The 70,760-nt window shown below is 50.8% G+C and overlaps 2 protein-coding genes across 2 annotated transcripts in view; one reads left to right on the plus strand and one right to left on the minus strand.

Moving 5' to 3' along the window:
* Window positions 1-5,852: 5,852 nt before the first annotated feature.
* RAC2 (Rac family small GTPase 2) lies at window positions 5,853-24,612 on the minus strand. The gene is made up of 7 exons (XM_017848156.1): window positions 24,427-24,612; window positions 21,932-22,003; window positions 12,879-12,996; window positions 12,025-12,087; window positions 11,328-11,487; window positions 7,254-7,386; window positions 5,853-6,621 (listed from the first exon to the last, which is right to left on the minus strand). Exons 1-6 carry the CDS (start codon window positions 24,459-24,461, stop codon window positions 7,256-7,258), a joined length of 579 nt encoding a protein of 192 aa, XP_017703645.1. The 5' UTR covers window positions 24,462-24,612; the 3' UTR covers window positions 5,853-6,621; window positions 7,254-7,255.
* A 36,551-nt stretch (window positions 24,613-61,163) lies between these two features.
* Window positions 61,164-70,760, plus strand: part of CYTH4 (cytohesin 4) — a 36,445-nt gene continuing 26,848 nt past the window's right edge. The window contains exon 1 of the mRNA XM_017848164.1: window positions 61,164-61,369. Coding sequence (XP_017703653.1) covers window positions 61,351-61,369 — 19 coding nt within the window. The 5' untranslated portion in view covers window positions 61,164-61,350. The remainder of the gene's footprint in view (window positions 61,370-70,760) is intronic.

The raw sequence follows: 70,760 nt of genomic DNA on the forward strand, positions 1-70,760 counted from the left end.
GCTCTTTTCACCTTCCTTGAGGTCCTCTCCAAAAGCCTTCTAGGGACATCCTGGATCTGCCTCTCCCTCTCCGGGGCCTGTCCTGCTCTGCCTCCCATATCATGTGAGAGCTGGATGGAGTCAGATGTCCCCAAATGTCAATATCTCTCTGGAGCGTGGTAGGAATGGTGGGTAGGGAGGAGAGGTCAGAGATCAGAGGAGCAGATAATGAAGAGTCTAGATTGCAAAAAGTCAAGGTTTCAGTATCAGTGCCTGTGTCACAAACCACCTCAAAATGTAGTGGCTTACAATAGCCATGTTATTATCCCTTATGATTCTGTGGGTTGGCTGGGCTCATTCGGGCCATTCTTTTCTTTCATGGTGGCCAGCTGCGAGTCATCTGGAGACTCAGCTAGGCCAACACATCCAGGTCACCTCTCGCACATGGCTGGCACCTGGCTGGGGTGGTTGGAGGCTGGGCTCAGCTGGGTTGCTGGCATGGTTCCGTCTCTCTCGTTTCATTAAAGTCCATTCTTTCACCCACTTATCATTTGTACAAATAACATTCATTCCGCATGGCAATCCATTGGCCAGGACTCACTAGGGTCTTAGTATAAAACAAAACACACAGGTCCTTGTGTGTGTTTGAGCTTATAGTCTAGAAGGGAAGCACTTTTTGAACAAATAGACCTATTTAATAAACACTTAATTATAAACTGTGATGAAGACTGTTCTTCAACAGAGGCATCAAGAGAGAAGCAGGAGGAGGAGGTGATCAAGATTGACTGTGGGCTGATTGCGGAGGAAGCTCTGGGTGCTATGGGTGGAAGGAGCGGCTTGAGCAAGGGTCCCAGGGTAGAAAGGGGCCTGGCATGCAGTGAAAATCCTGGGAGCAGCCTGCATTAGTCTGTTTTCACACTGCTAATAAAGACATACCCCCAGCCTGGCCAACATGCCAAAACTCTGTCTCTACTAAAAATACAAAAAGTAGCCGAGTGTGGTGGCACATGCCTGTAGTCCCAGCTACTCAGGAGATTGAGGCAGGAGAATTGCTTGAACCTGGGAGGCGGAGGTTGCAGTGAGCTGAGATCATGCCACTACATTCCAGTCTGGGCAACAGAGCAAGACTCTATCTCAAAAAATAAAACAAAATAAAAAATAAAAATAAAGACATACCCAAGACTGGGTAATTTATAAAGGAAAGAGGTTTAATTGCCTCACAGTTTAGCATGGCTGGGGAAACCTCAGGGAACTTACAATTATGGCAGAAGGGGAAGCAAACACGTCCTTCTTCACATGATGGCAGGAAGGAGAAGTACCAAGCAAAAGGGGAAAACCCCTCATAAAACCATCAGATCTCATGAGAACTCACTTACTATCACGAGAACAGCATGGAGGTAATCATCCCCCTCCCCCATGATTCAATTACCTCCCACTGGGTTCCTCCCACCTGGATTATGGGATTCAATTACCTCCCACTGGGTTCCTTCCTTGGGATTATGGGAACTACAATTCAGGATGAGATTTGTGTTGGGACACAGCCAAACCAGATCACAGCCCTTGTGGCTGGAGCTTTGCAAGGAAAGGGAAGATAGTGCCAAGTGAGATCTGGAGGTAGAAACTGGCAATATCCTGTAGGCCTTGTAGGTGAGGGCAGAGGTTTCATGCCAAATGTCCTGAGATGCCATTGGAGGGTGTTATACAAGGGAGTGGTCAGATCTGATTGGTGGTTTAACATGATCACTCTGGCCACTCTGTGGAGATAAACAATGGCCAAGGGCAAGAGTGAAAACAAGAAGGCCAGACAGGAGGTATGAGCATTAGGATTGGTGCTCAGCAAATATTTCCTTTCCTCCAAGTCTGGGAAGAGTTCCTGTCCCTGCCCCACTGGCGGTGTTGGGCTCAGCCACGTGAAGCATGAGCAGAGGCCTTAAACACTGCATGGTTTGGCTTGACTTCTCATGCTCCTGTGAGAAGGATGAGAAGGACATGCCCCAGGGAATGCTGGTCTAAGGAGGATGAGAGACAGGTGGAGCCAACACACACACACCCACAGCCAGGAACGAGACCACCCATCCCCAGCCTAAAGCCAAGTCACCAGCCAAACCCTCCTAAGTCAGCAGACCCACTGTCCACCTACAACTACTGAGTGTGAGAATACAGGCCTGCTGCTGCTTGCCTCTGCGTTTGAAGGTGGTTTGGTTTGTTACACAGCATTATTGTGCCAATCGCTGACTATGACAGGAGGCTACCGCAGGAATCCAGCAAGGAAACAGTGCTGACCTGGACATTAGAAACCGTGGCAATGCAGAGAAGCAGGAGTGCTGGGGAGATTGTCGGTGATGGGTTGGAAGTGGAAGGTGAGGGAGAAGGTGTCAAGGAGGACTCCCAGGTTTTTGGTTTGAGAGCCTGGATGCATTTACTGAGTGATGAAGGCTGGGTGGAGCGTGTGAGTTTGAAATGCTCAGGAGACATCCAAGCAGAAGGGTCATTTCCTGGGGCTCTCTGCTGGCTGGACAGCCTCCCCACTGGCCTGTGAGCTCCTGAGAGCGGACTCATGCTTGACCTACCCCCAAGCCTTGGGCTTGACACACGGTCTCAATAACTATTTGCTGAAGGATTCAATGATTGAATAAGTCAGTGGTTCTATTAGCATTTTTGATGGCACAGTTGCCTGTAAACGAGGAGAATCCCAAGGCCACCTGGTGGAAAATGGAATATAGGCAGAGAGAGGGAAGGCAGGAGGCCAGTGAGGAGGCTGTGGCTACTGTCCAGGGGAGACATGGCAGGGGCTAGGTTAGGGAGCAGCCGTGGGGACAAGGGGTGGATTTAATAGATAGAAGCCAAATTGTCCAGGCTTGTGGCCAGTAAATGACAGGATGAAAGGATCGGGGGAGTTTGGGGGACCCCAGGCCTCTGCTTTGAAGAAAGGACAAGGAACAGCCAGTCTCTAGAATAGAGAACACCAGATGAAGTGGCCTCGCTTGGTAGGCACTTTCCTCAACCACCAGGCCATGATTTCATTGCAAGAAGGGCTGAGTGAGGCATGGAACCTGCTGCCAGCCCAGGCCTGGCACTAAGTGGGCACTTGGGAGGGGTTGTTGTCGCATGAGAGAGCAAACCATGGTGTCAGCTCCTGCCCACAACCAGCAGGTCTTCCTGTTTCAAAACAGGTTCTCACTAACTTCCTATAAGCTTTCTCTTTCCTATATGAGGGGCCTCCGTCCTCAGCCAATTTGCAGAGCAGAAACAAGTGGCTCACCCCATGCAGAGTGGCTGCTGGGAACAGTTATACAGTGGGAAGAGCACTGTGCTAGGAGCCCTACCGCCTCAGTGACAAATGCTGTCAGCTGACAGCAACAAAAGGCCTGACCAACGGTGACATAAATAATTAGGTGGGCCGGACGCGGTGGCTCAAGCCTGTAATCCCAGCACTTTGGGAGGCCGAGACGGGTGGATCACGAGGTCAGGAGATCGAGACCATCCTGGCTAACACGGTGAAACCCCGTCTCTACTAAAAAATACAAAAAACTAGCCGGGCGAGGTGGCGGGCGCCTGTAGTCCCAGCTACTCGGGAGGCTGAGGCAGGAGAATGGCGTGAACCCGGGAGGCGGAGCTTGCAGTGAGCTGAGATCTGGCCACTGCGCTCCAGCCTGGGCGACAGAGCAAGACTCTGTCTCAGAAAATAATAATAATAATAATAATAATAATAATTAATAATAATAATTAGGTGGTTTCATTTTCTTTAGTTCCCATAACAAGGCAGCTGTTAGCCTTGGTTCAGCTGCCCATTGCTGCTGCCAGGAACCAGGCTCTTTTTATATTTCTGCTCATCCACTCCCAGCATGGGGCCTTGTATCTTCATGTTTGTGGTTTCAAGCTCACAAGACAGCTGCTGCAGCTCCAGACATCCCATCAGTATTCAGTCCAGAGAAGGGGACAGAAAAGGGGCAGTGCCAGCTGGGCCCATCATTGTTTTATGGAAGAAAACAACTTTCACAGAAGCCGTCTCTCCAGCTGATTTTCATGTATGTCTTCTAGGCCAGAACTATGGGACCTGAAAACCCCAGTGACAAAACCAGCTGGGAAAACAAGTATTTTGTTGGTGTTAGGTACGTTGCTCCTGTGCACAAAACTAGGATTCTGTTAGCCAGGAGGATGGGAACAGAGGTAGAGGATGGGAAAGTACAGTATCTGCCTTGTCAATTTGAGCCAAATCCTGTGCCCTTCTTTTCCTCTTCTGCAAACTGTGGCTATGAGTACCTATCTTGGAAGGCTATTCAAACATTAAATAAGATAATATGTGCATGGAAGCCAAGACAATGAGCAAAGGAAGTTATTTACTGACATTATTATTGTATAGAAGCAAAGATTGTCTCTACTGGGGTAGAACTAATGGGCTGAACACACATGGAAGGAGATCCGGGCCCACCTTCGGCCTGCAGGGAAGTTCCAGGAGCAGAGGAAAGGGTTCAAGGAAAGGGGACCAGAATGTGCAAAGGCCTGAAATGAAAGAAGCATGAATGTGGGGTGGAAGAAATGAAAGTCCAGTCTGATGGTAGAGGCCTGAGTGCAATAAGAGTGGGAGGCAGAGGATGGCCAGGCCTTCAGAGCCATGGTTTGCTGCGGAGGCTCTGAAGTTTATCCTACGGCTCTGTGAAGAGGAGGGAGCAGAAAGAGGCTCTCCTCAGACTCTGGCCAACCTCAGGGGGTGCCTCGGGGATCTTAGATATCGAACATACTAGGGAGTGGGGTCCTGGCTGCCTGCATCTGTATTGTGCCATGGATGGGTGGGGTTTGGTATTTCATTTCTGTTTCAGAAGAGAAGTAACTTTAAAAACATCATGACTTTGTCTGAGCTGAAACTAAGAAAAGCAAAGGGGTTTCCCCTCTGCACCCAGTCCCTTTGAAGGGGGACTCCAGGAGGTGAGTGAGCTGGAGGGGGTCCTGCCTCAGAACATGGGGCACTTATGGGGACAGTGGGGTTGGCTGGGAGCTCTGGGAAAGCACAATGTGGAAACTCAAACATTTCATGGGCTAGAAACCGGGGTCTTCTGGGTTGTCAGGGGCAGCTTCTTAGATCTCTTAGCCTCTCTAGAGTGTCAGCCTCCTGAGGGCAGAGTCTTCTGGGCACCGCTGGATCTCCGGCACCTAGAACAGTGCCTGGCACAGAAGAGGTGCTCAATAAATGTGTCTTTGATGAATGAGTGAGAAGTTGAGATAGAGGAGAGTAATTGTCCGCAGGAGGGGGAGGTCTGGCACCTCCCCAGAACTTAGCAAGCCCTGTGATGGGACTGACTGTGCAGGCACTGTTGTGCTCACGTGTGAACTTCTTAAATCCTCACAACAACTCCGCCTCTCTTTTAAAGAAACTTCCCCTTTGCTTAGCACCTGTGGGGTCCAGCGCTGCTTCTTTTCACTGCTGAAATGAATACTTTCCCATGACCTCCAGTGGGGGAGGTTGAGGGTTTCTGGCCCAAATTCCCGCCAGGCTCTCAGCCCACTTTGTAACTCAGCCTCCCTCCCTGGTACACACGCTCTCACTGGGGTTGCCGCAGTTCTATTCTGGCATGGCGTCTGGTCCAGGCCTGGCCAATCAGAGCACAGCACCGCACCACTCTGACAAATATGATTGGTTGAAAGGGGGCCCAGGACCTAAGCTGGTCCAATCACAGTAAACCTTAGTTAGAACTTTGCCTGGGAGAGACAATTGCTCTTTTTGGCTGAACTTGAACTTGGAAGGATGAAGCCCTAAATCACCTGCCTGAGAATGAACCAGCCAGCAGAAGGTGGAGCCTAGAGCTAGACAAGCCTTGATGACATCATTTGAATCCCTTGATCAAGCTGCACCTGAAATTATGATATCTCCAAACTTGAATCAATAAATTTATTTTCTGCTTAAGCAGGTTGAGTTGGGTTTACTATTTGCAACAGCAAAAGTCCTGACTGGCAAGGTTTAAAAGTTTGAAGACTCTCACAGGTAAGTGCAGCTCAGGATCCTGTGAGTGGAGCAGAAAGTCTTAAGAAATGGCAGGGGCCAGTTGAACCCAGATTTTCCATTGGCTGAGCAGATACCCCCAGAGATGTAGAAAATTCGATTTGTTTTATGTTGTCCCAAAAGAGGAGAACTGAGGCCAGAGGAGCACACTTCTGAGACACTCATTTTTGCTGGATAGAGGAACTCTCTGAAAAGCAGGACCATCGATATTAGAGCAGCCAGCCTCAGGAGGGAGTAAGAGTCCCATCCCTGAAGGTACACAGTTGTGGTAGCAACCATCTGGCCTGCAGTTTCCAGAGGGGAGTCAGGCATGGGGTGGGACTGGAATGAACGGGTAGGTGCTTCCATATGCGGCAGCTGGTACTGATGGCAGGAACACGGGGGTGGCTTAATGGGTCCTGGGGCTCCTCTCTGGCCCTCAGGGAGGCAGGAGCATGAGGGGCTTGGAATGCAGCACCTGCAAATTCACACCTTCCTGGCCTCAGGAGGCCTCCAGTACAGAAAAGACCATCAATGAAGCTCTGCAGCCATCTGCTAAGAAACGCCACAGGGAGGGGACAGCGTGGCCAGTTGGGGTGCCATCAGGCTTTGGGTGGGGATCCTGGAGGATCAGACCCATCTAGGTGGGAGCGCTGGGGTGCAACCTGGAAGGAAGATAAGCAGGGAAAGAGAATTTGGGGACATGCAGAATCCAAAACTCTCGCCTTCTTGGCTCACAGCTCATTCCCACCTCCAGGCCTTTGCTCAAGGTTTGACTCCCAACAGGACTGCTAATGCTCTCTCCTCACCTCACCAGTCCTCTCTGTTCTTCTGGTCCCACACCTCCAGGAGGCCTTGTGGGCTGCCTCCAACTCATACGCACCCCACCATCTGCCCCCTAGGTCTCATAGCTCAGTCTCTCCCACCTCTACCCACATATGTGGGTGCAGGATCTCCCTGGCTCGACTGGGCTCTCCTAGGGCCAGGGACCAAGGCATCTTTTCCATCACCTCCTGCAGGAATGGGCAGAGTGGGAGCTCCGTGACACCCACTCCCTGGCCCGGGAGTAGGGGGTTACCAGGCATTCATTCATACCTTGGGCCTTGCCTCTGGACGATGAGCTCCAGAGAGTGAGACTGGCCCAGACAAATAACAAGTAGGCTGGGGAAACTGAGGCTACCTCCATACCCACCTTCTTTCTGTCCTGGCCTAAATGCCACTCACAGTGAATCAAAGGCCACTGCTCAGCCAGGGCCTGCTATGTGTGGGAGTTGGGCACTAGAGGGGGGACTCTTACCCCTAGAGGAGGCTACAGGCGCGCTTATGCTGCCGCGTGGGCTGAGGGCACAGCACGGCCCGGATTGCTTCGTCGAACACGGTTTTCAGGCCTCTCTGGGTGAGGGCAGAGCACTCCAGATATTTCACCGAGTCTGGTTGGGGAGATGGACAGGAGAGCCAAGGCTTAAGTCGGGAGGACTCTAGGCCAACACACCTCCTACGCCATAAGCTCCTCCCACGCCATATACCTCTCCCACGCCATACACCCCTCTCATGCCATACACCCCTCTCATGCCATACACCCCTCCCATGCCATACACCCCTCCCATGCCATACACCCCTCCCACGCCATACACCCCTCCCATGCCATACACCCCTCCCATGCCATACACCCATCTCACGCCATACAACCCCACCCACGATACAACCCCTCCCATGCCATACACCCCTCCCACGCCATACACCCCTCCCACGCCATACACCCCTCCCATGCCATACACCCCTCCCATGCCATACACCCCTCCCATGCCATACACCCCTTCCCAAGCCATACAACTGAACACCAGGCTCTGGGGGCCACCATCCAGATTCCAGTCCCAGTGGGGTCGCCTGGAGGCTGTCACCAGGAGCGGAGAGTTTAACGTCACCGTGCCTCAGTTTCCTCATGTCTGAAGTAGCGAGCTTGAGCTCAGTGAGAGACTAAGGCTTACAAGGCAGGGCTGTGTCTGTCTTGGACACATAGCCCTTAATCCATGGAAGGAAGGCGGTAATTTTGATGCTTTTCTGGGAAGGAAAGGGCTCAAGCATCAGTGGCCGAATCTCTGGGAGCCTCACCTTCTTCTAGAACATTGCCTTGCCCATCCCTCCAGGATTCTCCCAGGGTTGCAAATAACCCCCAGGAGGCCTGAAGCCCTCGTAGCCCCTCCCCAGGAACTTCCAAACATCATCAGCCCCTTCCTTAGCACCATCCCCGTCTTACAGACAAGGAAACAGTTCATGGAGAGTATGTGACTCATCCAAACTCACACGCTGGATGTATTCCCTCAACCTGGACACAGCTGGGGGCCTTCAGGGAGGAGTGGAATTGGACAACTCCTCTGTCCTCCCATGGGAGGCCCAGCCTTCTCCCACATGAAGACCTCTCGGGGCTGGAGCCCGGGGCACAGATGGGGAGAAAGGCTGGCCTAGTCCCCACCCCCAGGGACGATGTTCCATGACCTTCTGCAAACAGCCTGTGTGACTTCTCATGTCCATTTCAAGCTGCACAGTTTCCCTGAAGTGAAAAATGACAAAACCCCTTCTGCCGAGATGCATGCAGGCCTGGGGGCCAATGTCAGAACCAAGAGGAAGGAGGAGGGAGGGGAGGGGAACTCTGGGCCCTCTGCCAAAGTCTGCTTGCTTCTCTGTGGCAGGCAGGAAGGAAGGAGATGGACGCTGGTCACCACCTACTCTGTGCCAGGCACTGAGCTGGGCACTCCCAACAACACCAGGAAGAAACATTGTGATTTCCCACTTCACAGACCAGGAAACAGGCCCAGAGTGGGGAAGCCACGGCCCGAAGGCACAGAACTGGGAGGAGAAGTCGGGATGGCAGGAGGGGCAGCCCCCAGAATAGGGGAGCCCACTGAGGCCAGGTGCTGGGTAGAAAGGAAGGGTGGGGCAGGGACAAGGAACCTGAGGCTCAGAGAGGACATCACTGGCTCTGAGTCACATGCTGGGTGTCTCCCCTCTATCTGGAGGCATATACGCCCACCAGGGATCATGGGCAGTGGTTGTCATCGGGCTTGGCTGGCAAGAGCAGGGTGCCCTGAGCTCAGCCCAGAGTCTGGTCACCACCCCCTGTGTTGAGGAGGTGTCACTGGGCACGTGGCCACTGTCCCCTTATAAGGGACCACATCTGCATCCATTTCCCTCACATCCACCAACTGCCTTTTCCCTGGCACCTGGCCGCCACTCACACAGGACGAGGGTCCTGAGCTGGGGGGCCGGGGCTCACTTTGGCTCTGCCTCTGACTGCTCTAGGACTTTAGCCAGTTACCCCTCTCCAGGCCTCAGTCTCCCATCTGTCTAGGACTCATTGCCATACCATGGCTTGTCAAGCTGAGACAGGAGCAGGGGAGCCACAGAGAGGGCAAGGAGGGCAAGGGCGCTGTGGGGCAGTGGGGTGCAGGGAGGACAGACGGCCCTCAGCTTTGTGGCTTAGGGAGCTATTCCACCCCCTTTGGAATCTGGGCTCTGCTATGTCCTGGCTGGGTGGCTTTAAGCCAGCAACATGTCCCCCAGAGCCTGTTTCCCCTCTGTAAGTAGAGGTGACAAGAGCCCTTTGTCGTAGCTGCTGTGAGATGAAGTGGCACCTAGGAAGTGCTCAGTCCATGTCAGCTGTGATTATCAGCTGGGCTCAGGGCCACCCCCAAAACTTGTCATCCCAGGGCTGGGGAGCCCAGGTGGGCAGAGGCAGTTGCTGCCTCCCTCACTAGCCCTGCCAGTGCCCCCAGGACTCCCCCTAGGCCTGAGCTGGTCGAGGCACAGTCACCATCACTGCCCCTGCCCCAGCTCCATGCAGGGTCAGCCAGGGGAGATGGGCTAGAGGCTAAGGCAAGAGCTCTGGGTCACAACCTTATAGAGGAGAGAGGGCCTTTGGGGATTGTCCAGGTCAGCTTATGTGAAGAGGGAGACTGAGGCCCAGAGAGGGGCAACCACTAACCCAAGGTCACACAGTCAATCCGTGTCGAAGCCAGGACCAGAATCCAGGCCTCCAGCGCCCTCCGCATGATCCCAAAGCATCTGCTTTACAAAGGAGGGGTCAGTGACAACCAGGCCACCGGCTGGAAAGCTGCACCCTGAATAGAAGGAGTCCAGGACCAGAGGTTTGAGGGGTGTTGGTTGCTCAGAAAGAGAAGGCAGGGATGAATCCCTGATATTTAAAAGGAAAGACGAGCAGGCTGGGGAGCTGTGGCCCCAGGACAAGGGAAGGGAGCTAGTGTGTGAGCCATAGTCCGAGGCCCCTGAAGAAGATGGCCGTGTCACCACACTAGTCACAGGAGGAGGGAGGTGGCGGCTGCGGTTTCCCTTCCTGTGAAGAGATGTGAGTCTCCAGGGCCCTCCCAGTTCCGGCAGGGGGAGGAGTGGCGGGGCTGGGGCAGTGGGGCGGGAGGAGATCTAGCGGGTTCAATTCAGGGGTCAACCCCTGGATCTGCAGAGTCCTGTGGTGAGGCAGAGGGCACAGCCCATAGTGACCAAATCCAGCTGGCGGTCTTGGGCTTCCAGGCAAGGATCCCTGAGCTACAGAGACATTGGGACCTACCAGGGACAGGGACAGGAACAGAGCCAGCAGGCCTGGGTACCATGCATGAAGCCAGACCCATGGTCATCACCTCCCTGATGCAGGCAGCCCTGAGCCACTACAAAGAAGCACCCCCCAGCAGTGAACCTACAATTTGCTGTCCTTCCTTCAAATCTGGCTAGGCCACCCACTAGCTGGGTGACCTTGAGAACTGACTCTATTTCTCCAGCCCGGGGATTTGGAGGCAAAGAGGAGTTGAGCTGAGAAACCAAAGGGAGTAGGGAAAGGGAGGAGAGAAGGTGGTGGAAGGAAATGTGTCACCCTTCAGATCTAATGCGGGGCCACCCCCTGCAGGAAGCCTTCCCAGAACACCCAAGTTTGACTTGTCGCTTGTCCTCCAAGCAACCACAGCACCCCTACTCCATCTCTGCTTCTGCCTGCTCAAAGTGTACCTCCTTATTTTCAATATCTATTAATAGATACTACTACTACTACTACTACTAGGACGACTACTAGCTAACACAGAGTGCTTCCCACACACAGGTGCCGCCCTGGGAGCTCCACCTGGAATAACTCACTGAATTCCCCCAACCACCCCAGGAGGCAGGAGCTATCACTATCCCATGCTTTTCTGATCAGGAAACACAGGCAGAGACAGGCTACGTGACTCGCCCAAGGTCACCCAGCAAGTGCACAGCACAGCTAAGTTCGAACTGCATAGCCTGGCCCTGCAGCCCATATTTACACACCACGAGGCCAAGTCAGGGCTCCCCTGCAGCCAGTTCCCCTCTCTGAGTCTGAGGCCCGTACCAATCTCCTTGGCCAGTGCCAGGCCCTGCGGGTAGGTGATCGGAGCCAGCTTCTTCTCCTTCAGTTTCTCGATGGTGTCCTTGTCATCCCGCAGGTCCAGCTTGGTGCCCACCAGGATGATGGGTGTGCTGGGGCAGTGGTGCCGCACTTCCGGGAACCACTGGGCAGGTGGGTGGGGGGACACAAGATTGTATGGGTCAAGAGCGGGCACGAGGCTGTGCGGGAATCAGAGGGAGTATAAGGGTGTAGGGAAAGGAGGGGCACCAAGTTGCTAGAAGATCAGACGTGGGCATGAGGGTGAGGAGAGACGTGAGGTGGCACAGGGAAGGGAGGCCGCGAGGTTGTACAGGAAGGAGGGGGCGCATGATTGTAGAAAAGGAGGAGGCGAGGTTTTGTGCAGACATAAGAAGCAAACATGAGGTTATGTGACAATCGGAGGCGAACATGAGGTTGCGTAGGGAGGAGGAGGCCACAGCCACAGAAAGTGGGGGTATATAGCTAACTATCACTGCACCCCCACCCCAGACCCTCCAAATCTTACCCCTTCAGTCCCCCTGCCAGCCCTGGTTGGCACTGGGGACCCTCTCTGTATGCGGCCTCTGCTGCCCCAGGGACCAGTCTAGAGTCACCAGTTCCTCCCTCTGTCCCTCAGGGTTACCTGCCCCAGAGCCCCCAAGGCCCACCCTGTCCAACTCACCTTGGCGCGGACGTTCTCATAGGAGGCTGGGCTGACGAGGGAGAAGCAGATGAGGAAGACGTCCTGGGGACAGAGCAAGCGAGGGTTGCCAATGAGGAGGGCCCAGAGGTGTCCCACCATGGCAGTCACTGAGAGGTGGAGCCTGGGGGCTCCCTGAGGGTGGAGCAGCCCAGGGGACGCTGGGGACTTAGGATCTGGGCAGAGCAGAGTTACCCTTCTCGCCTTTACCATGAGGCTGCTGTTTGTTGGGATGCTTACTAAAGGTCAGGGCCTCTGCAAAGTGGTTATCCTCACATGTCACTCTGCAGCAAGCACTGCTGCTAGCCCCATTCCTCTGATGGGGAAAGTGAGGCTTCCAGAGGTTAAAGAGTTTGCCAGCGTGCACTCTGGTGAGGGGCGGATCTGGGATTCCAGAGTCCATACTCCAATCCATATACCATCCACATCTGCAGGCCTTAGCCGCCTCCCTGCACACCCTGGAGGAAGAGCGAGGACCCAGCAGCCACCTGCAGGCATCCTCCACCTCTCCCCTCCCCCAGCACTCCCAGGGCTCACCAACCTGGGGCCCTGTGCAGACTCTACCTGCCCCACCACTGGAAACAGGGGGTGCCAGAGCCCAGGAGGCAGTGGGGTGGGAAAACGGGCACATTGAGGACCGGGAACCAATGCAGGGCTCGGGGAGTGCGGGAGGAGGCCCTGCTCTGCCTGGGACATGCAAGGCAGGCAGACTCCCTGAGCTGGGCCTTCAGGGGAGAGGAAGGGTTTCCCAGGCTGAGCTGACTGGAAGGGCATCCCAAGCAGAGGGAACGGAGACAGCAAAGGTCAGGACTGCAAAGCGGGTGGGAGCAGCACACCGTCTGTGGGTAGGAGAGTGGCCGGAGACGGTCGTAGTCCTCCTGCCCAGCAGTGTCCCACAGCCCCAGGTTCACCGGCTTGCTGTCCACCATCACATTGGCTGAATAGTTGTCAAACCTATGGGGAGCAGTCAAGGCAGAGGTAAGGTCAGTCTCAAACCCCAGAACCTGGGGACTGTGGTCCAGCTCCGTGGCATTCCTCGGAGGTTGAGACCCAGAGACAGTCTGCAACTGGCCCAAAGTCACACAGCATTTGCAATTAGGTTTCTTTATCTGTTTCGTGACTGATTCACTATATTTTTTTAAAATGTAATACAAGTAAACAAGAAGAAATAAAGATTATCTCTGAATCCTTTTCCTACCCATACCTGTCCTTTGGAAAGGTGATTGAGGTTGTGTAAATTTTCCTCCAAGTCTTGATGCGAATAAACTTAACTCTCTCCCTATGCCGTCACTCAATGTTTGTTTTTTGGTTTTGGTTTTGGTTTTTGTTTTTTGAAATGGAGTCTCATTCTGTCGCCCAGGCTGGAGTGCCGTGGTGCAATCTCAGCTCACTGCAACCTCTGCCCCCTGGGTTCAAGTGATTCTCCTGCCTCAGCCTCCCGAGTAGCTGGGATTACAGGCGTGCACCACCATGCCCAGCTAATTTTTGTATTTTTAATAGAAACAGGGTTTCACCATGTTGACCAGGCTGGTCTTGAACTCCTGAACTTAAGTGATCCGCCCACCTCAGCCTCTCAAAGTGCTGGGATTACAGGCGTGAGCCACCGCGCCCAGCTTCAATATTTGTTGAATGAATGCTCATCCCCTCTCAGGCTGGGTCCCCCCAGAAGCAAACCCTGAGACAAGGAGGTGGTATGAGGGGTTTATTTGGGAAGTGACCCCAGGATGCTGCAGAAGGGGAGTGGGGAGGAATAAAGGAGGGGACAGTAGCTGACGCAGGGCAGGTGGTTGAGCTGTCATGGCTGTGGACCACTGCTGCTCAGTCCTGCTGGGGCCGCCCGGGAGACAGAACGGACTGTGCTCAGGGCGTCCCCAGAGGAGGCAGGAAGCTAGGGTGCTGTCATTCGTTTCCCACCTTCCAGGGAAAGAGGGTTGCTTCTGGGACCTTTCAGCCCACCCCAGAGTGTGTGTGAAAGCTATCAGTCACGGGCCACGGGAAGGGCCGTGGCACATAGTGGAAAGACATGTGCTGCCGAGGAGATAGCGTGGGGCACCGACCTTGACTCCCAACGTCTCCTGCCAGACCCAGAGAGCCCTGCAGGGCCATCGAACGAGCCTCCAGATGCATTTGCTGGGCACCTACTATGCATTGAGTGCAGAGCCAGCACTGGGGCCACCAAGGAGTACAAGCCTCATCCTGCCCCCACAGCTGGCAGGAGGCCAGACATGGGGTGAGGGGCCTGATAAACATCAGAGACTGGGAAGCCCAAAGAATGCTGGGAGGGCCATCCCAGGGCTCCAAGCTTGGAGTAGGGGAGGTTCGCAAGCCAGTTCTTGCTACACACATCCCCGCGAGGAAGGTGCTGGCTACCCACGCTGTGGAAGAGAAAACTGGGCTCAGAGAGATGCAGTGACTTGCCCAAGGCCACACAGCCAGTGAGTGACCAAACTAGGTAAGAAACCAGAAACCAGTGACCACGACCAGGGCTCACTGCCCCAGGCCACAGCTGTGCCTCCAGGAATGCCCTCACCGCCTGCCCCTGAGGGCTAGCAAATCACTCTCACTTTTCCTGCTGTGGTCACTCACACAGGCCCTGTGCCTCGTCTCCTGACCTGCTCCACTGAGATCTCTGGCTCCTCTGACTTCTCCTACTCCTCCCCTCGCACACCAGCCAAGCCTTTTCCCAGGAAAGGCTCACTCTGCCCACCTCCCTGTGCTGGTCCACACGAAGCCGATACCCACAATGACCTTCCCACCTTAGCTGTCCGTATGTTCTCACCAACCTGGCCTCTGGCCCCCACACCCTCTAGGCTGCCCACCCCTCCAAGCCTTTGCTCCTGTCTATACCTCCCTCTGGAATATTCTTCCACCCCCATTTCACTCCCACCTTCTATTCATGCTTCAAAACCCTGCCCAGTAAAGTCTTCCTCTCTGGCGAAGCTTCGTTGTCCTCCACCTGTACAGAGCTCATGGTTCCCTCTCTTGGGTGACTACTTTGCCTTGACCATGAGCAGGCACTTGGTGAGTCTCCGCCCCTCCAAGGGCTGTGGGCTCTGTGTGGGCCAGGCCGATGCCTGCTTATTTTCCACAGTCTCAGGCCTGGCACCCAGTGAATGCAGGTGGAAGGGAATTAAACCACAGTGAACTGAAACCCTTCAGATGCCACCTCCTCCAGGAAGTCCTCAGAGAACGCTACTCAATGTTAGGCTGCAGAAGCGCTAACACTTCAGAGTAACACCAAAGACACCTCTCCTGAGAGGAGCCCTCCACACCCCCAAAAAGTGGGCACCCCAGCCTTTTTAATACACTTTGCCTGTCCAGCCCTGGACAGAATTCCTGGTTACACCTCAGTTCCTCAAATGGCCCTGTTCCCGCCTGTCTGGAAAGTGCCTGCAAATAGTGGCCCCTGGCTTCCCACTCTCCTTCCTCTCTCCCTTCTCTTCCTCCCCACTGCCAGGTTGGCTGACTTTTCCTCATCCCTCCAGTCCCTGCTCAATGTTGCCTCTTCTAAAAAGCCTTTCCTGACCTCCAGCCATGTCAGGGCTACCACCCCACCTAAACCAGCACTCCTTGGGGAACTCAGCATCCCAGGTGGCAAGCACTAAGCCTGACTTGTTTGTCGCTGCACCCTGGGGCTGGCCCGGGGTCTGGTGCACAGCAGGTGCTGGTGTGCACCTACTCTGGGTACCACCTACACTGCTGTGGGATTTCAGGAAGAAGGTGCTGTCCAGGGACACACAGCGGGGCATGATGAGAAGAGCAGCGCCTGTGTTGTTTTTCCAGTTTTGACCAGAAACACACCTTTGGGAAATGCTTGGACACTCTCTCCTCTAACGCCCAGCCAAAATGCTGGTGCCAAGAAGCCCCCCCGGATTCCTCAAACCAAAGGCATCTGTCTCCTCTGGGTCATCCCTGGAATCTCAGGGCCACAGTGATGGGGAAAGAGCTGGGACCTTGAGAAGCACCAGCCACCTTCTCTGAGGCCAGTCAGGGGGCTGAGGGTCTTTGCATGTTAGGTCTTGAAGTCTCATGTGATCCAAGACAAAAGGATCTTAAGTTACTCCCATTAGACAGATGAGGAAACTGAGACCTGAAGAGGTCAAGGACCTTTCTTGTTGCGGGGGAACAAAGAGTTCCTTGTGAAGCCAGGACATCCTGGCTGTGTGACCCTGGGTGAGTGACCTAACTTCTCTGAGCCTCAATCTCTTTAATGTGGAGGGGAAAATACCTATTTCTCGGGGCCATTAGGAGAATCCAAAAAACAGAGGATGTTCAAGCCACAACACTGGGAGATGCTGAGAAGCTGAGCAGTCTCATTGTTCATGTCCCCAAATGCCCCTGCCACAGGGCCCCTCCCCAGAGGGCCAGAGTGACAGCTGCAGGGATGTGTCAATGGTGTGACACCCCTGAGGGTCCCCCTTACTTAAGAGACCCCAGGCAGCCGGGACCAGAGAGGAACCTTATGCACAGACCACCATGGCCAACCCTCACCCCATTTTCCGGATGAAGAAATTGAGGCTCGCAGAGAGGAAGGGACTTGCCCAAGATCTCCCAGCCAGTGAGTGGCAGAGCAAGGCTAGACCCTGTTACCCAATTCAGAAAAGCCCACATGGTAAGCGTCGCTGCTATTTCATGGCTGGAAACGGAACTGGAGACAGCAGAGACCGTGTTTTCATCCAGAGCCTGTAGAACTCTGAGGCCTGGCCCAGGACTGCAGTGGAGGAGGGGAATGGGGTAGGCGGAAGGGGCCCCAGCACCCAGGTACCACCTGACCACCACTGAAGCCCACCCCCAGGGAGGAAAGATGGTGCATTCAAGGAACCCAGCGACCACAGGGCACACATGGCTAGTGACTTGGGGGTGAGAACGGATTGACGTCAGAGGGGCATGGACCATCAGGTCTTTGTTCTCAGGGCAATGGGGAGCCACCAAGGGGCCAAACCAGGCAGAGGTGATGAGATCACATTTGCATTTAGAAAAGGTCCTGGCTGGGCGCGGTGGCTCACACCTGTAATCCCAGCACTTTGGGAGGCTGAGGCAGGTAGATCACGAGGTCAGGAGATTGAGACCATCCTGGCCAACATGGTGAAACCCCGTCTCCACTGAAAACACAAAAATTAGCTGGGCTTGGTGGTGCATGCCTGTAGTCCCAGCTACCTGGGAGGCTAAGGCAGGAGAATCGCTTGAACCCAGGAGGCAGAGGTTGCAGTAAGCTGAGATAGCACCACTGCAATCCAGCCTGGTGACACAGCAAGACTCCATCAAAAAAGAAAGGTAAAGAAAGAAAGGCAAAGAAAGGTAGAAAGAAAGATAGAAAGGTAGAAAGAAAGAAAGACGAAAGAAAGAGAGAGAGAGAGAGAGAGAGAGAGAAAGAAAGAAAGAAAGAAAGAAAGAAAGAAAGAAAGAAAGAAAGAGAGAGAGAGAGAGAGAGAGAGAGAGAGAAGGAAGGAAAGGAAAGGAAAGGAAAGGAAAGGAAAGGAAAGGAAAGGAAAGGAAAGGAAAGGAAAGGAAAGGAAAGGAAAGGAAAGGAAAGGAGAAAATAAAATAAAACAAAGGAAAGAAAAGAGAAAGAAAGAGTCCCACTTGGAGAAGTCTTAGGGAGGGGCCAGAGGGGAACAGAGGGGAAACTGGCACATCAGGCGGGATGGGAGGCCGTTACTGTGCTATTGGTTGAAAGATGAAAGCAGCCGGAGGTGTCACGGGGTGGGGAGAGGTGGAGCAGGAGGGAACAGAATACCCAACAGAAGGGGTGCCTGAGCTAAGGCTGAGGCTTGAGCCACTGGACATCATCAGGTACCCACACACACAGCGGCAGGAGCAGAGATAGGGCAGCCGAGAGGCCAGGCAGGAGAACCTGGTGGGGCCTGGCACACACAGCTGGGGAAGCTGATGTCATCCTGTCCACCAGAATCCCAGGCTGGATTAGCCAGTTTACCAAAGACAGGATTTCAAATGAAAGTGAAAATTAAGTGCCAAATGATTCAGCCTCAATTAGGAGCACACATTCTTCCATGCAGAGCTGTGCCCTGCCTGCCTCCCCGGGGCGGGGCCAGTCATGACGGAGCAACAGGAATGGGCCCATCTCTGTTCTAGAAACTGGCGCAATGGCAGGGAGCGAGGCAGATAAGGGTCCTGTCCTTAGGGAGCTTCCATCCAAGAGGAGGAGCGGCAGCAAAGGAGCAGCAAGATTAAGTTGGGGTGTGAGGGAGCCTATGAAGACAGCCGAGCAGGGTGGTGGGATGGAAAGATGGAGATGGCAGGGTGGAGGCGGGGAGCTGCTTTAGACAGGGGGTCAAGGAGGCGATGTCTAAGCCAGGAACTGAATGGCAGAAAGCAGGGAGGGTTCTGGGTGTCATAAAGGGGAGTGAAGAGGTTGGGGGGAGGTTCAGATCATCAAGGCAGTCCATGTACTTGGACTGAAGTTTACTTAAGGGGTGTCGTAAATGAGGCTGGGGAGAGGGAGGCTGTCGTTCACGGTTTGAATATCAAGATGAGTTTTAAGTGTGAAGGGAGCCACAGGAGAGATTTAGGCCAGGATAAGCTTCAGTCGTTTTGGGGGGGGCTCTTTTTTTTTTTTTTTTTTTTTTTGAGATAGGGTCTCACTTTGTTGCCCAGGCTGGAGTGCAGTAGCACAATCATAGCTCGATGCAGCCACACCCTCCTGGGCTCAAGTGAGCCTCCCACCTCAGCCTCCCAAGTAGCTGGGACTACAGGCACGCACCACCACACCCAGCTAATTTTTGTATTTTTTGTAGGGATGGGGTTTCTGCTCCATGTTGCCCAGGTTGGTCTCAAACTCCTGAGCTCAAGCGATCTGCCTGCCTTGGCCTCCCAAAGTGCTGGGATTACAGACATGAACCACCACGCCCAGCCTAACTTTCAGTTTTAAAAGCTCACCAGATTTTCCGTCGAGCATGGTTCTAAGGAGGTGAGGTGTAAGCGGGAGCCCTTCTATGTCACAGGCACTGGAGGGCACTGTCTTCCTGCCATGTTTCTATATCCCCAACACCTAACATGGGGCCATCCACAGAGCAGCTCAGGCTCCCCACCCGCGAAATGGGGGATTTGACACAAAGATCTCATAGGGCCCTGCCAGCTCCAATGCAGGGTCTATAAAACAGAGCAGGCGGCAAGAGCCAATCATGGTGCAGCCCCGCGAGCCCTGGCAACTGATTGGCTGCTCAGGAATGTGTCAGTTCCCAAGGTTGAGGTCCATCCCTTTGCTGCTAACTCCTCATGGCTGGCAGCAGCGGAGCCAGCTCTCAGGCTTATCTGATCTTGTATCTGCAGCACGGGCCTCCCCAAACCCCAGCAAACCTACCATCCCCAGTCCAGAAGCTCTCTCCACCTTAATCGGGTGCCAGAGATTTGGGGCTGCCTGTTTTTCTCAACCTACCCTCTCTCCCTCTTCCCCATCCAATGTCAAGGGCCCAGTGTGACTATTTTACCCTCCCTTCACAGGGGCACAGGCATTGGCAGTAGCAGGATCCTGCTCTGGGGTCTCGTCTGAGGCTGAGAAACTTTGTGCCTGAAGCCATAGGAGGGTGTGATGCAGGATCCACCATAGAACTTGTAAGACCCAGTGCAAAACGAAAGCACAGGGCCCGTGTTCAAAAATGATTAAGAATTTCAAGATGTAGACATCAGAGCATTAAACTAGGTGCAGGACCCTTCTGAGCATGAGGCCCTGTACAGTTGGACCGGTGGTCACATGCACGGAGCTGGCCCTAGTGGGATACTTTCACCCAATCCTTCAGAGAGTCTTGGGAAGGTAGGTCTGGTCAGGTCCGTTCCTCCAGCTTCTGTGATGTTGTCCAGGACAACAAAGTCCACTAGGGGCCATCAGGGATCAGGGGCATCCAGGCTGCTGAGAGCACCTGGCCGTAACCTGGCCTCAGCAGACTCAGCCATCCATCTCAACGCACAGGGGAGGCACCTGGGGAAGGAGCTTGGGACTCCCAAGCCTCTATCTCTTATAGAAAAGGAAATCAAGGCTCAGAGAGGGGAAGTGATTGGTCCAAGGTCCTTCAGTAAGTGGGTCCTTCAACCCAGCCAGGATGCACAAAGACGGGACAAGTTCTCAAGCCAGCATCCAGAGACCCAGGGACACAGGCAGTGACAACACACTGCCGGTGACCATGGCCTTGAGCAGGAGCCACCTCACCTAATTATGCCACCCTGCTCAGGTTTGCAGCCAGCCCTCCCTCGGTACTTAGAGGCACTTGTTAAAAGTTTAATGGTTGATGGTGAGTGGGCAGGAATCCTCATTCCCATTTTGTGTATAAGGACAGGACCAGAGAGGGGCACTCACCAGCATCAGGACTGAGCTGGGGCAAAATCGGCTTGCTAGGGTTTCCCTGCCCTCTCCTGGCTGCCTGCCTTCCTCTAGCCTGGGCCACAGTATCTAAGGCAGCTGAGCAGAGTGTCCCGGGAAGAGACAGCAGCAGAGAGAGCCCAGCCCACCCAAGTCTGGGGTTGGGGGTTGGGTAGTGAGGAATCCTCTGGGGCGGGTTGGAAGCATCTAGGCTCCAGGCTCTCTTCTCCCTTCTGCCTGCCCTCCTCTTCCTAGGAGAGCCTGATCCCTGCTCCTGAAAGGGGATTTCATTAAGATCAAGAAACGAGGGCCTCAGCGAGACTCTGCATGGACCTTGGCTCTGAAGCTGGACAGGACCGTGTAAGCCGGGGAAGCAAGCCTCTTAGTGGCTGTGAGGCTCAGCTTCCCCATGGGTGTCCTGTGCATGCTAATAGCCACCTCCCAGGGGGATCAAATGAGATCACATGTGTGTGACATCTTGTGCAGGGGCCAGCACGCAGCAGGCCTTTGCTAGATGGTGGCTATGACCGATCTTCCTATGGTCTTTCCCACAATGTTCAATTCAGGTCAACTCAAAACACATGTGTTATGTGTAAGATAATGCGTGTATTATGCCATGTAGAAGACACTGTGCTGAGACAATGGAAGACCACGAAGAGCTGGTCGTGGCTCCCTGACCTCCACAGGCTCATGGTCGTGGGAGAGATCAGATAAAGTCAGTCTGTGGAGTGGAGACCCCTTCGTGGTAGATCAGAAAGGCTTCCTGGAGGAAGGGGCACTGGAGCTTGGCCTGGAGGGTTTGGACAGGTGGATGTGGGGAGAAAAGGCACTATGGGGAGAGGGAACAGCTTGAGCAAAGGCCCTGGGGTAGAAATGTGCAGGGAGCTTGTGGCGAACAGTAGGGTCCGGAGGAGGCAGAGTGTGAAGCAAAGTAATGGGTGATAAGGCCAGGCGGGAGGTTGAGTGAAGGCCACCAGGAGCCTTGAGTGCCATGCTAGGGAGTTGGGGAAATGTCCTAGGAGAGATGGGGGCCCCTGAGGGCTGGCCAGGGAGGCGCTGGTGCCAACACACTCCCTCCACGTCCAATGGCAGCCCTGCCTCTGCATCCTGCAATAGAGCGCAGGGCCTCCCAAGCCAGCAGATGGCTCTGTTCTGCCCCCCAGCATGCCTTGTCCCCAGGTGTCCCTGCTCCTTGGGGTCAGGCCCTCTGGATCATCTCCTCCAGCAGCCTGCTTCTGCAGAAGCTCCTCTGTCAGCCCCTGCTCTTGCCCGAGCCAGCCCTCTCCTCCAGGTCCCTCTTCTTGGAGGCCCAGCCTAAAGGCCACCACCTCCTCCCTTCTACCCCTTCCCCTGCACCCCACCCCAGGTTCTGGGAGCCCCCAGCACTTCTCAGCACCAGTGCTGCCTTCCCGGCTGGACCGTCAGGCAGCTCCACCAGGCTGGAGGCTGTGGCTCTGGCATCACCCCATTGGGTGCCCACACAGGGTCTGGCCCACAGGAAGTGCCTGAAAGGTGGGTCGACTTGGTGACGGTCTCTCCCCTGTCCCAGCACCCTGCGTATCCCCAGGAACTCACACGGTGGGGATGTACTCTCCGGGGAAGGCGTTGGTGGTGTAGCTGATGAGAAGGCAGGTCTTGCCCACGGCCCTGAAAGACAGGAAGTGCGAGAGGGTGGCGGTCATGGGTTCTGCCGAAGACATGGGAGGTTTCTGCCTGGTCCTCTGCAAAGACCTCAGCATCCACCCGGCCTAGTCCTCTGGGCCTCTGTCTCCCCATGTGAGACGCCCCATGTCTGTGTTCTCACACTCGAGTCATGTGGATGTTTGTTAAAGTGAAGAGACTCTGGTTCAGCCCCAGAGACTCTGATCCACAGGTGTGCGCAGAGTTGGCAATCCGCTTTTCCCACATGCTTCTCCAGGGGCCAGTGATGTGGGACAGAGGGTGCCCAGCAGACTCAGGCAATGCTGAGAGGCCCTGGACGCCTGACCCAGGCTTCAAATCCCAGCTGTACCACCTACCAGTGGTATGATCTTGGACAAGTCACTTAACCTGCCTCTGCCTCAGTTTCTCCATCTAGAAAATAGAGATGAGCCCATCCTCATAGAAGTGTGCTGAGGAGTAAATCCAATGATGCCTATCAAAGCACTAAGCACAGGGCCTGACGCATGGCAGCAGCTGGTGGCTGCTAGGGAAGGCCTGACCCTGCTCTTCCCTCTCACCTCCCCATGGAGCAGATCAGTTACCGGGTCAGGGTTTGAGTCAGGGTGGTCTGGGTTCAAATCCTGTGAGACTTTGGGCAAATTACTTAACTTCCCTGAACTTTCATTTTCCCCCCTGTAAGATGGACCTATTAGGTTTGGTGAAAGGATGGAGAAGGCTGGATTAACCCCAGAGCTGGTACATAGGAAGGAAGTGATAACGCATGCCTACTCCACCCTCAGTATGCGAGGCTGGGAGTGGGCGCAGGTAGCTCAGCCGAAGCCCAGAGGCCAAGGGGCAGCTCTGGGCCTTCCCCTGCCCTGTGTGGTTTTGTCACTTCCTGCTCAGAGGAGACAGCTCATCCTCTCCTCTCTACCACTGCCCTCCCCTGGGCCTGCCACCGAGGTAATTTTGAATGACTGGAACGTTAACCCTTGACTTCCGCCCACCCCTCCTCTGATGAGATACAAAGCAGAAGTGAACAGGGCTGGGCGGGCATGGGCAGATAAGGAGCCATGCATCAGAATCAGCTGAGGCTAGCGGACAAATGAGCCCGCCCCCACCTAGATGGGTCAGGGCCAAAGTCGGGGCCACAGAGCCCAGGCCAGGAGAGCTGAGTCTCTCAAAGCTTTGGGCTGCTCCTCTGTAGAGTGGGAGGGCTGGACAGGAGGCCCCTTTCAGCTAGAACATGCTCCAGGGTGGACCTGTAGGCTGCACCCTATGACGTGGCTGCTGGCAGGCATGACAGATTGACAAATTGGACCTGTCCTTTTATTTTGTGTTTTTTAAGGGACAGCATCTTGCTCTGTCACCCGTGCTGGCTGCAATGGCACAATTATAGCTCACTGCAGCCTCAAACTCCTGGGCTCAGGTGATTCTCCCACCTCAGCCTCCTCAGTAGCTGGGACTACAGGTGCATGCCACCACACCTGGCTTTAAAAATTTTTTTTATAGACATGGTTCTCACTATGATGCTTAGGCTGGTCTCAAGCTCCTGGCCTTGAGCAGTCCTCCCATCTTGGCCTCTCAAAATGCTAGGACTACAGGCATGAGCCGCTGCACCTGGCCTGGACCTGACATTTTACAGATGAGGAAACTGAGGCTCCCAGAAGACAGAACAGCCTGAAGTCACTGGGATCTGACAACTGAGAAGGGTCTCAGCCCAGCCTGCCCCTCCCCTGCCGACCCCACAATCACCCTCCCATTCTTAGCCTCCTCCTTCCCTGTCTCTCAATATCCCCTTGCCCCTTCTGCTCCTCGCCCACATCCCCCACACATCCTCCCCAACCTGGCAGGCTGAGGGGAGGGGAGAGAAAGTGGAGGGGGTGCTAGGAGACACACACTATAAGCAAGACAGCCACTCAGCTTATCTCAGGCGACCCCACAGCATCTCTAGGGCATAGGCCTCCTCCCAGATGGCTAAGCTGAGGTGCTGTAACTTGCCCAAGGCCACACAGCAGCACCAAGCCAGTGACGACAGCCCAGGTCAGCCTGGGGACGAAGGCTGAATTTCAGGTTTCTCACTTCCCTCGTGCATCTACAGAGTAAAGACTGAGGCTTGCCTCTGTGGGAGACCTGCCCCCAGCTTTAGGGGTGCAGGTGAGGAGCCCTTGGCACTCTCACCCATAGTCCTGCACCCTCCACCCAGATGGCTCCCCGGGTGGGGTGGGGCTAAAGAGGTTGAAGCTGTCCTCAGCCCACCCTGGGGTGCTCCCTGTGGGCCCTAGGAAAAGAAGGAAGCGACCCCTCCAAGCTGCCTCCCAGGGACAGCTAGTTCTGCAGGACCAGGGGGCTTCCCCAGGGACACCAGGGCGGGAGGATCTCAGGGCATCGCAGTTGGGGGCTGTGAGGAAGTCCAGCCAGGTACCTACCCATCTCCCACCACCACACACTTGATGGCCTGCATCGTGTCCGGGGCCTGGAGAGTGTCGGTGGTGACAGCTCAGGGCCAGGCGCGTTTCTGCGGGCACAAGGGGTGTGGAGACTGGCGAGGCGCCTGCTGAGGAGCAGCAGTGGTGGGGCAGGAGGAAGCGGAAGGGGAACTTACTCAAGCTGCTGCCCCTACTGTCGGTCGTTTGCAGGGGGCGGAGCATGCGGTGTGGTAGAGCAGCTGGTGGGAGGGGATCTCAGGTGCTAGGCTGAGCCCTGGCCATCCCCACAGGCCCCCTGCATGGAGGCTCCAGCAGGAGACCTGGGGCCATCCGTGGTGGGAGGCTCACTTCCTGCCCATGAGGCAGGCCCAGAGGCCGTTCTGCAAGAACTGGAGGGTTCCAAGAATTCAGTGCACCTCAATTCTAAGCACAGCATTTAATGAGTGCCTGCTGTGTGCTAGGCACAGTACCAGGTGCTGGTGATCTCAGGATGCAAGAGACAGCTGGTCCCTGGAGTTTACACCCTTTGGAGAGGGGGAGGCACGACTTCATCATGGGAGATCATAAAACACACAGGAAGTGATTGGGGCAACAGGGAATCTACAGAAAGTACCTCAGGGTTACTGAGAGGGAGAGCTGGGGGCCTGCAAGCTAGCACTGGAGCTGGCTCTTGAAACGTGCACCCTGAAGAGGGAACTCCAGGTCGGGGGAGATTGCTTGAGCCAGGACCCAGAGGCTCCCCCTGGCAAGGGCCTGTGTGGGAGTCCCTGGGTGGGAGGATGTGGGGCGATGAGGCAGGAAGGGAAGGTGGGGTCCACTGATGGAGAAGGGCACGTTGAGAGGAAGTGGCGGGCAGTGCCCCACAGGAGCCAAGTCTATCCTGAGGCCACCCTGGGGGACCAGGCACCCTGGAGCTAGGAACTGTGGCCCATTTCCCTGATGCGAAAACTGAGGGTCTGAGAAGTCATTTGACCACCTAGCCTGAAACCAGCCCTAGGCTCAGGTGACTCTAAGCTCTTCTTTAAGCTGCAGCTCTTGGCTCCAGCTGCTGTTTGAGGGGACAAAGCCTGAGTTCTGTAGCTCGTGGGGAGCTCCCTTCGCCATGAGGGCTCTCCATGTGGACTCGGAGAACATTCGACCACCCCAGTTGGCGCCAAGTTCACTGTTCATTGCTATCACTCCCCACCCACACACCTTTCCAGCGCCGGGGGGAAAGGACGGAGGGGCGGGGAGAGGAAGAGCCACTGGTCACACACCCTGGTTCAGGACAAGCCAGGAACCCTGAAGGAGGGTGAGAAGAGCTAGGGCCTGCTGGCTGGCAGAGCTCGGGTTTCCCACCAGGCACCCGGAGGCTGAACCTTTTCAGAGCAATTCACATAAGTTACTGGGTTCTCAACACTGACTTTTACAGAAAGGGAAATGCAACTTCTTCAAGCCCTGGCCCCAGCACTGGGCAAGTCAACTGTTCAAGCTACCAGCAAACCGGTGTCTTTCCTCTACGCTTTGCATATGCTGTGCTGAGACCGTGGGTCAGAGAGGCCAGGCGTGCCCCATGACCACCCTGGGACTTCCTCCCTCACAGGCCACCTGATGACTTTGTTCTGGGATAGTTCTCTATACCCCTTTCTTTTTCTATCCACTGCTAGTCCATAGGGCAACCTCTGTGTTAATTTAAAATAATAATAATAATGTATTAAGTACAGTGTGGTAGCCCAGATTAGAACATGGAACAGAAAAAGAACATTCGTGGAGCTTCATTGACACAGAAAGAGTAAAGTCTGGTGTTCTGTTACACAGTGGGGTGACTACAGCAGATCACAATCTCGTGCATATTTCAAGACAGCTGGAAGAGAAGGTTTCAAATGTTGCAACAAAGAAACGATAAATATTGAAAGTGATGGATGTGGGAATTACCTGGATTTGATTAATCATTATACGGTATATACATACATCGGAATATCACATTGTACCCCATAAATATGTACGATTATGTGTCAATCACAAATAAAAAAATTTTAATAAATTTTTTTAAAGAATTTTTTTCTAGTTCTTGAAGGGAAAAAAAGTGTTTCATGTATACATGCAAATTCTTAAATCAATTTAACAATTAAATTAGCTCTAAAAACAAGAACATCAGGCTGGGTGCGGTGTCTTGCACTTCAATGGCCAGTGCTACCCCCATTTCTAGAGGCCTCCTCATCTACCCCCTAGCCCATGCTTGGCCTGTAAGACTTTATACTTTTGCCAACTAGATAGGTGTGAATTAGCATTTCACTGTGGCTTTACTTTATATTAACTGATTCCCAGTGGTATTCAGCATCTTTGTAAGTGATTATTGGACACTTGTGTTTCCTGTTCCATGAATTGCTTTTTCTTCACTTTTGTCCATTTCTCTATTGGAGTATTTATCTATTTTATTTTGCTTTATTTTTTGAGATGGAGTTTCACTCTTATTGCCCAGGCTGGAGTGCAATGTCACGATCTTGGCTCGCTGCAACCTCCGCCTCCCAGGTGCAAGCAATTCTTCTGCCTCAGCCTCTTGAGTAGCTATGATTAAAGATACATGCCACCATGCCTGGCTAATTTTTGTATTTTAGTACAGATGAGGCTTCACCATGTTGGCCAGGCTGGTCTCGAACTCCCGACCTCAGGTGATCCACCCACTTCTGCCTCCCAAAGTGCTAGGATTACAGGCATGAGCCACTGTGCCCGGTCCCGTATTTATCTTTCTCTTACATTTACTTGGAGAAGTTCTTTGAATATTCTGATTTCCAAGCTTGAATTGCTAGAGGCATTGCATACTTTCTTCCAGTCCGTGGGATGTCTTTTAATATGTTGTGACATTTAATAGACACAATTTTTATCTGCATCTAGTCAAATTTCCACTTTCTTTCCTAACTGAGGTAGGAGGCAGGGCTAGACTCAAGACCAGATTGAGGACTAGCAGAAATGGGGACGAGGTGAAAGCACCTCTCCACGAGATATGCCCACCAGTGCCATGTCAGTTTACAGTTGCCATGGCAACACCCGGATGTTACCACCCCTTCCCTAGCAACAGCCCAGAAACTACTACGCTTTTTCTAGAAAGTTCTGAATACCTCACCCCTTAATTTGCATGTGATTAAAAGTGGGTATAAACGTGACTGAGGAACTGCCCCTGAGCTGCTGCTCTCAGCACACTGCCTGTTCGTTAGCCCTACTCTGCAGGAGTAATCACGGAGCTGCAACACTGCCGCCTTCATAAAGCTGTTTTCTTCCACCATCAGCTCACCATGGCATTCTTTCCTGAGAGAAGCCAAGAACCTTCCAAAGCTAAACCCCAGTTTGGAGGCTCACCTGCCCTGCATCCTAATGACTTGTGTTTTTTGAGTGAATCTTACTTAAAAATTCCTTTCCTTCTCCCAATTTCATGAAGATGAATATCTTCATTTTCTTTTAAAGTTTTGCTTTTCATAAATAGGTCTTGTCAGGTGCGGTAGCTCACGCCTGCAATCCCAGCATTTTGGGAGACTAAGGCACACAGGTCACCTGAGCCCAGGAGTTTGAAACCAGCTTGGGTAATATGGTGAAACCCCATCTCCACAAAAAATTCAAAAATTAGACAGATGTGTTGGTGCATGCCTGTAGTCCTAGTTACTCAGGAGGCTAAGGTGGGTGGATCACTTGAGCCTGGGAGGTCTGTGCTGCAGTCAGCCATGATCATGCCACTGTATTCCAGCCTGGGCAACAGAGTGAGACCCTGTCTCAAAAAAGAAGAAAGAAAATAAATATGAGTAGGTCTTTATACACTTCAGACTGTATTTAGGGTGTAGTGAGATTATTGACTGTTTTTAGTTTTTGTGTGATATGTTGTTTGTGTGTGTTTTTTTGTCTTTTTTTTTGTTTCGTTTTGTTTTGTTTTGTTTTGGAGACCGAGTCTCACTCTGTCACCCAAGCTGGACTACAGTGGCATGATCCCAGCTCACTGCAACCTCTGCCTCCCGGGTTCAAGCGATTCTCCTGCCTCAGCCTCCCGAGTAGCTGGGATTGCAGGCACCTGCCGCCACACCCGGCTACTTTTGTATATTTAGTAGAGATGGGGCTTCACCATGTTAGCCAGGCTGATCTCAAACTCCCAAGCTCTGGTGATCTGCCTGCCTCAGCCTCCCAAAGTGCTAGGATTATAGGCATGAGCCACCGCACCCAGCCTGTGTGATATGTATTTAACATCATTATCTCCATGACCAATTGTTCCAGAACCATTTATTGAGTAGCTCTGCCTGCTTTTTGCCCAGTAAACTGTGGTTGAGCCATCTCGCATCTCACAGTTCTTGCATTGCTATAAATATCTGGGAATGGGTAATTTACTAAGAGAAGAGGTTGAATTGGCTCGTGGTATCACAGACCACACAGGGAGCATGGTGGCATCTGCTTCTGGGGAGTCCTCGTGGTGGAATGCAAAATGGGAACACGCATCTTACATGGCAGGGACAGGACCAAGGGGGCGAGAGGTGCCCCACACTTTCAGACAACCAGATCTCACAAAAACTTACTCACTATACAGTACCCAAGGGGGATGGTGCTAAACCCTTCATGCAAACTCCGCCCCCATGATCCAATCACCTCCCACCAGGCCCTACTTCCAATGTTGGAGATTACAATTTGACATGAGATTTAGATGGGAACACAGATCCAAACCATATCACATGCCAAGAGTCTATAACTGCATGAATCTTTTCCTAGCCTCTCCGTCCATTGGCCTCTTGGTCCACCCTCAAGTCAGTAAAACACTGCCTCAATTACTACAGCAATTTTTTTTTTCTTTTTGAGACAGAGTTTCGCTCCTATTGCCCAGGCTGGAGTGCAATGGCACCATCTTGGGTCTAGGCAACTCCACCTCCCGGGTTCAAGTGATTCTCCTGCCTCAGCATCCCAAATAGCTGGGATTACAGGCACCTGCCACCACAGGCAGCTAATTTTGTATTTTTAGTAGAGACGAGATTTCACTATGTTGGCCAGGCGGGTCTCGAACTCCTGACCTCAGGTGATCCGCCCGCCTCGGCCTCCCAAAGTGCTGGGATCACTTACAGGCGTGTGAGCCACCGCACCCGGCCGACTACTGAAGTTCTATATCAGGTCTTTAGACCCAGCAGGGCAAATCATCCACTCCTGAACTTTTTCACAACTGTTATCATTACCACCGGCTCTTTGCTCTTTCATATAAAGTTTACAATAAGCTTGTCAAGTTCCAAAAAAAACTGTGTGAGGATTCTGATTAGAACTGTATTCAATTTCTAGAGCAATTTGGGGAGAATTGACATCTTTATAATATTGAGTCTTCCTGTCCATTAACATGGTATATTGCTTCCTTATAACTTTCAATAAGGTTTTATAATTTCTCCCCAGAAATGTCATGCACATTTTTCGAAAGATTCATTCCTTGATACCTTATTACTTTCAGTGCCATTATAACTAATATTTTTTCAATTGAATTTTCTGTTTGTTGCCCATATGTAGGAAAATGTCACATTTTGCATATTGAACTTATATAGAAATCTGGACGGAAATTCTCATTCTAATTCATGTAAAGATGTTGCTACTAACAAGTCTACGGCTGTCTTTATAGACAATCTTATCATTTATGGAAAGTGACAGTTTTATTTCTTCCTTCCCAATTTTTATAACATTAATTCCGTGGCTTGTCTAGATCTTTTATTACAGGGCTGAAGGGAATCAGTGCTGGCAGGCATCCTTGTCTTATTTCTGATTTTAAAGAGACTGTTTCTAATGTTTCCCCATTGAACCTGATGGCTACTGCAGGCTTTTGGCAAATATTATTGTCAGTAAAAGAAGTTTCCCTACTATTCTTAGAAACAGCAGTTTTGTTTTACCATTATTAAGTGTTTAATTCGATTGAACGTCTTTTTCTGTATCCATGGAAATGTTGTCCATTATATTAATACATTTTCTGATGTCCAATTCTCCTTGCATTCCCAGATAAGCCGAATTTAGTTAATCTGGGGACTATTGCTGACTATCCCTAAGCAACCATTCTCTGCTTCTTTTTAATAACAGAGATCCCAGAATTGGGGCTAGCCACACGCTCACCCAGTTAAAGACATTTCTCAGTCTCCCCTGCAGCAGAGTTGGCCCTGTGATCATGTCTGGGGGAGAAAGGTGCAAATGGAAGTGATGTCAGCACCTCCTGCATCATCTCCCTGGAAGCTAAACCATTTATCCTGTACAGTATTTTCCCTCTCCCCACGGAGCAGGAAATAAAAACGCCAGAGCGATCCTAGAACCATGTGGGGACAACATAGAGCTGGACCACTCAGCTCGAGACCTAAGAGAGAAACACACTTTTGCTTCTTTAAGCCACTGTGTTTTCAGGTCTTTTTGTTACAGCAGCTTCAATCATACCCTCACTCACTCAGTGATGACGCATTGCCTTTTGTGTATTGCTGGCTTGATTGCCAATATTTGCATGTAGGGTGGGGAGATTGGCCAGTAATTTTCCTTTCTTATATTGTCTTTGACTTTTTGTTGTTGTTGTTATTGTTGGCAAGTTTATACTAGTTTCATTATGAGAGTTGGTAATATTATCTTTTTCTATTTTTAGAGAAGTTTGGATAATATTACATTATGTCTCCCTTAAATATTTTATAAAATTTATAAAGCCATCTGTATCTGGACCTAGTTTCAGAATTATGGGGGTTGGTAGGGACGGGGTAGATTTTAAACTACTAATTCAATTTCTTTAAGGGATATAGGACTATTTGGAATTCCTATTACTATCTTTTTTTTTTTTTTTTTTTTTTTTTTTTTTTTTTTTTTTTTTTTTTTTTGAGACAGAGTCTCACTCTGTCACCCAGGCTGGAGTGCAGTGGCAGGACCTCAGCTCTCTGCCACCTCCACCTCCTGGATTCCAGTGATTCTCCTGCCTCAGCCTCACAAGTAGCTGGTACTACAGGCATGCACCACCAGGCCCGGCTAATTTTTGTGTTTTTAGTAGAGATGGGGTTTCACTATGTTGGCCAGGATGGTCTCCTGAGCTCAAGCAATCCAACCGCCATGGCCTCCCAAAGTGCTGGGATTACATGCATGAGCCACCGTGCCTGGCCACTATTACTTTTTGAGTCATCCTTTACATATTTTTCTGGAAAGTTGCCCATTTTGCTTGGGTTTTCAAGTTCATTCGTATAAACCTATTCATAGTACTATTTTATATCTTTTAAATCTCTCCTAATTTCTGTTATCTCCCTTCTTTTCATCCTATATTGATTATTTATGCCTTCAAACTTTGTTCTTAATCAATTGCTCTCCAAGTTCATTAACTTTACTCATCTTTTCAAAGAGCCCAATTTTGGCCTTGTTAATCCTTTTTACTGTACATTTGCTTCCCATTTAATTAATTTCTATTCTTTATTGTTTCTTTTCTTTCTTTTGCTTTGCTCTGATATTCTTACTTTACTTCTTGATTTTGAATGCTTAGTTCATGAATTGTTTTTGTCTCATTTTGTTCCTAATACAAGTTCTTAAGGCAATACGACTTCAGCTGCAACCTGCAGTTGCTTTTCTTTTAATTGCGGTAAAATAGACATAACATAAAATGTACCACAACCCACAGTTTTGATATGTGATATTTTATTATGTTTTAGTTCTAAACATTTTTAAACTTTCGTTACAATTTCCATTCTGCTCAATGAGTCATTGGAAAGTGTGTTGTTAATTTCCAAGAGTTGGGGAAAGAGGCTGTTATCTCGTTTTCTTACCTCGTGGTACTGCAGACAAAGAACACAGACGGTGTCACACTGACTCCTTTTAATGTGTTGAGACTTGCTTTATGACCTATGGTGAGTGTTATTTTCATAAATGTGTCTATAGTCAGTGTTCCCTATATGTCTAATAAATCAAAGGTGTTTGTTGCATTGTTTAGATCTTTTGTATCATTACAAATAAATTTATATTTACCTTGCTTTTATTTATCTGCTCTTGAGAAGAGGAGGTTAAACCTCCCTCTATGGAGGTGAATTTGTCAGTTCTCCTTGTCATTCTGTCACTTTTATTTTGTTTTAAACCCTTAGGTTATGTCATCAAATGCATGCAGCTTTGAAATTATTAGATCATGCTAAAATTTAACCTTTTATTGAAATAGCAGCCAACATTTGAAAAATCTTTACTATATTCCAAGATCTGACACAGAGCTAGCACTCAGTAAAATGTGGTAGAAATAAGAAAAGAAAGAGAATGAACAAAAGAGAGAGAGAAAGAAAGAAAGAGAGAGAGAGAGAAAGAAAGAAAGAAAGAAAGAAAGAAAAAGAAAGAAAGAAAGAAAGAAAGAAAGAGAGAGAAAGAAAGAGAGAAAGAAAGAAAGAGAGAGAAAGAGAGAGAAAGAAAAGGAAGGAAGGAAGGAAGGAAGGAAGGAAGGAAGGAAGGAAGGATTGATTGAGGGGGTGCCCAGGATGTCTGTGGCTGGCACCCTGGAGTCCGAGCTGGGAAATATTTGCATCCAGGTCCACTCTGCCTTGGGGGTCATCCTGTATTCAGTGTCACAACCAAGAGAGGTGACCGAGAGGGCTGGCCAGCTCTAGGAAGTCCCCAGGGGCTGGAGTCGAGTCCCCAGCCTGACAGCGTTTTCCCAGAGTGACTGGGCTCTGAGGTCAAATTCCTAGGAGCTGATGGAACTCCCGCTGATTACCCCCTACCGAATCCCCAAACCAGCTCCCTGAGTTGACCATGCCAGGCCGCTCTTCAGTTCCAGTCACCTCCCTACCTCTGGGAGGGAATTTTCTCCTAGAAGATCCCCCATGAAGAATACAGGTCCCTATCTCCATCAGGGACTTTCCTGATGAGAAAACCAGGATTCTGCCCCCAAAGCCAGGTTCTGTGCCCCAGACACACCCGGATACCGAACAGAACCAAGTTCCCATTGCCCCACACCCCAGGTCCCAGAAGGCACTCCCAGCGGGCCCCACAGGCCACTCTCTGACTGACGGGCTGATGAGAGCTGCCCCTCCCATCCCTGAGCAGGTGCACCCCCCCACCACCAGAATCCTTGCAGCTCATCTGCCCAGCACTCAATTCCCCTTCCAGAGGCCACCTCTGTCACTGATGTATCTATGTCCCTCCAGAGCTGTTCCAGCGGAAGCAAGCATTCTCCACTTCCTGTCTCTCATCCCAAGCTATCCTGTACCTTGTTGGTTTCCATTAACTATTTACTTTGAAGTTTGTCCCACATTCGTTGATGAAGAACTTCCTCTATATGAACAGGAGTCCATTGTGTAGACTTGCTAGAAGTAATTTGATTAGTTCCTGTTGAAGGAAGGATAGGATTCCCCACCTTTTCCTAACATGGCAAAGCTGCCACGAATAACAGTGCACACACGCCATTTCCCCCAGACGCAAGTATCTGAAAGCAGCCTTCCCCAACAGGGGGTTTGCTGGGTGACAGAATGCGTGCCTCAGTGTCAAATTGCCCTCCACTGGGGTTCTATCCATCCATCCTCCCGCCAGCGGTGTGTGGGAAAACTGGCTTCCCCACCAATACGGTGTTTTGGGCAATGTTCTTATTTATGACACCCCAGTAGGCAATAAACGACATTGTACTGGAGTTTTGATGTGCATTTCTTTTCGTAGGATAGGCATCTTTTTGGAGGGTTAAAAGCCATCTGTGGCCAGGCACCGTGGCTCATGCCTGTAATCCCAGCACTTTGGATCGCTTGAGACCAGGAGTTTGAGACTTGGCTGGCCAACATAGTGAAACCCTGTCTCTACTAAAAATACAAAAATTAGCCAGGCATGGTGGTGGGCACCTGTAATCCTAGCTACTTGGGAGGCTGAGGGAGGAGAATCACTTGAACCTGGGAGGTGGAGGTTGCAATGAGTGGAGATCGCGCCACTGCACTCCAGCCTGGGCGACAGAGAGAGACTCCACCTCAAAAAACAACAAAAACAACAACAACCACAAAAACTATTTGTGGTTCCTTTTCCTGTAAACTGTGTTTTCATATCTTTTGCCTATTTTCTTAATAGTTGTTGGTCTTTTTCATTGATTTTCATGTTAGGGGAACTCACTTCTGGTCTGTCACACAAGTTACAGCCATGTGTTCCCAGATGGCCACTGGCACTTTGGCTTAACTGATGGTGTCTTGAACCACGTGGACTTCGCATATTTAAATAGTTTGATTAATCCATCTTCTCTTTTATGGCTTCTGGGTTCTTTGTGATTTTTAGAAAGGTCTTTGCCGCTCTGAAATTACATTTTTCAAACAGTTTACTAGAGTTTCTTCTTACAGTTTTGTGGTTTCATTTGTTACACTGAATTATTTGACATGCACAATGTAAGGTAGATTCAACTTTATAGTTTTCCAGATGGCTACTGTAAACTAAAAATACAATTATAAGCCCCCCAACTGACTAAACGGACCACTTCTTGGCCAAAGGGACCTCAGAAAAACTTTTATTTAATTTATTTATTTATTTTTTGAGACGGAGTCTCGCTCTGTCACCCAGGCTGCAGTGCTGTGGCACTATCTCGGCTCACTGTAACCTCTGACTCCCAGGTTCAAATGATTCTCCTGCCTCAGCCTCCTGAGTAGCTGGGATTACAGGTGCCCACCACCACCACACCCAGCTAATTTTTGCATTTTAGTAGAGATGGGGTTTCACCATGTTGGCCAGGCTAGTCTCGGACTCCTGACCTCAAGTGATGCCCCTGCCTCTGCCTCCCAAAGTGCTGAAATTACAGGCATGAGCCACTGCACCCGGCACAGAAAACCTTTTAAAACTGAGATCCCAGCCGTGATGAAAGGGGAGGTCAGACACGCCTCATTATACACCTCCCTTTCGCAGTTTAGACACAACTGACCACAGTAATGTTAAAACAGAATCATAAATTTAAAAAAGAACCATCAGATGGACAGAACAGACTTTGTGGCATCACAATACTGGATTATAACCAGGACCTCAAGCCCTGCCAGGCAAAGGTGAGGTCACACACCCCACGCTTATACCGTAAACTCTGTTCTGCCTGCCACAAGGTGTTTCTTTTGCGCTAGCAGTTAAACAAGCACTGCCTCGAGATAAGCCAGATGAAAACAATCACAGCTCATCCAGGGCCCCTACACTGAGCAACTGAGCCCCTGCTCCAGGCCTTAATTCCAGCCTTCATTGGAGAAGAGACTGATTTCAGTAACTTTCTCCAGATCAGAAGACCACAGACCATGGACCAGTTCTGACCGGTTTACGAAGTTCCGCACCTGTGTTCTGAAGACCTTTAGTGGTACAGGACCTCAGTGTAATGCATTTAAATGTTAAGTTTCCATCCCAAAGTGAACATGGGTCATATATTTCATGCATGTTTGTTCAATATGCATCCATCAGGGCCACCTTTATGAATATGCATAGCTCCTCCTGTAGCCTGTTGAATATGTGTGTTTAGCCAACTCCTTTAGCATAAAGCTCCTGCCCCAACCCGCCCTCTTTTGAAGTGCCTGTCTCCGGCCCTGCCACATGCCATGTGCAGGATGGCCAGCTTGCAGGCTGTAACTCTTTAAAGAAATAAAATCTTCTTTCTAAATATATAAATTGTGGGGTTTTGTTTGTTTTGTTTTTTTCAGTTAACAGTACCTATTGACCAACACAATTTACTCTGGATGTATATTCCTCCAGCAAGGCTCATACAAAACCTGGGCATGGATTTAAAGCTAGTTCCGGGCTGGGCGGTGCTCTTGGTGCTTTTCCTCTGGGCAGCCTCTGCCACCCTCAGGGCCTCGTGACTCCTCTCTCTGAAATATTTCATGATCGGCCACCTTCTCTGGCTCTCCACCTTGAAGCTTTATTCAGAACTTCGCATTTCTCCCTGGGAATGTAGAGATGCCTTAGTGCGGGTAAGGAGGGAGACCACTACTACTCCTGCTGCCCTCCTCCCCACACCTAGCCTAGTTCACAAGACAGGAGGAAAGCGAGAAAGAAACAAAAGTAAGATAAATAGCCAGACAACCTTGGCACCACCACCCAGCCCTAGGAGTTAAAAAAAGTAATAACAATAACATCAACCCCTGGCCTAAACTACTTGTGTTATCTGTAAATTCCAGACACTGTATGAAAAAACCATTGTAAACCTTTTTGTTAGCTGATGCATGTAGCCGCCAGTCACGTTTCCCACGCTTGCTCGATTTATCACGACCCTTTCACGTGGACCCCTTCAAGTTGTAAGACTTTAAAAAGGCCAAATATTTCTTTCTCAGGGAGCTCGGTTCTCAAGACGCGAGTCTGCCGACGCTCCCGGCGGAATAAAAAACCTCTTCCTTCTTTAATCCGGTGTCTGAGGAGTTTTGTCTGCGGCTCGTCCTGCTACACCGGGAGAGGGCGCTGCGAGATTTCCAGATCGCGCATGGCATCCTGTTTTCCCCGTTGCCCGGGGACAAAGCCCCCCTCTCTTTCCTACCCAACCAAATCCTCTTCCTCCTCCAAGACTGGGCATTGGGGTGCCCCCCTCTAGGCCCTCAGCAGTCACCACTTACCCCCTCCCTTTCTTAGCCCACCCCAACCTTATCGTGGAAGGGTAGGAACAGAGTTCCAGCCCCAACGTGCCTGTCCACCTTCAGGCACCGAACACCCCGAGGTCTGCACCCGCCATTGCTCTAGGCCAGCGGTCCCCAACCTTTTAGGCACTAGGGACTGGTTTCGTGGAAGACCGTTTTTCCACGGATTTGGGGGGATGCTTTTGGGATGATTCAAGCACATTTATTGTGCACTTTATTTCTATTATTATTTCATTGTAATACATAATGAAATTATTATGCAACTCACCATCATGTAGAATCGGTGGGAGCCCTGAGCTTGTTTTCCTCCAACTAGACAGTCCCGTCTGGGGGTGACGGGAGACAGTGACAGATCATCATCAGGCATTAGATTCTCATCAGGAGCCTGCAACCCAGATCCCTCGTATGCGCAGTTCACAATGGGGTTCGTGCTCCTATGAGAATCTTATGCCACCGCTGATCTGACAGGAGAAGGAGCTCAGGCAATAATGTGAGCAACGGGGAGCAGCTGTAAATACAGATGAAGCTTCGCTGGGGATCCCTACGCTAGTCCACAGAGTCAGGGAGACGTGGGACGGCTTCTCCTCTCCAAACAACGCACCCCTCCGTCCCCATTTCATCTCATCTCCCATGGGCAGGTCTTGGGCAGGGCTTAATTCTCACTCAAAAAATCACCCTCCCTTCCCCATGGCCCTGCGGTTCCTGCCTTTATCCTCAAGCCCTGGCCACAGGTGTCCATCCTCCAGCTCTGGGTGGGCCAGGGGCTTCTGATGCTGGGCATCTGGACATGGAGATTGGAGGAAAAGCCTCCTTGAATAGTCGGGGAGAAGGGTGGAGAAGAGTAGCCCCCGCCAGCAAGTCCCCTGTCAGGCCAGCACGCCATCCTTAACAAGCTCGTTCTGGGTCCGTTTCTCTGGGTAAATGGCAGTGTACAAATAGAAGTCCCTGCCCCCAGGGAGCTCACATTCCAGTTGGGAGACAGACAATAAACAAGCTAGCAATAAGTATAATCATAATGACAGGTGGTGAAAGCGCCATGAAAAAATACAAAAAACTAGCCAGGCGAGGTGGCGGGCGCCTGTAGTCCCAGCTACTCGGAAGGCTGAGGCTGGAAGAATGGCGTAAACCCGGGAAGCGGAGCTTGCAGTGAGCTGAGATCCGGCCACTGCACTTCCGCCTGGGCGACAGAGTGAGACTCCGTCTCAAAAAAAAGAAAAAAAAAAAAAGAAAAAATAACCAAGTAGCCTTCACTCACACACTTTGGATTTCTTCTGGGTGTGAGCAGAAAAACCGGCAAATCCAGATCAAGAAGGCACCCTCTGGTGGCCATGTGAGGAATAGTCCACAGTGACACCAGCGGGGAAGCCGGGAGACCTGGCGAGGCCATGGCAGTGTCTAGGCAAGAGGAGGGAGGCTTGGGCCAGGGAGGTGATAGTGGGAAGTGTAAGAAGTGACTGGACGGAGAGTTGGTATTGTAGAGCCTTTAGAACTTGCTGAGGGAGTCAAGAGTGATGCTGGGTTTCATTCTTAGCACCTTGGCAGATGGAGGCACCATTTAACTAGGAGGGGGCGGTCGCGGGAGGAGTGGGCTTGCAGCATCCAGGAATCAAGCTTCTGTCCTGGACATTTTGGGTGAGAAGCCTGCTGGACATGGAGCTGTTGAGTGTTTGGATAGAAGATTCTGGAAAAGGGGAAGGGTCCAGGCTGGAGGCATGAGCATGGACTTGTCCCAATGTAGATGGCATTTGCTATTGACCGAGTGTCTACATCCCTGAGAATTTATATATTGAATTCATATGTCGAAAACTAATTCCAGCATGATGGCATTAGGAGGAGAAGCCTTTGGGAGATGATTAGGTCATTATGGAAGAGCCCTCGTAAGTGGGCTTATCACCTTTATAATACAGGTCCCTAGAGCTAACTAGCCCCTTCCACCACTTGAGGATGCAGTGACAAGATCGCCATCTATGAACCAGAAAGCAGGTCTCACCGGACATTGAATCTGCCAGCACCGTGGTCTTGGACTCCCCAGGTTCCAGAACTCTGAGAAATGAGTTTTTGGGGTTGTTTTGTTTTGTTTTTTTGAGACACTGTCTCACTCTGTCGCCCAGGCTGGAGTGCAGTGGCAAGATCTCAGCTCACTGCAACCTCCGCCTACCGGGTTCAAGTGATTCTTCACTTCAGGCTCCCCAGTAGCTGGGATTACAGGCATGCGCTACACCAACCTGCCTTGCTAATTTTTTTGGTAGAAACGGGGTTTCACTGTGTTGGCCAGGCTGGTCTCAAACTCCTGACCTCAGGTGATCTGCCTGCCTCAGCCTCCCAAAGTGCTGGGATTACAGGCATAAGCCACCAGTGCCTGGCTGTTTCTGTTGTTTATAAACCACCCAGTCTATGGCACCCAGTTATAGCAGCCGGAACAGACTGAGACAGTATTTATTTCTGTTTGTTTGTGTGAAATGCTATGATGTTTGGGATTTACTTTGTTTTTCTCCCAACTACACCTTTATTAAGGTATAGTTGGCAAATAAAAAACACATCTATTGGCCGGGTGCAGTGGCTCACGCCTGTAATCCCAATACTTTGGGAGGCTGAGATAGGTGGATCACCTGCGGTCAGGGGTTCAAGAGCAGCCTGTCCAACATGGTGAAACCCTGTCTCCACTAAAAATACAAAAATTAGCTGGGCATGGTAGCGGGCATCTGTAATCCCAGCTACTCGATAGGCTGAGGCAGGAAATCACTTGAACCCAAGAGGTGGAGGTTGCAGTGAGCCGAAATCACACCATTGCACTCTAGCCTGGGCAACAAAAGAAAGACTCCAACTTAAAAATAAATAGCTAAATAAAGAAATAAATAATGCATCTGTTTAGGGGGTACAATGTGATCTTTTGATATATGTATACATAGTGAAGTGATTCTATCAAGCTAATTAACATGCTCATTAACTCACATACTTTTTTTTGTGATGATAACATATAAGATAGACTCCCTTAGCAATTTTCACTTATATAGCCCATTAATTTTCATTATAGTCCCATGATGTACAAGAAATCACCAGGACCTATTAACCCTGTCTAAAGGAAACTCTGTGCCCTTTGACCAACATCTCTCCATTTCCACCCTCCACCCCACCCCTGCCAACCACCATTCTACTCTCTGCTTCTCTGAGTTCAATTTGTTTTAGATTCTACATATAAGAGAAGTCATGCAGTATTTGTCGTTTTGTGCTTGGCTTACTTTACTTAGCATAATGTCCTCCAGTCTCATCCATGTTGTCACAAATAATGACATTTCTTTATTTCTTTTTTCTTTTTTTTTTTTAGATAGAGACTTCCTCTGTCACCCAGGCTGGAATGCAGTGGCACAATCTTGGCTCACTGCAACCTCCACCTCCCGGGTTCAAGCAATTCTTCGGCCTCAGCCTCCCAAGTAGCTGGGATTACAGGCACGCACCACCACATGGGGCTAATTTTTGTATTTTTTAGTAGCGTTGAGGTTTCACCATCTTGGCCAGGCTGGTCTCGAATTCCTGACCTCAGGCAATCCACCTGCCTCTACCTCCCAGCCACCGTGCCTGGCGTTATTTCATTATTGTTTATGGCCAAAGAATATTCCACTGTGTATATGTACCACATTTTCTCTATCCATTCATCCACTGATAGACACCCAGGTTGCTCCCATAGCTTGGCTATTATGAATAATGCTGCAATGAGCACGAGCATGCAGATATCTCTTCAATATTTTGTTTCCTTTGGATATATACCCAGAAGTGGGATAGCTAGATCATATGGTAGTTTTATTTTTGGTTTTTTGAGGAAACTCCATACTGTTTTTCATAATGGCTGTACTAAGTGACATCCCCAGCAATAGTATACAAGGGTTTCCTTTTCTCTGTGTCCTAGGCAACACTTGTTATCTTTTGCCTTTTTGATAACAGTCATTCTAATAGGCAAGGTCATATCTCGTTCCAGTTTTAATTTGCATTTCCCTGATGATTAGTGATGTTGAACATTTTTCATATATCTGTTGGACGTTTGTATGTCTTCTTTGTAGAAATGTCTATTCATGTCATCTGCTCATTTTTTAATCAGGTTATTTGTTTTCTTCCTATTAAGTTGTTTGAGTTTCTTATATATTCTGGATATTAAACCCTTATCAGATTATGATTTGCAAATATTTTCAACCATTCCACAGGTTGTTTCTTCACTATGCTGATTGTCTCTTTTGCTGTGCAGCTTTTTATTGTGATGCAATACCACTTGCTTATTTTTGCTTTTGTTGCCTGTGTTTCGGGGTTATGGCCAAAAAAATTATGGCTCCCAATGCCAAGCAGCTTTTTTCCTATTTTCTTCTAGTAGTTTTACAGTTTCAAGTCTTATGTTTAAGCTTTGTGTTGATATTGTATACGGTGTGAGGTAAGGGTCCAGTTTCATTCTTCTGCATGTGGATACCCAGTTTTCCCAGCAAAATTTATTGAAGAGACCATCCTTTCCCCATTGTGTGTTCTTGGCACCTTTGTTGAAAATCAATTGACTGGAAATGCATGAACTTGTTTATGGACTGTCTATTGTGCTCCATTTGGTCTATGTGTCTGATTTTAAGCCAGCACCATGCTGCTTTGATTATTATAGCTTTGTAGTATATTTTGAAATCAGGTAGTGTGATGCCTCCAGCTTTGTTCTTTTTGTTCTAGATTGCTTTGGCTACTCAGGGCCTTTTGTAGTTCCATAAAAATTTTAGGGTATTTTTTTCTGTGAAAAATGACATTGGGATTTTGATAAGGATTGCACTGAATCTGTAGCTCTCTTTGGCTGCTACAAACATTTTAACAATACTGATTCTTCCATTCCATGAACACAAGATGTCATTCTGTTTATTTGTGTTTTCTTCCATTTCTTTTATGACTCCAGAGACTAAGGCAGTATTTAAAGCAGCAGGAGGCCACCCAGGGAAGGAATGCAGCTCAACACCCCATCCGCCCAGCAGCAGCAGAGAGTAGTGGGAGAAAGTCTAGGGGGCAAACTCCACTTTCAGCCTCAGCAAGGACCCTTGCTGAATGCTAAGGGGCTCTCTCTCACCCCTACTCCCCACCTCCCACCAATGCCATTCTCAAACACCAACCTCTCCTTCCAGAGGTGACCTCAGTCTCCACTCTGCTCAAGCCCATCTCAAGATGACTGTGTCCTCTTCCTCCAATTTCCTACCTCTCCTACTCATGGGCTCTGGGGTCAGGCTGTGTCTCCACCCGCCTCCTCTGCTAACTGGCCATGTGTCCCCAGTGAGTGGCTTCACCTCTGCAAACTGCTCTCCCATTGCTGATGGGGGCACCTCCCTCTCTGGATAGCCATGAGCACGGGGTACAAGTATGTGTGTCATGTACCCAGAAGGAAACTGGCACATAGCAGACACTGGATAAATGTCAGCATGAGTGTGGTGGGTCTGGCTTTCTCCTTTTTATCTTGTATTCCTCTCCCCACTTCTAGGGTATTGCTCTGCTCTTTCTCCAATGTCCTCAACCTCGTTCTACTGACTCCGTCATCTCACATCTGGTCTCTCCCATCTTACAAAGAAGCAGCCCAGGGGTTTTGTCTTTGGGACCCCTCCGGCTGCCATCCACCCGCCCTACCTCTCCTCCCTGCCCTCGCTTCCAGGAAGTGCCCAATGCAGTCTGGTTTCCTCCATGGTCAGTGAGAGTAAGATTGGACACCAGTATTGGCACACAAAGATGGGGAATCTGGAGACTGGGCCAAGGAGGGCTGGGGACCAGGAACCCCAGGGAGCCAAAACCTTGGAAGCTAAATCTCCATCCTCTGCCACAGCAGTATCCTCCTGGGGTTTGACCCACTTCTGTGGATTAGAGCATGTTTTTAGGGGAACTGCAGACTGAATTGTGTTCCCCTAAAATTCATATGTTGAAGCCCCAGTACCTCCACCTGTGACTGTATTTGGAAACAGGGTCTTAAAAGAGGTGATTCATCCCAGCACTTTGGGAGGCCAAGGCGGGTGGATCATGAAGTGAGGAATTCAATATCAGCCTGGTCAATATGGTGAAACCCTGTCTCTACTAACAATACAAAAATTATCCAGGCATGGTGGTGCATGCCTATAATTCCAGCTATTCGGGAGGCTGAGGCAGGAGAATTGCTTGAACCCAGGAGGCAGAGACTACAGTGAGCCGAGATCGCACCATTGCACTCCAACCTGGGAGACAGAGCGAGACTCAGTCTCAAAAAACAAAAAAAAAAAGAAAAGAAAAGAAAAAAGAGATGATTCAGGTAGAGTGGGTTCATGAAAGTGGACCCTCACCCAGTATGCCTGGTGTCCACATAAGAAGAGATTAGGACACAGACACACACAGAGGGAAGCCCACATGGGGACACAGGGAGAAGACGGCGACTATCAGCCAAGGGGAGCCCTCAGAAGAAACAACCCTGCTGACACATTGATCTTGGACTTCCAGACTCCAGAGCTGTGAGAAAGTACATTCCTGTTATTGAAGCCTCCGGATCTGTGGTCCTTTGACATGGCAGCCGTGGCAAATTAATACAGGTGCTAACAGGGCTCCTACAATGGACGGCCGTACACCACCACTCCAGTGAAAATGCTCCCTCAAGGCTCACCTATGTATGACATCCAGATTTCTAAATCCAAAGGTCACTTCTTGGTCCTTGTATCAGTCATGTTTCAGTGTAAGGACTAGAAGCCACATTAGGTATCTTAAGCAGAAAGAGATTGAACATAGGAAATTCAGTGCCTACAACATCATAAGATGTACTCAGGGAGCATGCTCCAGAGCAGGTTTCCAGAAATGACTTCCAGAACACCACAGAACTGACCAAGAGGGACTTCCACCGAGGCCACAGACAAGAAGGTGAGGAGTCAGGGGCCACCCCCAAACCCTCCACTGTGGCTGCCACCCAGGGGTTAGGATGCTACCACCACTGCTGTACTTGAATCTTGAGCCTCAGGAAGTGGGAGTCCAGACACTATGACACAGGGTCCAGCACTGCCTCCTCTAATACAACTGCTTCTTGACACCCACAAGGTCACTTGCCAGCAATGACTGCCAAGAGCAGCAAGAAGACAGTTGCCTTCCAAATCTCATGGGAGCAAATCCCATTGGTAGGATCTAATTCACATCCAGAATCATAGCAGCAAGGGATCCGGGAGAAAGGGTGGCTTTAGCTTGCTAGCCTCTGCAGTATAGGAGGGTGGAGCAGGGGTAGAACGGAAGGTGAGTGAGTCGACCATGGCCTCTAGCCCACTCCTACCCTGCCTCTCTGCATCACTCGGCTAGGGCCACTCCCTCCCTTTTTCAATACTTTTCCAGTCCTCTCCTTGCACTGGTTTGGGCTCCTGTACCTCACTCCATGTGTCAGCACACTCATACTCCACTGCCAACAAGCAGCAGGGCTTGCACGGGCAGGGGTTACTTGATCTCACTCAGTAGGGTGTCAGGAGGCAGCCCGGGACTGGAGCTGCAGCCCAGCAGTACTGTCAGAAACCTGGGCCCTTCTGTGTTTTGGTTCCATCACCCTCAGCACTTGCTCTGCCCCTCATGCTTACTGTTGAGAGCTACAAGTTGGCTGCACCTACCAGACTCACACCCACTTTCCAAGCAGCAGGGAACGAGGCCAAACACTGACTTCTCCTCATGAGAATTTCCTTTTATTCAGGAAGGGCCACCCTCTCCAGGCATCCTGGTTGGCCAGAAAGGTCACATGGCCATCCTTGGCCTGAAAGGAGGGTGGGAAGTAACAACTTAGCTTTTACAGACTCTGTAGTTAGTAGAGAAAGGAGAGCTGGAGAGGGAGTTGAGAATAGCTGTTGAGTGAGCCTACCCCCAACCATCAGCATCCCTGTCCGGGGCCTCTGTAACAGCCTCCTAACAGGCCTGTCTGCATTTAATCTGTCCATCAAGTCCTTCCTTCACATGACAGCCAGAATGACCTTTCTAAACTGCAAATCAGGGCTCACCTTGGTTCCTGGTTCTCAGCTCACCACCATCTGGCGTGTGACCCAGATGGGCTGCACTGAGGAGCACTTGGGACAAGGCATTGAAAGACCCCTTGGTGGCATCTGGCACAAGAGACATTTCCCACCAAGGAGGGTTTCTTCTTACCTATTGCCAATCCAAAAAAAATAGGAAGAGTAAATGGTGTTCTGGCATTCAGAGCTTCTCACCACCTGGCTCCCATTTCTCTTTTTTTTTTTTTTTTTTTTTTTTTAAACAGTCTTACTCTATGGCCCAGGCTGGAGTGCAGTGGTGAGATCTCAGCTCACTGCAACCTCCGCCTCCCAGGTTCAAGCGATTCTCCTGCCTGGGACTCCCAAGTAGCTGGGATTACAGGGGCGCACCACCACACCCAGCTAATTTTTCTATTTTTAGTAGAGACAGGGTTTCACCATGTTGGCCAGGTTGGTCTCAAACTCTTGACCTCAGATGATCCGCTGGCCTCGGCCTCTCAAAGTGCTGGGATTACAGGTGTGGGCACCTGGGCCATTTCTCTTTTGAGGTTCATCCCCCCTGCTTCCTGCTAAAGCCACACGCATACACTCACTCAGCATTAAGCGTGTGCTCCTGCCCACCACTGTACACAAAGGTCGCCCAGTCTCCACCATCCGATGCTCTTCCCACTTCCAAGCCAGCTTTCCTAACCCAACCCCCACACCTGACAACCCCTTCCCCAGTTCTCCCCATGTGGAATCCATCCTTACCGCTCCCGTTCATACTACTTCAAGAACTCGTTACGTGTCAGCGGAATCATCCTGGATTGGATTGCCTGCCCCATGTGACGGGCTCCTAGGGGTCCAGCCCTGTCCCCGGCCAGAATCCAGCCCCATGGATCCCTGGGTGTTGGGGCTGAAGGACCCTCAGAGGTCCTCTCCTTCACAGGGGAGCCCCAGGCGGCGGGTTCTCTGAGTGCCATCCCCGCGGCGACCACGCAGGGGAGCCCGCGGGCTGGCTTTGGTCACCGAGGAAACCGACGAGGGGTGGGGCAAGAGGGTCAGACTCTGCCCCGTCTCCGGCCTGGCTCCTCCTGTGGCCCCGGCTCTGGAGAGCTGAGAGACCTCAGGCCCACTCCTTCGGTGGCCGCTCTCTGTGCTGACTGTCTTACATGGATTATTTCATCACATTCTGCAAAACTTCCCTTGTTTGAAAAAATGAAACAAAACCTTCCCTTGAGGGAGGCGTCGTCACTAACGCCTGTTTTTTTGTTTTTTGGTTTTTGTGGGTTTTTTTGAGACGGAGTCTCGCTCCATCACTCAGGCTGGAGTGCAGTGGTACGATCTCTGCTCACTGCAACCTCCACCTCCCGAGTTCAAGCGATTCTCCCATCTCAGCCTCCTGAGTAGCTAGTGTTTTTAGTAGACATGGCGTTTCTCCATGTTGGTCAGGCTGGTCTCCAACTCCTGACCTCAGGTGATCCACCCACCTCAGCCTCCCAAAGTGCTGGAATTACAGGCATGAGCCACTGCGCCAGGCCACTAACCCCATTTTTACAGAAAAGGAAACTGACGCCCAGAGAGGAAAGCTCACTACAGTGGGGCAGCCAGCAGTAACGAGGAGGAGCTGGCGGTGTCTGCCCGACTTGGTGGCCTGATCTCAGGCCTTAGCCCCTCTGCGCGGGTCTCGCACTGGGTGGGTGCCTCCCAGAGCTTTCTAGGGGTTTTGCTGGCCTTTTTAAAAACTTTTCTATAGGGCTTCGTTTGTGTTGTTTTAATTGTAGTGAAATATACATAACAGAAAATACACCATTTTTACCATTTGAAGTGTAAAGTTCAGTGACGTTAAGTACATTCACAATGTGCAACTTTTTTAAGTTTGCAAAATTGAAACTCTAGTCCTACCCAGAGCAGTTGGGCAAGAGAAAGAAAAAACTGGCATCCAAATTGGAAAGGAGGAAGTAAAATGGTCCCTTTTTGCAGATGACATGATCTTATATTTACAAAAACCCAAACACTCCATTCAAAATGGTTAGAACTAATAAATTCAGTGAAGTTGCAAGATATAAAATCAACATACAAAAATCAGGAATGTTTCTTTATACTGGTAAGAAGCAATTTGAAAAAGAAGAGGGGAATCCCATTTATAATAGCTGAAAAAATAATAATAAAACACTTATGAATAATTTTTTCTTTTTTTTGAGACGGAGTCTCGCTCTGTTGCCCAGGCTGGAGTGCAGTGGTGCGATCTCTGCTCACTGCAAGCTCCGCCTCCCGGGTTCACGCCATTCTCCTGCCTCAGCCTCTCAAGTAGCTGGGACTACAGGTGCCTGCCACCACGCCCGGCTTATTATTATTATTATTATTATTATTATTATTATTATCATTATCATATTATTTTGAGTAGAGACATTGGTTTCCACCTATGTTAGCCAGTATGCGGTCTCGATCTCCTGACCTATCTGCCCACCTCGGCTTCCCAAAGTTCTGGGATTACAGGTGTGAACCACCGTGCCTAGCCATGAATAAATTTAACCCAAGAGGTAAAAGAGCTCTATGATGAAAATTATAAAACCCTGATGAGAGAAACTCAAGAGGACACAAAATCATGAAAAAATAACCCATGATCATCGATTGGAAGAATTAATATTGTTAAAATGTCCATACCACCCAAAGGGATCTACAGATTCTATATAATCTCTACCAAAATACCAATGACATTCATCACAGAAATAGAAAAAAACTCCTAAAATCTGTATGCAATCTGTATGGACAAAGCATTCAGAGCCTTTGAGCAAAAGCAAGAAAGCTGGAGGCATCACACTCCCTGACTTCAAAATATACCACCAGGTTATAGTAACCAAAACAGCATGGTACTGGCATAAAAATAGACACATAGGCCAGGTGCAGTGGCTCACACCTGTATTCCCAGCACTTTGGGAGGCCGAGGCAAGAGTTCACCTGAGGTCAGGAGTTCAAGACCAGCCTGGCCAACAAGGTGAAACCCCATCTCTACTAAAAATACAAAAATCAGCCAAGCATGGTGGCTCATGCCTGTATTCCTAGCTACTCGGGAGGCTGAGGTGGGAGGATTGCTTGAACCTGGGAGGTGGAGGTTGCAGTGAGCCGAGACCGCACCACTACACTCCAGCCTGGGCAAGAGAGTAAGACTCTGTCTCAGAAAACAAAAGCAAAAACAAAATGGACACATAGACCAATGGAACAGAAGAGAAAACCCAGATATAAATCCAGGTATTTATAGCCAAATGATTTTTTACAAAGACACCAAGAATATACGTTGGGGAAAAGACAGTCTCTTCAGTAAGTGGTGCCAGAAAAATTGGATATCAGCAAGTAGAAGAATGAACCTAGACCCCTACCTCCCACCACACACACAAATCAGCTCAAAATGGATTAAATACACAAACGGAAGACTCGAAACTATGAAACCGCTAGAAGAAAGCATAGAGAAAATGCTTCAGGACATTGGTCTGGACAACGTGTTTTTTTGTTTGTTTGTTTTGTTTGGTTTGGTTTTGTTTTATAAGACCTCGAAAGCACAGGTAACAAAAGCAAAACTAGACAAATGGACAGAGCAACAAACGAAAACCATCTGCTTAGCAAAGGAAACAACAGAGAGAAGAGGCAGCCTACAGAATGGGAGAGAATATTTGCAAACTATCCACCCAACAAAGGTTCGATATCCAGAACACAGAAGGAGCTCAAACAACTCAACAGGAAAAAATATATATATAATTTTTAAATGAGCAAAAGACTTGGATAGACATTTCTCAAAAGAAAACATACAGAGAGCCCACAGATATATGAAAAACAGATGCTCCACATTGCCAATCATCAGGGAAATGCAATAAAAGCACAGTAAGATATTATCTCGCCCCAGTTAAAATTGCTATAATCAAAAAGACAGAACATGGCAAATGTTGGCAAGAATGCAGAGAAAGGAGAACTCGGCCACTGTTGGTGGGGATGTAAATCAGTACAGCTGTTATGGAAAACAGCCCGGAGGTTCCTCAAACAACTGCAACTAGCACTACCACATGATCCTGCAATCCCACTCTTGGGTATATGTCCAGAGGAAAGCAAATGAAGAGATGTCTGTACTCCCATGTTTATTGTGTCATTATTCACAATAGCCAAGATATGGGAGCAACCTAAGTGTCTATCAGTGGATGAATGGATAAAGAAAATGTAGTATATATACACAGTGGAATATTATTCAGCCATAAAAAATAATGAAATATCATCATTTGCAACAACACGGATGAGTCTGGAGGACATTATGTTAGTGAATTAAGTCAGGCGCAGGAAGACAAATACTGCATATTGTCTCTCATATGTAGGAGCTAAAAAGTTGATCTCACAGAGGCAGAGAGTAGAATGGTGGTCACTAGAGGATAGAAAGGGGATTAGGGAGCAGAGGGGAGGGAGAGATTGGTTAACAAGTACAAAATGACAGCCAGATAGGAGGAATCATCTCTATTGTTCTATAACATAGCAGGAAGTCTACAGCAGGCGATTTTTGTATATTTCAAAAGAGTTAGATGGGAAGATTTTGAAAATAGTGTTCCCCCAACACCAAGAAATGACGCATGTTGGAGCCTTCAGATATTAACACCCCAGCCGACCTTGAGAAGAGCAGAGACCGGCTCTCCCAGGGGGACCCTGCCTAGACTGCAGATTCGTGAGCAAAATCAATGCTGTTTAAATCCACTAAGACGTTTCGAAGTCGTTTGTTATGGAGCAGAACAGATAGGTACTCCATAAATATGTGTTGAATGAATAAGGGAATAAACATTTCAGGGAAGACAGAGAAAGGGGAGGCTGCAGGGGAGACTGGTGGGGGTGAGAAGGGTAGAGGGAATCAGAGAGTGAGAGTGAGTGACCCGAGGGCACACAGAGGGCTGGCGGCCAACATTTTAAGTGTGGTCTTCCATGATGGAGATCTTTATTCTGCCTTTCTTCCTTCCCTCCCCCTTTCCTTTTATATTGAGAATCTCCATCTCCCACATACACAAAAAGCTAGGAATACGAAAGTGGAAGATCAAGATCAAGAAGAAAAGCAGAGGGAAATATGCCAAATGATGTGTTGTTGCTGATAAGATTCGGATTTGCCTGAGCTTCCTGGCAGCTGGGGCAAAAAGGGAAACAGGATACATTACTCAGTTCTCCTTACCGGAAAAGGAGAAGCATGTCAGTTTCTTAGTGAGATAGGTTTTCTTAACACCATGCCAGACGAAAGCTCTTACGTGCTCTGGTGTAAGAGGCACTGGGTGACATCATGCCTTCAATAGCAAGCAAAGAAGTGGTTTCCGTGTTACTTAAAAGAACTTCACTGAAGCCCAAAGGCCAGAGCATGTCCTGATACCTTTACAGGACCTGGAGGACAGCATGGCACTTACTGGGGTCACAGGCATCTGACAGCATGTTTGAAATAATGATTCCAGGTCCCTCCATTGGAGAGACAGACTCAGAACTTGGGAGTCTGTATCTTAACAGGTACCCCAGGTGAGGCTGGTGTGTATCCAGGTTTGAGTTTCCCTCCCTAAGATCATCTTTCCTAAATCTCAAGAAAACACAGCAAGCCCCTGTCTTCTGACCTTGCTCTCTCTGATCTTCCTAAGCTGCTGAGACATTCCACGGTATCCCCATTTTACAGATGGGAATGCTGAGCCTGACTGACGCTGCTGCAGCTCAAGGGTGGAGGCACTGAGGTTCAAAGCCAGGGTGACTCATCGGAATCCAAGGAGCTGCTGGCTGACACCAGAGAGAACCCATTCCTCCCAGCACTTTGGGAGGCCGAGGCAGACAGATTGCCTGAGGTCAGGAGTTCGAGACCAGCCTGGCCAACACAGTGAAACCCCACCTCTACTAAAAATACAAAAAAAAAAAAAATTAGCTGTGCATGGTGGCACATGCCTGTAATCCCAGCTACCTGGGAGGCCAAGGCAGAGGAATCGCTTGAACCCGGGAGGTGGACACTGCAGTGAACCAAGACTTCACCACTGCACTCCAGCCTTGGTGACAGAATGAAAAAAAGAAAAGATACTCAGGGTTTTGCCTTCTAGAGTGTAAAGGCAGACAGGGGCACCTCATGTGACATACATCAGCCCTTCACAAACACAACCCCAGCCTCATTCCTTCAAGAAGCATGTATTGACCACCTATTGTGTTCCAGGTTGTTCTAAGTGCTGGAGATGCAGCAGGAAGCCAAAGCGGCCCAGTGTACTAACTAGATGTAATATATTAACTGTATTTTCTTACTTTCTATATTCTTGATGTTCCGGCATCTGGGACCTCACGACTAAGAATTAGCACCTCTCCTAGGGTTAGCTAATTCCTAGAGAGAGCAAATGACTTTCATGTGCAAAGCAACCAGTTCTGAGGTGCCCCGTCTGGCTTTACACTCTAGGAAAAATCCTGAGTATCTTGTTTTTTGTTTTTGTTTTCATTCTGTTGGTGAGGCTGGAGTGCAGTGGTGAAATCTCAGCTCACTGCAACCTCTGCCTCCCAGGTTCAAGTGATTCCCTGAACCTCGGCCTCCCAGGTTCAAGTGATTCCCCGTCTCGGCCTCACGAGTGCGTGATTACAGTCACACACCACCACGCACAGCTAATTTGTTTGTATTTTTAGTAGAGATGGGTTTCACCATGATGGCCAGGTTGGTCTCGAACTCCTGACCACAGGCAATCTGCCCACCTTGGCCTCCTGAAATGCTGGGATTACAGGCGTCAGCCACCACACCTGGCCCTGAGTGTCTTTTAAAACACCCAGCCCTGGCCCTGGCACAGTGGCTCACACCTATAATGCTAGCACTTTTGGAGACCAAAGCAGGAGGATCCCTTGAGCCCAGGGTTTAGACACCAGCCTAGACAACATGGCAAGCCCCCTGTCTCCACAAAAAAAAAAAAATTGGTCAGGCATGGTGGCATGTGACCGGGCATGGTGGCATGTGACCGGGCGTGGTGGCGTGTGACCGGGCATGGTGACATGTGACTGTAGTCCTGGTACTTGGAAGGCTGAGGTGGGAGGATCACTTGAACCTGGGAGGTCAAGGCTGCAGTGAGCTGCGTTTGCTCCACTGCACTACGGCCTGGGCAACGGAGCTAGACCTTGTCTCAAAGAAACGCAAAAGACAAAATTACCCAGCCCTGCCCTCAGCGTCCACAGAAGTGGTTTCGGGCACTCAATTTTCAAAGCAGGAGGACCCGGGGAGCCCCAGCGCTGCCCTGGGGTGGGGTTGGTTCTGGAGGGCGTCCAACAAGTAGCCCTGGCCTCCCCCATGCCATGAATGTGGACATAGAAGGCCCACGAATGTGGACATAGAAGCCAAAGAGACAAGAATGCAATGCAGAAACGGGGACAGAGGGACCCGGCAAGCATGCGCAACCGGAGATCATGTGTAAATACATTTGGTTGGAGCTCTACAATTATACTTTTGGGCAAAAAAATGAGGCTCCATGGTAGACTGAAGTGGTCATGGGTTTAACTACTGATTTCAATCTTTTAAAGGACTCCCCACAAACACTGAAGGAGTGGGCTCTGAAAGAGCTAGAACTCACATCCCAGAAAGATGAGTCAGTCTGAACCATGACCACCCAGAAATCACAACCAAACTCTGGGCTGGAGCCCTGGCCTGTCAGCGAGGACTCCCTGAACCTCAGTTTCCTGGTCTGTCAAATGCGGAACAGTCGCCTTCAGGTGACAGGATTGCAGGATTGCAGGTTCCAGCCTTACCCTCCCCGCTGGGAGGGGGGTCCTCCAGACTTTCCTCTCAACCTGCCGTCCCCTCCCCTGCCCTGCTCTCCTCCTCCTCCTCTCTACTCAGAAACGCCTTGGGCTTCTCACAGCTTAACTCTAGTCAAGTTTCTTCCTCTTTGAAAACACCCTCTTCAACCCACCCCCTCAGGCTGCAGCGAATCCCACCTCACAGCCCTCTCCCTGCCCCACCTCACACCTTCCACTTCCTCCCCGACTTTCCTCCCCACTGCTCACCCCCAGCGCCTTGCTGCTGACCCCATGGATATTGGAGACCTCGACCTCTCAGCAGCCAGGGATACAGCCAGTCACTTCCTGGAAGGCCCTCATCTGGGAGCCTCTGGCCACACCTGGGTTCCTTTCCATCCCTCTCCTGCTCCCCCTTATCCCCATGGTGGCCCCTCCAGGATCTCACAGGCTGGTCCCTTCATTCCAGCAGCCCTCTCCTCCCCACCTCCCACCTCGATGCTGCCAATGCCAGGGGCTATATTCCCAGGATCCCTTGCATCCAGATGTGAGCATGGACCCGCCCTGGCCACAGGGGCTGAGCACGGCCAGGGTGAGCAATGGTCAAGTCAGGATGTGACACTTGAGACGGCAGCAGCCATCTGTGACCTCAGGGAGGAGCGACACAGGGAGAGGCTGCCCCTGGTTTGTTTGGAACCTCCATCCATCCCACCCCATGACACACCTCCTGGGCCCACAGGAGACCTTGGGCTTCCTCCAGGCCCCCACTGCAGTGACTTTGGCACGGGGCAGAAGCCAGGACCCCTCTTCGTACATATGATACGCACGCATGCACTGGACCTGCAAGTGTGTCTTCCTGTCCCTAGCAGAAAAGGGCTCAGTCCCAAAACTACAGCCGCCTGGTTGGAAAGGGGAAGTGGGAGTCAGGGAGCAGCTGAGTTGAGGGTAGAGGCCCAGGGGCATGGGGGAGAGGGAGAGACCCAAAACAGAACTAGACCAGGTTCGCGCTATGTGCCTCTCCATTCCCTCTCAAGCCGCCCAGCCCTTGCACTTGGCTGTTCCTACAGCCAGGGACACCCTCTCCTCACCTTCTCCCTCAAAGAGTCCTGTTTGACCTTCGATAGTGTCAAACTACTGATTTCAATCCTCAGACCAAACAGCCAAGACTCTGGAGGGGCATTCATGCTCACTGAATGAGTTAAGAGCCCCTCTGTGCCCTGGGCTTATTGCAGAGCATGGGTGCCAGCTGTTTAACTTTCTGTCCCCAGCACCCAGCTGTCAGCCTGGCTCAGAGTCTGTGCTCAGAACTCGCAGCCATCGACGAGGTATGAGATGGTGGTTCTCACCTAAAATTGTCCCTCCATTTGAAATCCTGGCACTTGAGTCCCACGCCTGGGTTGAAGTGCCCACAGATCCGGGATGCACACCATCTCCAGACGGCAGGACCTGGTGCTCAGACATCCGCGTGTGGGGCACACCTGTTGCGCAAAGCTGGGCTATGTTCTGCCTGGCTTGTTTTTGCAATCCCTTCGTCTACACAGGAAAGGAGGCATGACTACCTTCCTTTTACAGACAGGGACACAGACTCAGAGGTAAAGTCGCAAATCCCACACCAGTAATGTTGGGGTTTGAACCCAAGTCCAGGGGTTCTCAGGCAAGAGGGAGGTCACCTACATGGGACACCATTACATAGAAACAGAGAAGGCGGCTTTGGCCCCCACCCTGCTCAGCCTCTGCTAGGCATTAAGGCTGGTGCCTGTTAACAGGAGGAGACTGACGTTCTGTGCTCCTGCGAGTACCCTGAATGTGGCCACCACCCTCTCTACCTTCTCTCCCCACGCTCCTCCCAACCCCTTTCCCCATAGCTCCTACCCTCTCTTTTGTTGGTGGTGGTGATGAATAAAAAGTCTAAATACCAAGAAGATTCAAATCACCATAAAACCTACAACACAGGGACAGTGACTGTCACCACATTGGTGATCATCCTTTTCAGATAACATCTTTCATCTTCTGCTTACCTGGAAGGCAGTGAGTGGGCGAGCCATGAACCACATCCAGCCCATGGCATTAGCCTCCACCATGTTCTCCAGCTCAGCATCTTGCCACTTTGTCAAACTACTTGATGATTAATCTCACACAAAAGCAGATGAATGCAGCTATCCTTGGAAAACAGAGAAACCAGCCATCCTGTGTTCTTGTCCCATCATGGTGGCAGTCAGCTAGGGCCGGGACCAGCTGCCCACTTCATATGGGACAAGCCACTCCATTTTGCTACAGTCCCCACCATTCCCTGCTGTGTGCCTAAGTGGGCCCACTCCCCTCATTCACTTATTGTCTGACCCTTCAGGGCATTCAAGCTGGCGATCCCTGCTTTAGGCCTCTCCAACCGCTAACATTGATCAAAAACCGACTACACACCAACACGCTTGACATGGCTTGACTTAGTGAACCCGTCACCAATGATGTGAGGCAAGCACCATTATTATGCCTATTTTACAGATGAAGAAACTGAGGCTCAAGGAGGTGAAGTCAATCATCTAAGACCATGGTAAGAAAGAGGCAGGGCTAGGATTTGAGCCTGGGCCATCTGGCTCCTGAGTCTGGGCTCCTGATCCCCACGCTCCACAGAAACACACAAATTCACAGTTCTATGCTAAAGATAACTTTCCATGTTATCCTCAGGCTGAAGTGGGCTGATTACTTGAGGCCAGGAGTTCGAGACCAGCCCGGCCAACATGGTGAAACCCTGTCTCTACCAAAAAAAAATACAAAAAATTATCCAAGCATGGTGGGGCGTGCCTGTAGTCCCAGCTACTCAGGAGGCTGAGGCATGAGAATCACTTGAGCCTGGGACTCAGTGGTTGCAGTGAGCTGAGATCGCGCCACTGCACTCCAGCCTGGGAGACAGAGAGAGACTCTTATCTCAATAAATAAATACATAGCAAGAATGAATGTCTGTTTTTTGTTTTTTGTTTTTTTTAATCTACCTAGCTTTCCTTTTTTTAGAGAAATGCGCCTTACCTTGTGGCTCTGGTGGGCCTGTCCATCCCCTTTCACCTCCCTTCTGGCTACATGGCTGGACACATAACCCAGGCCTGACCCACCATGGTGTTTCTTCCAAGCTGTTGCAAAGATTGTTCCGGGGTGGGGCACATGACCCGGGTCTAGCCAATCACAGCCTTTCCCTGGGAAATTTCTTTTTGGTAGGCACTCTGAAAACAAGGATGATTTGATGTGAACCTGGAACTGAGAGACAGAGAGGGAAGGAGAAAACTAACAAGGACACTTAAGAGTCTCTGGTAGGCCAGAAGCAGTGGCTCACGCCTGTAATTCCAGCACTTTGGGAGGCCAAGGAGGGCAGATCACGAGGTCAGGAGTTCGAGACCAGCCTGGCCAATATGGTGAAAGCCCGTCTCTACTAAAACTACAAAAAAATTATCCAGGCGTGGTTGCAGGCACCTGTAATCCCAGCTACTTGGGAGGCTGAGGCAGGAGAATGGCTTGAACCTGGGAGGCAGAGGTTGCAGTGAGCCAAGACTGCACCACTGCACTCCAGCCTGGGCAACAGAGCGAGACTCCATCAAAAAAAAAAAAAGTCTCTGGTATCTGTACCCACAAGGCCAGCCCTGTTTCAGACTGTTCAGGGACTGAGCTGCTAAATACCCATTAAGTCGGTCTGAGTTACTGTTACATACAACTGGAAGTAGATGCTTGAATCCTACATCGTCATTCCTCTTTCATGACTCACAGTGACCCATCATCCAGACACAGTACAATTTATTAACCATTCGCTCTCCGGTGGGCACTGGGCTCTTCCCCAAATTCTCTGGTTATCAGTGGTGCTAGGAGGAGCCTCTGTGTTAGGGGCAAATCCTAGAACTTGAACATCAGCATGTGCCCCACTGCCCTTGACCCCCATCCCTGCCTATGGCTTACCGGGTCTCAGGCCCTCCCTCCTGGATCCAGCTTCCTTCTCTCCCATTGCCCATGCTCTTGGTCACTGGACGGGGAGTGACAGGTCTGGTGGAAATCAGGCACATCTGATCTGTGTTCTGGAAACCCTACCCACAGCTTGGGCTCACAGGCAGACCTTCAGCAGTCTCAAGATGCTGGGATGCTCCACTCTGCGAGCCTCCAGGATGCTGCCTCCAGTTCTGAGTCCTTAAGAAAAAATCGGAAATCAGAGAAAATGAGGAAGGGGAAAGACCGCAGAGAGGATTCACTCCCCCAACACACACCTGGCCCGCCACCTGCCACCTCTCACCTGGCCTAGTGACTCAACCATGTGCCCCATGAGGGCAGGACGTTTGTCTGTGCCAACGCCAGGAACAGTGCATGGCTCATAGCAGGCTTTCAATAAACATCAAAGGAATAAATAAATGAATGAATGGACGGATGGATGAATGGATGGATGGATGGATGGATGGATGGATGGATGGATGGATGGGCACTCTGACTGTGCAGCCAAAATGGGCTCAAGGGCAGATTCTGCTTCTAACTCATTCTATTAAGTCCCTTCCCTCTCCCAGCCTCAGTTTCCCATCTGTAAGATGAAGCCATGGAATTAGACCTCCTTAAGTTTCTTCCATCTCTCTCGCCCTTGGGCCATTGGCATCACGTGAGGAATTCTGAGCTTTTGGACAAACAGAAAGTGTTACCCAGAAGGTTTTGCTATGATTTGATTAAGGTGCTAGGCCCTTCCTATCTCTCCCTGGAGGGAAGAGCAGGGAGGGAGGAGGGCAGGCCGGTGAACTTCTGAAATGTTTAAAGTGATGCTTGTACAAGCCGAGTGTGGGGATCTGAAGTCAGACAGTTCAGGGCTTGAATCTGAACTTTGCCTCCTCCTGGCTGTGTGACCTTGGGCAAGTGACTTAACCTCTCTGAACTCAGTTCTCTCATCTATAAAAGAGGGATTGTAATAATGTTATTTGTTGAATGGTGGAAAAGGTTAAATGAGATGACAAGCACTTAGCACAGTGTCTGGCACTCCATAGCAGGCACTCCAGAAACAGCAGTGGTGGTTGTTTAAGGACCTCCCAGATCCCATGTTTGGACACTCTCATTTGTTGTACCAGAACCAACTGCGGACCCCCTGCCTGGTATACAGGTGGGAACCAAAGCCCGATGTACTGCAGAAGGACTGATCTCAGGCCAGAAAGAGTTTTAAGGGGATTCCTTCCCATTTTCATCCTTCCTCCTACCTGGAATGTAGTCATGATAGCTGGAGATCAAGCAGCCACTTTGGACCATGAGGAGAACTTGAGGACAGCAGCAGAAAGTTAGAAGGATCCTGGATCCATGCCCAGGCTGCTACCGGGGCAGCCCTGTGTTGTCCACTTCAGGTTTCTTTCTTGTAAGAGATTAATAAACCTCTAGTTTCTTTAAACCATTATTATTATGTGGGTTTTCTGTTTCATGTAGGCAAACCTAACCTGAACTGTCTTCATTTTGTAGATGATTTAAAATGATTAAAAATGAGGCTCAGAGGAGAAGGAAGAAGATCACACAGCTCACAAGAGCTGAGTCGGGATTGGAATCCAGTTCTCTGTGGCTCCCCTGGGTCCAGCTTCCTTCTCTCCCATTGCCTGTGCTATTGGTTCCCAGCTAATCTTGCAGCCAAACCTAGACAGGGAGTGACAGCGAAAATGATGAAGTCAGTTCTGCCAAACTCTTTGCTGCCCACAGTGAAAAAGTCCCTCCCTCCCAGGCTGACTGCATATAAGCTATTAAACACGACCAGGGTTGTGGGAGAGAGGGAGGGGAGGTGTTATCACAACAGGCTTCACAGAGGAGGTCGTATTTGAGGTATGTCTTAGAGAATAAGACGGTAACAATAACTGAACCACACGACCATGACGATCCATCAGACAAAAGGGAAGTGCCAGATGCCAAACCGTGGCCCTGGGCAAGGCACATTTACTGGGTCAGCCACAAGATGGGTCAGCGTTCCCCAAGGCCATCCCAGGTTCGGTGGTTTACTAGGTGGACCCCCAGGACTCAGCGCATGGTCATACTTAACAGCTATGATCTATGGCAGTGAAAGGACTCAAAGCAAAATCAGCAAAGGCGCAGTGGCAAAGTCCAGAGGAAACCAAGTGCAGCTTCCAAGAGTCCTCTCCCAATGGAGTCACACGGGACACGCTCAATTGCTCCAGCAACAAGTCGTGAAAGCACCTGTGAGATAGGATGCTACCAGGGATGCTAGGCAAATAGGTTAGGCTCAGTAAGCCACTCTCATCAGTTAGGGTGGTGGGAGCCCTCCCCAGATCCAAGCTCCCAGGTACCAGCCAAGGGTCAACTTTGCAAGCATGACTTTCTAAAGATAGCAGTCTCCAGCCTGCAGTGTGAAGTCTTTCTGCATAGGGAATTACACCTTTCTCCACATTTCTAGGGTTTTTTTTGTTTGTTTGTTTGTTTTGTTTGTTTTGTTTTGTTTTTTGAGACAGAGTCTCACTCTGTTGCCAGGCTGGAGTGCGGTGGCGCGATCTCGACTCACTCCAAACTCCGACTCCCTGGTTCAAGCAATTCTCCAGCCTCAGCCTCCTGAATAGCTGGGATTACAGGCACCCACCACCATGCCCAGCTAATTTTTGTATTTTTAGTAGAGACAGGGTTTCATCATGTTGGCCAGGATGGTCCCGATCTCCTGACCTTGTGATCTACCTGCCTCAGCCTCCCAAAGTCCTGGAATTACAGACGTGAGCCACCACGCCCGGCCCAAATTTCTAGTTTTAAAATGGCCAAGGACATGGTTTGTGGTTCCTCAGGCCCAAAGCAGTTGAGAAAAATCTAGTTTACCATGGAAATAATTGTAACAAGTTTTCCAGAAAATAACTATGAGTTATACAAGAACCCGAGGGGCGGGGCAGGGCAGGGGAGAAGCAGCGGGGGTGTGGGGTTCAAAAATCCTGAGCACACTAGACGGGGACTTAGTAGGCCTGGCTTCTGGGCCTGAATTGGCACTCACTCAAGTTCTGACTTGGTCAAGTGTTTCCCAGAAATAAGCCTCAGTTTTCTCTCCAAGGAAATGATAGCATTGGATCTCTTCTGTATCAGCAAGCTTTGACTGCATAACAAAGCTTCCCAAAAGTTGGTGGCTTAAACCACAAAAATGTATTATTTCCCACAGTGCTATGGGTCAGCAGTTTGGGTGGGACTCCACTTAATCGTTCTTCTTCTGGTGTCCCCTGGCCTCACTGATGAGGCAGCAACCAGGGGACAGCCAGGACAGCCCGGTCTATCTCCTTGTGGTCTTCCAACATGCTAGCCCAGGCTTGTTCTCATGGCAGCCGGGCAGAGGGCTGAGAGCAAGAGCAGGAGCTGCAAGGCCTTTCAAAGGTCAGCCTTGAACATCACTGAACATCATTTCTGCCACGTGCTTTTGGTCAAAGACATGGCCAAGGCCAGCTCAGCTTCCAAGGAAGGAGAAATAGACTTCGTCCCTTGACGGCAGGAGTGGCAGCATAGTGAAAGAGGTGAACTTGTAGCTGGCTTTCACATTCATTGTGATCTCCACCATGTTCCATTCATTCATTCATTCATTTATTCATTCATTCCACGCTTGCATACCCTCTATGTCCCCAGCATTTTACCACACACCAGAGCACAAAAGGTAACCTTGCCCTCATGGGACCTGGAGAGTAATGGGGAAGCAGATGAATAAATCTGCATGTGTCCTGAAGTTATAGGAAATTTGCATTTAATTTATACCTGTTTCTTTACAGCACAGCCTTTTCCAGAAAGGAGTTGAACCAACCTGCCAGAAAAGACACAAGCAATAACATGATACATTTTCACCAAAGAAGAAAATTAAAATCAAAGGAGAAAGTGTTTATTGAGCACCTAGTATGTCCCAAGCATCTCTGACACATCCTCTCACTCCATCATTTCCATATCCCCGAGTTAGTGTTATTCCCCTTTCACAGATAAGCAAAGCGAGGCTGACTAGCCCTAGCTGAGAGTCAAACAGCTGAGTCAGTCCCCAAAGTTCACACGACATCACAGAATAGCCGTCGATGAGCTTTGGATTTGACGATGAGTTTCCCAGCAGCCTGGGGAAGAAGGAAAATGGAACATATTACCCGATTGTTCACTAGACAAGAAAAAGCCAGATATTTCTTTGAGGGGAAGGAAAGCCCTTCCTAGCACTGAATTCATTTGTCTTTTCTTAAGTGGGAGTTGGAAGAGAGCTTGTGGGGTGGAACAGAGGGGTCCCTGCTAGGACTGTCCAAGTTGGGTGCTCCTATGGCATTCATGTGAGGAGGTTGCCGGGTAAACGCCCATGATTCCCTGGAAAATGTTCATCCTCAGTGAACATCACCCTCAGTGTCTGTGCGTGTGTGCGTGTGTGTGTACATATGCGTCCGTGTGTTTCTTTCTGTCTCACTGTCTTTCTCTTTTTTATCTGGCCCTCCCCTCACTTCATCTGTTTGTTTGTTTGTTTGTTTATTTCCACCTCTGTCCCTCCCTGGCAAAGGTCCCTGCTGCTCGAAACTCTGCCAGTTTTTAGGAAGTGCTGTTGTGTCAAAAGCCTGCACACGAGACCCCAGTGGGCCAGGACTGACTTCCTCCCCACACAGGGCTGGGCGGGGCAAGCAGGAAGGGGCCTGTTACAGTCAAGGTGACGCATCCTTGCTTGGTCAGCCCGAGCAGCAGCTGGGTTGACAAGCAACAGGAACACGGGTCATCTTTTCCCCAGGGGCGTCGGAATGGACCTGTGCCACCCAGGTAAGCAACTGCAGTCAACCTCTCTGGGCCTCAGGGTGCTCTCTTTTAGAATGGGACAGCAGCCCCTGCCTCACAGGGTCCTAGTAAAGGAATACAGCACAGGCGGAAAATGCAGCTGCGCAAAGCAAACATTTGTGGGCTCAATCTAGGCGTCCAGTTGTGTTCTGGGGGCTAGGCACACGGCAGTAAGCAAAGCAGACGCTGTTCCCCCCTTCACGGGCTTGTCCTCTAGAGGGAGAAACAGGCAGTGACTCTAATGTGATGCTGTACGTCAGTTGGTGGCAGGTAGGATGAAGAACAGTAAAGCAGGATAAGGAAGAGGGGAGTGCCTGGTGGAAAAGGCCCCAAGATGCTGTCTAATGAGGGACCTGAGGAAGGTATCAGCTAAGGGGCCTTCTAAGGAACAAACATTTCAGCCAGAAGGAACAGCCAGTCCAAAGGCTCAGAGGTGAACTGAGAAAAGTGACTTGTGATTAAGATGATGATGTGATGTTGGTGACGGCGATGCTTGTCTGGGTGATACAAGGGACTTGAGGTCCCTTTCTGGCCGGGGGTTGGGGTGGTCTTTGGGGAGGCTGAGGATGCAGCCTAGAGCCAGGGGAGGGCCAGGAGTGAGCAACAGAGGCTCTGATTGAAACCCTCCCCAGCTACTAGGACAATGTGTCTGGGGAGAAAGAGGAGAAAAGAGGCTGCAAAGATGGTAAGGAAAAGAACATCAGGATTGTGTTTGGGGAGGTAAATCGAAGGCCCAGAAGAGGGGCCAAGTTTCTGTACCCTGGACGTCAGCGTTCTCCAGAGCTGCAACAGTTCTGGTGAACACGGCTGTTGGAATTCCAGAACCTAAAGGATGGTGGGAGCTGTCTGCTCCCCAGGTCCAGATGACCTCAGCCTTGTCCAGGAGCACCCTGGCTTCAAATGCACCTAACATGGAGCAGCCTGGCCCCGCCCACTGGGCATCCCCCTTCCCCCCTCCCCACGCCCAGATGGAAGCCTCAGGCCCCAGGGAACACAGTTAGAGAACCGCTGATCCATTTCAACAGCCCCCCAGTGGCAGAAGGGAGAAAAGAGGCCAAGGGAGGAAAACAGCCTCTCTGAGGCAGGGGCAGGACCAAACCCTGTGCCCTGACTCCCTGTCCAGGGCTCACTCTCTGACCCCTGCCTCTCCTGTGGGCTTTGGAGGTTCCCAAAATCACAGCTCAGTGAGCACAGCTGGGGGACACCTGGTCGGCACAGGTAGACCCAGCGAGGGGCAGCACCTGGCTCAGGCCTCTCAGCAGACAGGAGGGTGGGGATGAGGTGGGGAGGGCACCCACTGAGACGCAAGACCCCCGCCTGTGTGTCCAGCAGGGCACTTTGTCCTTTGGGGTCCTAACATACTAAGGTTACAGGGATGGCTGTCCCCATATTGCAGATAAGGAAACTGAGGGTCCCAGAGGTGAACTAGAGGCGAGGACTGACTTGCTTGAGATCACACGGCCAGTCAGCAGCAGAGCAGGGATGAGAACCTGAGGGAGAAAGCCCCAGGTTTGCCGGGGCTGTGGGTAGGGCACGGGAGCGGAGAATCTGCTTTACTTCAGCTGGTACTAGGGAGGAAATGAATTAAATGGGGTCAATGCAGCAATGGATTAATGGGGTCAATTGGTTCTCCATTGTGTAGTTGGTCTTTTCATTCATTCACTCTACAACCTTCCAGTGTGCTAAGGAGTGCTGGGGATGGCAGTGACCCAGCCATGGGCCTAACCTTGGGGGATGGGTGTTGGTCTGGAATGTTGGGGGCGGGGTGGAGAGGCAGGAGTCAGACCCTGCAGGACCCTGACCCAGCCGTGCAAATGGACACAGGCTTAGAGGTGGGAGGAAGCAGCTTTTCCCACTGGGGCAGAGGAGATCTGGGAAGACCTCCTACAGGAGGAGGCCAGGGGGAGGGAGGAAAGGTCATTTCCCTGTTGCCCAGACTGGGTCTTAATTCGGGCTTCTCCGTGGCCCAGTGACTTCCCCTCTCTGCGTTCCGATTTGTCATCTCTACGTGGGTGCCATCATCCTGGCTTGGCCTGGGGAAGCGCGGATTGGGAGTTAGCCAGACCTCGCTCAGGTTCCAGCTCTGCACCACCCTGCCAGTGGTCATGGTCTCTTCCTTCTGTGGGCCTCAGTTTTCCTACCTTTATTATGGATAGGCTGGTGACTCAGGGTTCCCCAGGGCTGCCTCCCCTCCTCTCCTGAGGTGGGCCTGTGTCCGGAAGCAAGTAAGGCACCCTCCCCCAAGGCCTGCCGGGAAGATGAGAGCACCAGACAGCAAAGCCCCAGTGTGGCCAAAGATGAGCACTGCGCTGGTGCAGATAAGACAGGCAGGTGCAATTAAAAATAGAGCCAGCTCAGCTTGGGGAGAGGAAGCCACACTCTGCAGAGCCTGTGGGGCTTGTGGGGCTTGTGGGGCTGGGGAGGGGAGCAGCTCCGCCCACACCCCCTCTGCCCCAGGGTCCCTCCTACTGAGACTTTGAGGGGCCTCTTTATTTAGGACCCTGAGATGGCGTCCTCCTCCTGCCCTGGAAAGGGGAAGTGAGGCCAGCTGTTCTGGAAGCAGGGCTGCAAGCTCAAAAATTTCTAAAAATACGATGGGAAAGAGGAAGGACAAAGAGGAAGTGGGGAGGGGCCGGGGAGACGGGCACATTCACAGGCCTGGGCACAAGGGCAGCACCAGCCTGTGGGTTTGGGGTGGGGGTTCATGTCACACCTTGTGAGGCTGTGAGAAGCACAGAGATAAGTGAGAAGGAAACGGGGTCTGTGGTGGTGGTGGTAATTTTATTATTTGTGTGCATTATTATTAGTATTAAAAATACATCTCCCGGCCAGGCATGGTGGCTCACACCTATAATCCCAGCACTTTGGGAGGCCAAGGCAGGAGGATCACCAGAGGTCAGGAGTTTGAGATCAACCTGGCCAACATAGTGAAACCCCGTCTCTACTAAAAGTACAAAAAAAATTTAGCTGGCCGTGGTGGCAGGTGCCTGTAATTCCAGCTACTCCTCGGGAGGCTGACGCAGGAGAATCACTTGAACCTGGGAGGCGGAGGTCACAGTGAGCCAAGATCACGCCACTGCAATTCAGCCTGGGTAACAGAGAGAAAGACCATCTCAAAAAAACAAACAAACAGCAACCAAAAAAACATATCCCATGAGCCTACACCAGTGCCTGAAACTCTGAAATGGGGAGGAATCTCCTCTTTTTAACAAACAGAGGAAGGGTCAGTGAGCTCCATGTGCACCATGTAAGATACAGCAAGCCCGGGGCCATCACCATCCTCCTGTGGACTCAGATGCTTTGACCAGTTGCCACCTATTGGGGCAGGACCCCCGTCAGAAGGGGACAGGGGACTGAGGATTCATGAACACACTTGTCAACCACAAGGGAGTATGAAAGGAGCTGTGTGCGGTAAAAATACAAGCAACTTGCTCACTATTCCCATGAAATCCCACTCCCCTGGGAACCGTGCCCCGGTTTCCCCAGCTCTACAGTATTGGCTTTGCAGGGGTTGAGTGGGGGCAACTGCAGGCATCATTCTGCATCTTGCCTTTATTCTCAAACATGTAACCCTGTCAGAAACCCAGATTTAGCGTCCGACAGGTGTTTGATGATTCGTATGAAGAGATCAGGCTTTGGAAGATCAACATCAGGGCTGTAGCCTCCGAGCCCCAGATGGGCCCAGATGTGAATCCCAGCTCTGCCACACTCCAGCTGTGTCACCTTTGGCAGGAAACTTCACCTCTCTGAGTCTCGGGACCTCGCCTGTAGGATGAGCTTAGAAATACCTTTCCTTTCGGAGTGGTTGTAGGATTCAATGAGAGAGTGGATGGGAAGAGCCTGGAACACACAGGGCCTGGCACACCATAGGTGCTCAGCCACCATGCCTTCCTTAACCAAGGGCGTGACTTGGTTATTGAGCCATGCAGATCCCAGAAACGCTGTGGGGAATGGGAAGGGGTGGGGGCAGGGATGGCTCCTCAGTGGAACCTAGGAGGATCCCTGAAAGGGGATCTGGAGTAGGAGATAGGAGGGTCTGCTGGCAGAGAAGAGAAGGAAGGCCATTCTGGGTGCAAGGAATGGCGGCGCAAAGGCTTTCGGAAGGCTAGAGCTCAGGGGAGTGAATGAAGGGCAGCCAGGGAGGCTTAGCACAGAGCTGGGGCAGGAGAGGAGTGCAGTGTGAGAGGAGCGTGGAGGGAACACAGCAGGAGGACTGGTGAGATTTGCAGTCTTTGTCCCCAGGACAATGGGATGCCATGGGAAACTGGACCAGAATGGGTAGAAGAGGCAGGGAGGCATCAGAACGCCCTGAAGTCCCCTCGAGCAAAGTGATAGTTGCCGGGACGACAGTGGGACCATGGAAGGGGAAAGAATTAGGTAGGACTTGGTGATGGAGGAGACCCAAGGGGTGAAAGCCAGGTGGGTGTCAGGGTGCCTCCTGGGGAAATGTGGACCATTTCCAGGGCTCAGGAATTCAGGAAGAGGATGGGGAGGAAGGAGCATTCTAGAAGTTCAATCTGGGGCACAATGACAGAAGCAGTGGTGACCAATACATATGGCGATGGTCGGATCTGAAGCTCAGAGGAGGGGCTGGAACACAGGATGTGTGAATGATTCCCTGGACCCTGAGGGCAGTTGGGAGCCAGGAGCTGGTGAAACCCCGTAGGGAGCAGGAAGGTCGGCCTTGGAGGAGCTTCAGGAACCCCATCACTCACTTCTGGCCATCCGCACCATGGAGCATCCGTAGGAATGCTGGAGCCCACGCTGGCTTCTCTCAGACAAGCAGCCAGTCTGGAATCCACTCGGCCTCCTCCAGCAGGTGCGCCCCAGGCAGAAACACAACCCCAGGCCAACAGGAAAACTGTATAAAGCCAACAAACAAAACAAAGCACAATCGGATTGTTCACCTCCAAGGCAACTCAAGGTGATTGGTTTTTCTCTGTGGATGAGACCCATGGCCTCCCCGCCAGCTCCTGCCGGAAGAGTTCCGGAGCCAGCTTCCAGCACTGCCTCCCCAGCTGTCCCTGCTCTGCGTCTCCACACAGGTGGCCCCTTACACCTTCCATCCCTGCATGTCCCAAAGAGTTTCAGAATCCATCTCTCCTGGGGCAGAGGTGTGGGGGTCAGCAAAACAGGGTGCGGATTCCAGCACTGCCACTTCCCATGCCTCACCTTCCTAAGCTTCAGTGTCTCAAACTGGAAAATACCTACTTCAAGATTAAATAAATGACAGCACTTATACAGAGACTGGCATGGAGTAGGTGTTTGTGAGCTTGAAGTGTCACAAGACTCTTGCTTTGTCCCCTGGTATAAAGTGTCCTCCCCCCTCCAACTCCCTCCTGGAAACAGGACCTCTAGACCTGCAGAGGAAAGAAACTCCAGAGTGGGCCAGGCACGGTGGCTCACACCTGTAATCCCAGCACTTTGGGAGGCCGAGGTCAGGAGTTCGAGACCAGCCTGGCCAACATAGTGAAACCCCCGTCTCTGTTAAAAATACAAAAATTGGCCGGGCGCGGTGACTCTCGCCTGTAATCTCAGCACTTTGGGAGGCTGAGGTGGGCAGATTGTGAGATCAAGAGATCGAGACTATCCTGGCCAACATGGTGAAACCCCATCTCTACTAAAAATACAGAGATTGGCTGGATGTGGTGGCTTGTGTCTGTGGTCCCAGCTGCTTGGGAGGCTGAGACAGGAGAGTCCCTTGAGCCCAGGAGGCGGAGGTTGCAGTGAGCCAAAGTCGTGCCACTACACTCCAGCCTGGTGACAGAGCAAGTCTCCATCTAAAAAAAAAAAAAAAGAAATTCGCTGGGTGTGGTGGTATATGCCTGTAATCCCAGCTACTGGGGAGGCTGAGGCAGGAAAGTCCCTTGAGCCCGGGAAGCAGAGGTTGCAGTGAGCCAAGGTCATGTCACTGCACTCCAGCCTGGGTGACAGGGCAAGACTCTCTCAAAAAAATAAATAAATAAATAAAATAAAGGAAACTCCAGAGTGGGTCACTAGGAGAATGGCAGGTGGGGCCACTCCCACTCCCACCCCTCGGTTCCTGGACCCTTGTGGACCGCCTGCTGGAGACAGAGCACCACACAGTGGTGGTAGATTTAGGGCGTATGGTGCCCCATCCAAGCAGGATATCACCTCCAGGCTGACACCTCTGCTGCACCTTCTCAAGGCTGCCCCATCCCTCCACTCCATCAGGCCAGCACCTTCCAGTGAAATGCTAGAGAAGACTGGTGGATCTCATGGCCACGTGCTCACTTCAGACCACCTTTGCTGTAGAGAGCGTCCCTTGGTCTTCTGTGATGTTACGCGGTGTGCTGTGTTGGCGGGTCAAACACCCTAAGCCTCTGGATAGTGGTGCTGGCTGAGGCCCTGTGGGCAGGAAAGGCAAACACATTTCCAACACGTGTTGACTCCAGGCAAGATGGATGATTCACTTTTGCAGAATAGAAGGGGTTTCATGGAATCAGTTTGCTCCCTGGTCTTCTGGAGAAACAATGGGCTCAGCATGCGTCCCTGTTGCTGGCAGAGTGGACATTCCGCTCCCATGGGGTCATCCACCTGCCTCTTCTCCTGACTTCTGTGTTTCTGATCTTCCCATCTTCCTTCTTTCTGGCCTCTGACAAAGAAGTCAAGCCATTCACCACTGCCCATGATGCATGGGTATTCTGGCTTCAGGAAGCCACTTCTCTTTTCACAGGAAGTGGATGGCCAGGTGCCCTGCCTGAAGCCCTGCCCCCGGGGAGGACTTGCCCTCACCACTGTCTTTCCAGCACACCTTTGAGCAGGGCTGTACTTCAGTAGCTACCCAGTTTTCACTTGTGCCCAAACTCTGAGCCAACTCATTCTGCAACCAACCTTGGCATTTTCCTCCATTGTCAGAAAGTCACAAGGGACCCACCCATGTGGGTCATGGTGTAAGCAGAGGGATAGACCCTGGTGCACCAGCAGCAGGTGTCATGAGGGTCTGGGCCACCTATCCCTGGAGCCTACTGGAGCCCTCTGTCTCTGCTCACACCTGCTCCTGGATATACCACTCACAAAGGGTTACTATTGGGCTCGCTTGACCTTCTGACTTAGTGGGTCAGATGAAGTCATCTGGGCTACTTAGTTACATGATGTTCTGCGGGCTGGCACTCTATCTCTACCAGGACCCGGTGCCATTCCAGGAACTGTTTTCTGCATAGTATATAATTCTCTGCCAAAAGGAAGCAGCTGGAAGAAGCAGGCCATCCTCCCACCTGGGGAAGTGCTTGGGAATGTGACGAGGGCCATTGCTCCTGCATCCATTAGGTCTCAAGAGTGGCACCCACACCTGCCATTCTCCTCAGGATATCGTTTTTTATTTCCTCTCTTTGCTCTGGGGACAATGGGTCAGCTTCATGAATTTCCCAATAGCTATTCCCACTACAATGATTCTGACCCTGTGGGCCAAGGTACCAATATGGGGTCAAGAACTAAGGATGTTCATTCCAATTCTACATCTGTAGACCAGGAAAGCGGCCATGAATCAAGCAGACCCCTAGCGAGCTGGACCTGGCCAAGACTTCATTTATCACCTGGTCTCTATGCACCCCCACTCAAACGTGGCCTTGAAGACACTTCAGTCTTGAGCGCTGATGTCAACTTGGACCCTGTGTCCAACAATCCTCAGAATGTTTGGATATTCCCCTTTCCCCCACGTACAGTTACTGGAGTTAATGGCCACAGGTGTTTTTAGGGAAGAGCCAGGGAGTCATTGCCATATATACTTGCCACAGTGTTGCAGGACTCTTCCTTTGGGACCCAGCCTCTCCTTCAGTCCCAAGGTTCTGGATCTGAAAACTGGGGCAGGTCCTGAAACCAGGCAAGGGGTCTTGGCTTTTTATTGCAGGGCCTGCCCTTGGTCAGGGGGACTCCTGGGTGAGGCACCTCCCTTTGGCTGAGGCTAGTGTCTGGGGAGGGAGTCAGCTGGGAGCCATCAGCAGGCTTTCCTCCCAGCAGCTGAGGGTATGGCGCCTTGGTCCTGAAGAGGAGGGTGGATGCAGACAGCACCCATTGTACGCATGTTGGACTCAGCATATGTTGGATTCTTGCTGGGTGTTTGACAAAGTTTAGCTCTTTCCTTCCTGACAGCTGCCCTCTGAGGCAAGGGTTATGGTTCATATTCCACAGATGAAGATGCTGTATTAGGTATATCTCAGGTTTAGCTGCTTAAAGAGACTCAGAATAACAGTGACCAAAACGTTCTCAAGACTGATTTCTCTCTCATTGAAAAGTCCAGATGGATAGGTGGTCCAGATGAATATGATGAGTCTTCTCCACATCACTGCCTGGGGACCTGGGCTCCATCTAGCCTGGTGTCCTGCCATCTCCACATGGGGCTTTAATCTCAACATCCACGATGCCTGCTTAGTCATGAGAGGGAGAAGTAGGGAAAGGGAGCATTCAACATTCCCTCTGCATTCTTTTGGGGGAAATGATGTCTATCCTCGTAAAACCTTTAAGAAATGCAGCCAGGCACTTCCTGACACTGGAACTTGAAGGTCAGCGAGGATTTGGGCAGGCAGACAGGAGAAGGCATCCCAGAGTACAGGAGCTGCCTGGGCAAACACAGGGAAGTGGGACCGAGTCCTGGATGGCTCTGGGACAGGGAGGAGCTGGCAGGCTGGACTGGCAGGTTCTTGTTGGGAATGGCAGGGAATAAGTCTCGCTGCCAAGGCTGGAGAGGTTGTGGAGGCTCCAGGCCCAGGATGAGGACTCTCTCTCTGAGTAATAGGGAGGCCATTTACTCAGAGAAGGAGAGTGTTGTGGATGAAACTGAAGCCACCATGAAGCATGAAGCTAGGACAGCTGACCTAGTTGTGGGCATCATCATAGCACCTTGCATAGAATGCCAGCACATACAAATCTTATTTAATTTATTCATTTCCAAGTGGAGATGAAAGAGCACAGGCTTTGGCATCAGCCCAATTCAAGGTCCCATTCTGGCTCAGTGACCACTTCCCTGTGGGACCTTGGTTGAGTCACCTCACCTCTCTGAGCCTCAGTATCTGGGGGCAGGGACTACAAAATATCCCCCAAATCCAGCCTCCCCATTTTACATAGTAAGGACATCAGGACCACCCTGATACAGGCTCATTTCCCAGCCTCCCTTGCAGCTAGGTATGGCCACATGACTACATTCTGGCCAATGGGATGTGAGGAAAATGGTATGCCACTTCCTGGTTGTTCAAATAAATAAGTGAATAAATAATGAGCCCGTGAGTCAGTGGAGGAGGGGATTCAAGTTCGGGGAAGGTGTGCATGCCTTCAGCAAGTGTTTAACTGAGTGCTTACAACGGGTCAGACTCTTTCTGGGTGCTGGGGACACAGCAGTGAGCAAAAGAATAGAACAGCT

This window comes from Rhinopithecus bieti, unplaced genomic scaffold (genome assembly GCF_001698545.2).
Source record: "Rhinopithecus bieti isolate Rb0 unplaced genomic scaffold, ASM169854v2 scaffold_2408, whole genome shotgun sequence".
NCBI lineage: Eukaryota > Metazoa > Chordata > Mammalia > Primates > Cercopithecidae > Rhinopithecus > Rhinopithecus bieti.

Bases quoted from the DNA above. Each gene is read 5' to 3' on its own strand.
- RAC2 (XM_017848156.1), bottom strand. From the start codon at position 24,461: ATGCAGGCCATCAAGTGTGTGGTGGTGGGAGATGG. The intron at 12,088-12,878 runs GTGTGCTGCTCC...CTCTGTCCCCAG, and splicing joins CACTCTCCTACCCACAGACG to GACGTCTTCCTCATCTGCTT. The intron at 11,488-12,024 runs GTGAGTTGGACA...CCACCTGCCCAG, and splicing joins ATGAGAACGTCCGCGCCAAG to TGGTTCCCGGAAGTGCGGCA.